The 72,089-nt window shown below is 45.8% G+C and overlaps 1 long non-coding RNA gene across 1 annotated transcript; it reads right to left on the bottom strand.

Moving 5' to 3' along the window:
• Positions 1 to 1,388: 1,388 nt before the first annotated feature.
• On the bottom strand, positions 1,389 to 28,990 carry LOC138472536 (uncharacterized). Its single transcript, XR_011268626.1, has 3 exons — positions 28,941 to 28,990; positions 9,358 to 9,477; positions 1,389 to 1,986 (listed from the first exon to the last, which is right to left on the bottom strand). It is a non-coding gene; the product is annotated as an uncharacterized lncRNA (long non-coding RNA).
• Between the last annotated feature and the right edge of the window lie 43,099 nt (positions 28,991 to 72,089).

Raw genomic sequence — 72,089 nt, forward strand, 5'->3', positions numbered from 1 at the left:
CGTGGATATGTAAAAGTATTATCAAATGAGGAAATGAACTGACTGTCCATCTCTTGTTTCTTTTTTTCTCTATGAAACATGTTCTTTCTCCATCCTCCATGTTTTCTCTGTATACCCAATGTTGATACATCTGACTTTATGTAATTTTGAAATCTGAATTGCTTTACCGAATAAACCACGGTCTATTGCATTACTTGCATGTTCACAATCTGGCCATTATCATGTCGTTGCTTGGATTCACTTTTTGGGTGATTCATTTATGATTATTCGCTTTTTGGTATTATTATTATTTTTTATGTAAGATAGTTGCAGCCTTGAAAAAGATCTGAAGCAAGGTCGAAACACGTGTAGGCTGACTGTTTAGGAGAAGGGGTTTTGATTTGTTTTTGGATCTTTTATTAAACACATTATTTAGTTACATCATATATCTTTTCCATGCGCATTGCTGTTCAGGGTTACCATTTTTTACAATATAATTAAGTGGATTAATTTAGCTGTTGCAGAAATCCCAGTAAGTTCCAAACCCTGAGTAACATATCCCAGGAGGTAGTCTACCTGCAGCAAAGAAGAACTGTATTCAGCCTGATGGCTAAGGTTTTAAAGCTAGTAAGATGGCTCAGTGGTAAGTGTGTCTGCAGCAGAGATGTTATTGTGATACTGAAACATAGGTTACAATTCCTGCCCTCCATCTCTCACATGTTGCCAAACTGAGTCCCTTTGAATTGAGTAAAAGTGACAGATGTTAATAAAGAGCATGGCTATATTTGTTTAACCAAAATGCCCCAGTCTGTGGCAGCAGAAATATTCCTCCCAACATTAGAGTTAAAAAGAGGGGGATTTGTGTAATAAAGACAAGGAAATAAAAGTTTAAGATTTCGAAAAATTGGACCACAACCAGCACTGTCCGGTGACTATAGATCAGCCAAGAACCATGGATGACTCTGATTCCCTGTATGTTTTTGTCTGATGTCTTTTACTATGCCCCAAACCACCACAAACACACCCACCCGAAAAAGAAAGAAAAATACTATTAAGGAAAAGACATTTGTCAAATGCCTCATCCCCACTCAATATCACCGGTAGAAACCTTGGCTTTAGTATCCCAAAGGTTTGGATCCAGTAGCACTTCACCAGTCAGCAGGGTGCTAAATGATGTAATCACTCCTTCTGTGTTTCAGTGCCTTGGTTGAGCAAGAATGCTACATATGGGCTGGCCCAAAGGGAACATTTGAAAGTCTCCCACCACAGTGATTGCATACATGCATGCTATACTTTTGGGTTAGTATTAGTTATTTGGGCCCTGCCCAACAGGCAACACCTATGAATTCACAAAAATACAAACAGTGCTGTTATTGAAGAGTTTATTTTCGAATAATGTATTCCTTTCATGGTTCACACAAACATTTTCCATAGACAACAAAGAAAACAAATGCAGAATAAAAAATGGATATACATATTTACAAAATGTTTTCTGTGTCTACATAACTTTATTTATTAAAAAGGCATTATTTGGCTCCATAGTCAGCTCCAGACAAATACTTGCCCAACTATTCGGTTTCCGGCTGAATACTTAAATCCACAATTCGGTACACCACTAATCCAAAACTAAACATTACAAAATGATCAATTTAAAGAATGCATTCTTTTCAATCCCCTTTCATGAAGAGATGAAATACTTGACTTCATTTTCATATAGAAATAAAAAGTGGAAAGAGGCAAGGTTATCCCACAGGTACTGTGAGTCCCCTTCAATATTTAACAGGGTCGTCCAAATGGATTTAGCAAATGTGCACCTTTATAGCACAGTAATTCAGTACATTCCATTGCAGTGTGACAGAAGAGCAATGAAGGAAAGACTCAATACAGCTGATGACAGTCTTGGCATACAAGGGAAACAAAGTAGACAAAGTAGAAAATTGCTGTGTTGCCAGGAGGAGGTTTTGTACACTGCACAGCTGATATCCCATGAGGGCAGGAAAGTGACTCCTGAAAGAGCAGAAGACAGTGAGAGAGATGCAACTATTTTTAGGCCTTTGAAACTACTGTAGGGTATGGGTATTTGATTACAGCACATATGTCAGTCCTCTCAAATGGACTTGAAGCTAGGAGAGATGACAGTAAAATAGCATGGACAGGTGAAATGATAGAAGCATACGATGAATTAAAGAGAGCAATATGCACAGCACCCGATTTAGGGATCCCTGATTATAGTGCCGAATTGTATCTGTTCTCAAACCTCGAATTGGGTGGTAATGACAGCAGTGCTCCCACAGAAGACAACTTTGGGACAGAAGCCATTAGCATATTACAGTGGGATCCTAGATCCAGTGATGTGAGAGGCCATTATCCCTGCAAACAATCATTGGCTGCAGCACCCTTTGCAATTCAGAAGGTAATATCACAATGGGCTCTGAAGTAACATTGTATGTGGATAATGCCCCGTTTGCCATTCTGAAGAAGTGCAAGAGCACATTAACCATGCAGAGAGGGTTTGAAGTAATAATTTCCATCAAAGCCATCAAAATAGTCAGATGCAGAGTAGTGAACCCAACAACATTCATAACAGAACCAGTGGAGGAAGGAGATTACGTGCAGGGCTGCACCAAATACACAATACAGAGCGTATCATGACAATATAGCCCATGTCAGAGAAAATGCCCTCAGGGGGAAGGACTCTTCTTTGACATCTTCAATTGATCAGAATTTGAAGGAAAGAAATAATGGGACAGCAGTGGTAAAATTGAAACTGAATGGCAACTTTGAAGTTGTGGAGAGTGCGAGATTACCTTAACATTTTTCAGCACAAGCAGTAGAATTAGAAGCACATATTGTAGCTCTAGAAATGCATGAGGATGAGGAAATCACAGTGTATTCTGACTCCACCTATGTGATGTCAACAGCACGTGCGGGACTGTTACTTTGGAAAAGGCAGGGCATTGTATGCATGGACGCACAACAGTGCAACATGCACCTTTATTGGGCAGGCTCATAGACACACTACAACTCCCATCTGCAATTGCTGTGGTGAAGTAGGTAGCTCACACTTGAGGGGGAGACTTAAATTCTCACTGCAACAAAACTGCCGACACAGAGGCCAAAAAAGCGGAATATTTTCCCAAAATCTCTGAATTCGATAACCACCTAATAGGTACACACGGGCGACAGGGTGGTAATATTAGAAGGCTTAAATTCCTTGCCCATCACACAAATAATTGAGCTACAGGGATGTACACCACCAGAAGAGCAGGAGTTGTGGAAAAGAAGGGGGTGCTCAGTATTACCCACAAATGTACTTTGGCCAGGGGACAGCACCAGCAAACTGGTTATGCCCCTCACATCACTCAAAGTAGCATTAGAACAGCTTCATTACCCTGCTCACACAACATTAGAGATTCTTGCAGCTCAGATTGCGGAAGATTGTTTTACCTCCAACCCTCCAGAACATGGTTCTGCCTTCATTCTTAATTGTGTTGTATGTCAAAGGTACACAGCAGGACACACGCTGCGAGTGGTGAGAGGAGCAATACCTCGTCCTACTGGACCCTTCCAACATTTGCATATCGATTATGTAGACATGCTCAAAAGTTGTAACGGCTACAGATACATGTTGGTAATCAGCTGCCCATTCTCTCGATGAATAAAAGCTGGTCTGTGCCCACACCTTGATACCACATGTGCTGCGAAATTCCTTGTACAAGAAGAATTCCCATGATGGGGTGTGTGCGAAGTCCTTCAGTCTGATAATGTACTGTATTTTGTGAATGAATTGTTTGAGCACATCACGATCCTTACGGGGATTAAGCATACATTCTCTTCCACTTATCACCCACAGGCAAATGGAATTTGTGAATGCCTCAGTGGCTTGCTCAAAGAGAGAATTGTCAAACGAAAAATGACCCTGAAGAAAGGATGGCTCTATTGCCTGCCGCTAGCCCTATTTGCATTACACAATCAGCCTGGCTCGGACCATCACTTGACTCCTCATGAGCTGGTGACGGGGCGCTGTATGCATACACTTCTTGCTTCTCCCACTAGAGTGCTAACTGATGCCCACAGTGCTGCTGCTATTCTCAGCCATGTGATACATGACTACTTGGTGGCAATGATGGCTAAGATCTCTTTTATATCTCAACAGCTTCGAGCCCAGCAGGGGAGGTCAAAGGAGTGTGATGAAGATGACCAACAGCGCAATGCACAAACTCTCCTTCAATCCCCTGCCCTCTACCCTGGGGACTCTGTTTTTGTAAAACTTTACACGGTCTGGCATAAACCCAGGTTCGAAGGGTCCTTTTGGTGGAAGACATTACTCCCACAGTTGTCAAAGTCCAAGGCAGGAGAGCAAAACTCCACCTCAGCTACAGAAAACCCTGCAAAGGTTAAAACCCCTTTCCACTAGCCCAGACGCAGAACCTGAAGAAACACAAAGTAAGAAGACCCAGCCATGGTCCGAAACAAGGAGCAGGCAACAAACAGCAGAACGTTAACTGAGAAGACATTGTCCTTTTTTTACACAAGAAAATAGTCTGCTCCAACGATCATTTGTATTGTATTTATTTGTATTTATTTTATTTATAAAGTGCACCTGGCCCAAGGGCATCAGGGCGCATAACTTGGTATACAGACAGAATAGGCATTTACAGATAATATACAGGGAGGCATTTACAAAAATATACAGAAGAGGGCGTCAATTGACAAGAAACAACAGTTACGAGTAAATAAACATCAAAAATGTACAAGTGTACAACAGGCAAAGGAAGGTTTGTCTAGGCATGTGGGTGGTGAGTGAGGAGTCTGACTCAAGGGTGGTTGTGGGCAGACAACCATGCTTTAGCTAGCCTTTTGAACACTGGGAAGGATGGTTCCACTCTGAGGGGGTGTGGAAGTGAGTTCCATAGTTTCGCTGCCAAGACAGGGAAGCTGATCCCCCTTGATCGCTGAAGGTTGAAATGGGGTATAGCTAGACAATAGGACTGGGCACTTCTGAGGGGTCTGTTAGAGGTATGGATAGTAAATCTGCTGGCGAGGTAGCAAGGTGCTTGGTTGGCAATGCATTTATGAGTAAGAGCAAGGGTTTTTAGGGATACTCTTTGTGTTACTGGTAACCAGCGAAGACTTTGGCTGGTGTCAGAGATGTGATGATTCCTAGGGATGTTTAATGCAGCTCTTAATAGCATTGTTCTGAATAATCTGTAACTTATTGAGGTACCCTTGGTTAGTGCCAAGAGAGAGGGTGTTGCAATAGTCGATTTTAGACATTACCAGGGTCCTGGCTAATGTGGTACAGTTGGCTGGAGATAAGAAGGGGTGGCAGGCTGTAATGAGCTTGCATGTGTAAACTGCTGTGGACAATACTGCATTAGTTTGCCTAGAGAGAGAGTGTGGAGTCAATGTAAATGCCTAGGGTTTTAGTGTCCTTTGTAACTTTAATGATGTTGCAATCAATGACAAAGGAGTTAAACGAAGGGTCAAGTTTGTTGAGTCTTTGATGGGTGCCTAGGATGAGAAGCTCTGTCTTTTCGTCATTCAGACAGAGTTTGTGTTGCACCATCCAGGCTGGATGACTTGATAAATGGAGTTGACGGCGAGTGTGTCAGCTGTATGCTCGCCGGTAATAGGTATGAGTATCTGTGTGTCATCCGCATAGTTGGTATAGATGACACCCAGATATTCCAAGATATCGAAAAGTGGCTTCTTAAACACATTGTAGAGTGTGGGTGAAACGCACGATCCTTGTGGTACTCCACATGTGACATGTGAAGGTTCAGCAGATGCGGACGGGGAGAAAACCTTCATAGACCCGTTATCCAGAAATGAACTAATCCAGGCCGTAGCTTTGTCCGAGAAATGGGCAGTTAGTTTGAGGTGTCAGTAGAGGATTTGGTGATTTACTAGGCCAAACGCCGTGGATAGGTCAAGAAGGAGTAAAAGGGGAGTTTACCTTTATCTTTCAGATCCTCAATCTGTGTTTTAAGATCAATCAGAGCGGTTTCAGTTCCATGACGCGGACGGAACCCCAATTGTCTAAGTGCCAAGAGTTTGTTGGTTTCCAAGTAGTCTTGGATCTGCAGATAGGCGGCTTGATTAAGAATTTTTAGCAAGAATGGCACTGTAGTGATGGGCCTGTGGTTGGTAAGTATGTTAGCATCCAATTAAGGTTTTTTAAGAAGTGGGATGACCCATGCGTCCTTAAGGTTGTCAGGGACAATCCCAGAGTTGAAAGAAGAGTTTATCCATGCAGTGATGAAGGGCGCTAGGTTATGAAAAGCCTCCTTGACAATAGTGGCAGGACATGAGTCGCCTTGGCAATTCGAAGGTTTAAGGTTGTTGATAATATTTTCAACTTCAGAGATAGTAAGGGGCGAGAAGTTAAATGGTTTCTGAGAGTGGAGGTTAATATTTGTTCTGATCTGGTGAGATTTATCTTGTGGGTCGATCTGCAGGCTGATTTTTTTGTTGTTAATTTTGGTTTGGAGAGTGGCTATTTTACCAAAGAGTGCCTTTTGTATATTGGTACACCAGGAACTGTCTTTAATACAGGTGTCAGGAGGAGAGACCAGAGATTCCAGTTCTTTTAGTATTATGAATAGCTCTTTGGTGTTAGATTTAGCTTGTTCAATGCACTAATTATAAGTATCTTTTTTTGCCTGAAGTATGGCCTCGTAGTTCAAGGTGGCTAAAGCTAAGCTCGCTTTGTTCATTTCAGTGGGGTTAGATTGCGTTTATCTTTGCGTTGGACTGTCAGCTGAGGTGTAAACCAGGAGTTGAGGTGGGCCCGTGGTTTAAGTTTTCTTAGTTTAATAGGTGCAATTTGGTCTAGCGCTTTTAGTAAAGTCTGGTGAAACATATCTACAATGACAGTTGGATCAGTGCAGATAGAGGCGTGTTCATTGAGGATAGGGAGGATAAGTGGGAGCAGTTTTTCGCACGTTATGTCTCTCTTCTTTCTAGTAGAGATAGCAGGTGCAATGTCAGGTTTGATGCGGGTAATTTTGGCAGAAATGCTAAATGTGATTAGATGGTGGTCTGTCCAGACACACGGTTGGTTAGAGTCAACATTTATTTTGCAGTTTAAGCCAGATATCCCATTGAGGATTCTGCCCTTAGAATGTGTTGGCTCATTAATATGTTGCGTAAAACCTATGCTGGTAAGCAAGTTGTTGATGTTGTGTGCTGCAGAATCATTAGGGTCTTGTAGACCCAGATTAAAATCTCCTAGTACGATGAATTGAGATTTAGTTTTCGTGTTAGAGGCAAGAATGTGAGATAGGTCTTCAGCAAATGTGGAGCTGCGGGGCCTGTAAATTAGATGGAGTTTGATAGTCTGATTAGGGGTAAGTGTTAATTTGACTGTGAGTATTTCCGCTGACGTGAATTGCTGCGCATTAGAGATGCAGAAATTAATAGAACCTTTATGAATTAATGCAATTCCACCTCGTTTGGTTTGATTGGTGTTGCAATCGTTTCTAATGATGGTATAGCCTGTAGGGATAGCTAACGATAGGAGTGGTCCTGAGGCCAGGTGGAGCCACGTTTCTGTGATGGCGATAAAGTTGAGATCATGTGTAAGGATAAGGTCAGCTATGTCAAGTGCAGTAAGTGACCAGGCATTAATCAAAGCCCCCTTGATCATGGTAATAGGGGCAAGTGGCGAGCTTGTGTCATGATAGGTGTTCGTAGTAGGTGAGGGAGGTGAGGTGGCGTGGGCTGTGTAAGAGGATGCCTGTTTGAGTGTCTAATGGTGGTGGAGAGTGGTAGGAGGCATGGGGGAGTCTAGAGCCAAGTCTGTAGTTCCTTAAAGGTGTAGCGCATGGTTGGTTAGGTGTAGGTTTCGTGGCAAAATGTTCAATCCAAAGGGTAGGCAAATTGAGGTAAGGATTAATGGCATGTCTAGAGGGACCCAGAGTTGAGAAGTGGTGTTGCTGTATGGTGTTGTGCAAAGTGGTCCTAGAGCTTTGTCCAGGTGGGCTAGGAGGCATATTGAACCTAGGTTGTGTGCAGAGTAACGAGGAATGTGTGCAAAGCCTAATATGTGGTGAAGCTGCTAGCGTGGCGTTTTTATAGTAAGAGAATGCCACTGACAGAACAGTTAATTCAAGGAGGAAGCATGGTGCACGGTGTTTAGCAACAACAAGTGTGTATAGACACTGCATAGTGCCTATAACCATAAGGTATGAACAGAGCTGAAGTAGGTCAAGGAGCAATGTGCAGGTTACAGAAACTAGTAGCTAGGCAAGGCACATAGGGTGATCAAGGAGTGCAGCATGTTGGAAGGAAGGACTATGGTTGTAAGGGGTATCAATCTCAATGGAGAGGGTGGGACAAAACAAGTAATCACTATAGCACTGAACTCTGAGTACGCTAGAGAACACATGGGGAATGCATAGTGGTAGATAAACGCGACACATCAAAACACTAGGTCGACAGGCATTGCAAATCGCCAGTAGCTGGGAATGACCAATGTACAAGTGCTGTCTAGTAATAGCAAGGCGTTAACACGGGAGTGCAAAAAAATGCAGAGCAGGGCGTAATGCAGAACAATGAAGTGGCAGTGTAATGCGAGCAACAGGCATAATACAAATGCGGTACAACGTAATGGACCAGAAGGAGCTTACTGCGTGTTATGGTAAGTGATACAGTAACGCAGATTAGGACCCAGCTGATTATTGGGCACTTCCTAGCAATGTGGATGAACACGCGAGCAGAGTGACTAATGCAGGCAATGGGAAAGTCAAACAGTTGCGTAGTAAATCATACACACATATGAGAAGGGGAGGACGGTGGTGGGGTAAAGTAGAAACTGCTGATAAAAATATGGGTAGAGAGAGAGTCTTACTCAGTGGCGGGCGGTGAATGGCGGCACTTAGGTGTGACGGCAACCAGGTGGAAAGTCTGATGAATTGAGTGCTGGGGTTCGCGAGGTGCACACTTCATGTGATCGGTGCAGGGTTTCTGGCAAATGGCAACGGAGGCTGCGGACAGGCTGAAGACAGGAGTCAGCCTTCGTATTCTGTGCCTTAGTGCTTCTGGGCCGGCTGATCGACTGCCGGCTGCAGATTGGCCCACAAGAGGAGGGCACCAGCCGATGGGAAACATGGCAGTGGAGTTAGACAGGACAAGCAGCAACAAAAACAAAGTCGGCCATCTTGAGATGTGCAAAGTGCCTCATTGCAGGCAATGGCGAAAACGCTGGCTAATATTAGCATACAGCCAAAGGTAGGTTGCAGGATCCGCAGTGAGGCTTCAGGGAGATATCAATATGTAGGCCAAGAATATTAGAGCAGTATGTCGCGTTGTAGGCGTTGAGGGGATAATGCAGCTAAATTTCTGCAACAGAATGCAATAAACCAACAGGCTTACCTCTTTATGCTGCCACTACTCCGGTCACACGGAGCAGATGGGTGCACTGCTCCTGCAGTGCTAAAGTGGAGCTCCAGCTCCTCTGAGACAGCTGCACAAGAACTGTCAAGAACATTTTACCTGCAGAGTAAGAAGGAAACACACTTTTGAAAAAGAGAAAACAACTACTAAATGTTACCTCAAGATAATGGTATATGCAATTTTTTCATTCGCAGTGGGTAGTTACCATGGTATAAAGACAAATAGAGTACAGGTTCTTGCTTTTTAGTCAACCCAAAGACTAGGTTTATATTCAAGAGGATTTGTATGGCAATAATCATACAATTTTTCTTACAGATATTCCATGTTTGGGCGTTGACATGAAAGCATAACAAAATAAAATGGATATTTTTAATTTTGCTAAATACAGGCTTCGGGCACTCAGACCATGTAATGTGTGTGCATATTTGCAGCATATGGACTCATCAGCAGTAATGATTGTATTAACATTGCACTCATGCTGTCTCTTCCTCTTTACCCTCCTGGTATTACAAAAGGTGATCCTCTATCATGTACCCGAACAAGCATATGCTAATGCGACCCCTATTCCCTTGTTGAGTGAAGCAATGACCCAGTCCTTCTCTATTGCTACGAAACACACAAAAAGACTCAAGAGAAATGCTGATAATAATGTTGACCATATAAATGCCTACATGGCTGATTCAGCCTACATGACCAATAATATGTGGTATCGGTACATGCCTGCAAAGTTGCGGTTTCTGGTGTGAGATCCTTCACTCCAGAACACCAGACACCGCAACTTCAGAGTCATCAGCCTTGGACCACGGCAGACCCGATCCAGAAGAGATACTGATAGATACAGACAGCACAAGGAAATCCTGGGGTAACATCCCCACACTCTACAACCCGCCCTTTTAGCCTTGAGAAAGACCCTTTAGGGGTCGTAACACTTTGTCAGCTGACCACCTTATACTATGTGTCTACAGTAATGGAAATAAATAATTCACACTTGGAATTACCACACCTAGCATGAGAGTCTTTTTTATACATAAGATTCACCAAGCAGCCAAAATTGCAAGGTAACCAGGACTGTCCACTATACTGAGGTATGGACATGTGTTTTCGTCCAAAAGATGGGTTGAAGGAGTGATGAGGTGCAAAGCACAGGCTCTCCTGACAGAACTAGTAGAGGTGGTACAGGCAGAGAATGATGGGTGTCTTAAAGAATGGGCAGACTACGCCACGTTGCTCACTTGGGTGGAAAATGAAGCAGTCCCTGTACCCTTAATACCCCTTAAGAATGCCTCACTGTGCTTTAAAAATGGTGGTCCTGTAAAGGTTGGAGTAAATGAAGAATGTAAATGCATATCGAAAGCACCTGGGATGAGAGTTGGTACAGCAGTGCTCATGGACCACTATTGGGCCTGTGGCTCAAATGCTTACATGCAATTGCCTCCACATTGGGGAGGGATATGTCCCTTGGTCCTATTGAACACATTAGCTCTGGTTGTACCCCAGAATGAGATACAGCTTGGTGAGTTTCCCAAAATGGAAGCACACCAAAGAAAGAAAAGAGCCCTGAAACTAGAAAGGGTAAAAAGAAGTGGTAACTAAATCTCAGAGAAGATGGAAAAAGCACTTCATAAAATACCAGACAGACATATACTGTTCAGCAGAACAGAACCTTTCTTTGCTTCTGTCATTCCTGTAATACAAGCATCCACAAATGCCAAGTGGCTGCAAATAACCCACTGGGAATCGCTCCAAACAATTAACACGACATGAAAGGCTTGAATGCCATAAAGACTCATGAGCAGTAAGACTCATGACTCTTCAAAATAGGTATGTCCTTGACCTCATCACAGCTATGGAGGGTGGTGTGTACACAAAAATTGGCACGTCCTGCTGTACTTACGAACTTGCCCACAATTAAAAAAATAGGGCCCTCAAAGAAGCTTAAATGCGGCTAACAGATCTCCACACGAAAATGGTTGATGAGGTAAAGGAGGTGGAGTATGATGATGATTGGCTGTCTTATCTATCCTCCTGGATCACCTCCTGGCTGGCTGGCAAATGGATTTAAAGTGATGATAGCTGCATTAGTGTTAGTATTATTGGGATTCTGCGTCCTGGGAATAGCCTTAGCTTAATGTAAGAAGACTGCCAAAACTACAATAAGGATGAAGATAGTGATAAATCCGGATGCCAAGATGGAAGAGCACACACAAACTGAGGATCCATCTCTGGTGAGCCTAAAACAAAGCCCTATTTTTCCTCCAGGCACAACATTCTGTTATCCCTGAGATGCCCATAATTACGTGGAACGTTGGGTGTTCTGCAAACCAGATGGGGAGTGCTGCTAAATGACCTGGAGTATCAATGAGCATATAAAGAATGCAGGTGACCTGAGGGGAGTGACAAAGATATGGATCCCTAAGGTACTCTACGGAAGGAGGGTCCTCTGAGGAATGTGGTTGAGGACGCGACCAGAGGGGCGGGGGATGTTCAAAGGTAAATTAATGTGTCATTCATTACGTCTGCATCTCCTGATTCTCAATAGTATGGAAATTAAAGGTGTGCATCGCTTCTGGTGCCCACCTCTTCTCTGCCGCCATATTGCAGATGCGAGAGGCGTTACTCACTATGGCACCCCTAATGACATTAGCATGGAGGGATCAAAGAGGAGCAGAACTTGCAAGCTATGGAAGATTTGAACATGTTGTAACCAAGATGCAAATGACATCACCACTGAAACTGACACACATAGACGCATTAGACACAAAGCAGGTTCGCATCCACCACAAAGCTGCAAGAACAATAGGTCAAATTGCACTTAGACATGAAGAATATGCTTGCATCCAATAAGCTAGAAAACACATACCCCACATATATGCTGAGACGCAAAATGCATAAGTATACAGGTCAAGCTTTCTTGGCGCAGAAGGTTGGCAAGAATGAGTGGCCATTTTAAACAAGATGGACGGTGCAGCCACGTTCGGGTGAATGGGAGACATTGAGAAACCTCAAAGCTGCAGGGGGACCCGATTCGCTGAGCCATCAGAAAAGCCAGACCTGAACAGCCCCGAAAATAATTGCACAGCCCCTATCAAGGTTATCGTGAACAGGGAAGGTTTAGACTAGCACCCAAGAGATCAGACAATAATAGTTCCCAGATGTGAGACACATCTCTCTTAGATTAAGCAATGAAACAAATAATGCTGGAAGGTCAGATTCCAATTAACTAAGGTTTGATATTGGGAAGAAAGTAGCTCGAACAAGTCTCTGGTGGTCAGGAACGATAAGCACATTTGTATTAAAAAGGGCTAAATTCTGAGTAAATGCTGAACAGAATAATCCAAAATGTGGTCTCCACGCATGCGATATACAGGTGGAGAATAATGGCTATTAATTTGATTCAGGGAGAGAGAGGCCTACACTCTCGGTGAGTTCCCAAGATAAAGATACAAAACTATGCCCAGTCCCGGCTCGTGGCCTAGCAAATCCGAGATGATGACGTATTTGGGAAATGTAGCACCATGGCACCATTCTCACCAGCCCCTATTGTTGCTCATGTGCTGATAACCTTCCAAATTACCAAGGCTGGGAAAGCTAAGGTTGACCACTCCCTAACCTCCTATAGCGTTACCCCATAAATGTTGCAGCAGCAATGAAATAGAAATTTGGTAGGTGGTGCCAGGTGGAGCCATCAAATAGACTGGAAACAATGAAAACACTAACCCTTATGTATCCTATGCATAGATGATTCCCCAAAACAATCCCCCCACACCTTAGGTGTTTGTCATCTTGAATACGCTGAAGCCTCCGTTCTTGTTATTTAGCTGGTCTCAAGTCTAAGAAGATTGAGAGCTCAGAGATTCGACTTGATGTCCATAGCTGTTCCCGTTTTATATGGATCGTGACTAAAACAGGTCTTTGCCAAATGCTTTGGAATCTTCCATTATAGGGTCTGGGATATCCCAGGCCTGTCCTTTCTTCTTTACCCGGGGGGGGGGGGGGGGGTTCCATCCCTTCTTAACAGGATTTATCTGTTCTCATTTTTACAGAACTGAAAACTGCACAGTCACAAAGTGCTGAAAACACCAAATACAGAAGCCTTGTGAATTAAAATAGCAATGTTTTCATTTTCAGTCTGAAAAACGCCTCTATTCCAGCAAGGTATCGATAGCTTAGATGCTTGGATCAGCAGGAGCTCTCCATGGCCCCAGAGCCTAGACTGTCTGCAGCTGAGAAGAGGCCAATGGCCCTCACTACCAGAGTCGCTCAATCATGAGGGAATGTGCCCGTCAAGCCTGTCCGTCAGGTATATTGTGGCTATGCCGTAAAGGACTATATGTATCAGTATACACTTCCTAAATCTAACTTCAATTTCGGGAGCCAATAAAATCTTTGGTGGAAATGCAAAAGGTGATCTCATCTAGGGGTGCCAGTATTAATCCTGGAGGATGTTACAGTAATACATCTTGGCACCCTGCGAGATTGTCACACAGAGAGAGGGAAGCTCTAAAATGACATGTATAGCACCTTTGCCACTATATAAGGACATGTCTTGCACCAATGGTTGGTGTAAAACTTGTTTTGAAGTAACAAAGCCTATCTGATTGTACGGATCTGCATCTCTCGCATTTTTTCTCTTCCTTAATGGCAAACATTTTCAATGATATGGTGAGTTTAAAAAAAGTACTCGTTGTCATTGTACAAATATCGATTTATGGGTGGGTAGCCCTTCATACAAGAAACAGGTCACAAGCAGAGAGGGCAGATGTTCAAGCTGGCTCCACATCTGAAAATGAGAACACAGCGGCGGAGGCAGGGAGTGCAACTAACCACCCTGAACACGCCACTCTATGTCCAGTTATCCCCCCTTCTCCTGCTGGGCTGGTGCCAGTGTGTTCAAGCACTTTTATTGATTTTTTGACATGCGATTTATTTTGAGAAGTGCAAAGACTCAGTGCTCTGAAATTTGACTTCCTTTTTCCTGGCAGTAGCATGTCTTACTGTGGTGGGATTCTTACTGGAAGTGGAGCAGCATAGGGGCTGGGCGGAATGTCAGGTACGTTAAACTGTGTATGTCTAAGCGTTAGCCTGAGTGTGGCTGGTGTTGGTGGCCGCGTACCTGTGTGTTAACCTGAGCGTAAGCATGCAGGTATCTGAGAGTATGTGTGTGTGTGTGTGGCCTATGGGTGTGTGTATGTGCACATGCGCATGTCTGTGTCTATTTATGCTGATGTGCATAGGAGGCAGGGGTGTGGAACTGGGACAATTACAATGTAATTGTTTATGGACATCAGCATCAGGAAACTAATGTAGAGCGGCAGTGATGACGTGTTGGAAGCACCAGCATCAAGAACGTGATTTAAAGTGCCAACGATGGTAAATAGTCATTGACTACGGCGGATTTACTAGCGCTTTGGGAGGTACACAAGATACATGTTTGGTTTCGAGACAGGAAAATATCAGCTCGACTCCACTACCCTGATAGACGGGAGTTGCCACAGCTCTATTGGGGCGTCCTCCTATTCCTGAATACTTTAATTTCAGTCAATTACCAGAAGAAATCTGACCGCACACATCTAGTGCGAGTCTCCAGCCCTGAAGAAAGTGGTTACACTACTGCTACACCACTGAAACCGGTCGGCTTTTCGTGTGATCTGAGTAGACCAATACGGATCAGGAAGATCCCTACATCAGATCCCCTCTTCTGATCCCGACATTAAGATGGGATCTCTGACTTTTTATTGATAGGGGAATGGAGCTCACAGATATATAATAACTAAAGCAGATCTCCAAAATTCTCCCCCTAAACAAATAGGAGTTTACCTCTGTCTACTAGCCATCTTTGACTCGCTCCAATCGAGGTCTAATACTCTAATTTTAATCAGTTGCAAAATCCAAAGAACGCGAATAAAAAAGTCATTGTTTATTTGGAAAACAACATTGAAAAGTAACCCCAAAAATTGTGTGGAACCCTGAAGGCAACACCCAGGAATCTGTAACAATGGAGTAAAAACCCTAAAGAGAAGCAATAACAGAATCAATTTAACTCGAATCCGAGTGTGCTATAACGTTAGGGAAGATTCGAGGTTTCGACTCCTAACACAGGTTCAAATTTTGTGGATATCCTTATTTCTATGAACATCACTATACGTTGTACCCCAGATCATACTCCAGAATGTTAATGCTGGGTCTGTCAAGCCTGGCCCAAGTGTGGCCTAGTCAAGAGTAGAGTGTGTGTGTAGAGGTGAATGTTCTTGGTAACAGAAGGTAAGGGAATGGAGTGGTCAAACTCAAATGGTAAAACTGAAAAGGCCTGGCACATTGATGTAAAAAGAAAGATATTATTAAGAATGTGTTCCTTGGCTTCTCATGTTAGACTTTATTTTATTTCACGATGAGACAGTATGGTGCCTTTCTGAGGAGTAGGCTATTAAATAATAGTAATATGTGCCCATCCAAAGGGAGCACATATATCCTAAGCTCCCTAAGCAGTCTGTGTTTCATTAGACTGTGTGAAAAGAAGATGTCTGACAAACAGGGTAGAAAGAAGATCACACTCATATTGCATACTTCTGATTTAGCACAACACTATGATATTCCATAATGCACACTAAGTACAGGATGACCCAGGTTATGTCATGAGAAGTGTAACCAGGTTTTATTATGTCCAGTCATCATAGGCAGTGTACATTGGGCTTGTTAGCAAAGGATGGACAGATGATGTAATGACCCTACAGCAAAGAATGCTCAGCGCAGGGATGGGCGGGCCCCTAGGGAACTCTGGAGATTTCCCGGTAGGCCTCTGCACGCTGGGCCTCTTTTTGTGTGATATTTCCAAATGTTCCTATAGAAAAAGGGTTGGGTTTGCTGAAAATGTGTGATATGAGTCTACTTTTAAAATGATTTCCAGGGCCTGTTTTAGTTCCCAGTCCACCCCTGGCTCAGCGTACCTTATACCCAGTGGGCAGAACAAGGCCTAATTACATTAGGCCCAGGGAGTACTATTATGTCAGTAAAGACTGCAAGGAATGATTCCATTACGACAGCTTTGCAAGGCCTGATTCCATTCTACATACTTTGCACTTAGCAACATTTACATTAGTTACAGATACCATAGAATGGTCCGATTTAATGATGCCTAGTTTTCACTGCAAGGCCCTATTTTACTGCACCCATTGGGCACACCAATGCCCAATTCCATTATTCTCAGTTAGCAGCCTACGGTCTGATTGCAATATTCCTAGTTATCACTGTGATGCCTACGTTCATTATGGCCATTTAGAACGCCAAAGTCTGATAACATTATGCCCGTTTACCACTGGAAGGTCAGATTTCATAATGCACACTTAGCATTGTGAGGTTTGATCCTATTATGCTCAGTTAGGGCAAGAAGATTTAATTACATTATTCTCAAGTAGCACCTAAATGCCTGGCTATACTATGACCAGTTAGCAGTGCAAGTTTATATTTCATTATCTCAGTTATCATTGAAAAATCTGTTTCCATTAACACAGTTGCCACTGATTCCTTTATAAAGAGTAAGCAATGAAAGTCCCAATCCCACTATGGCAAGGTTGCAGCTGAAGGCCAGGTACGGTTATGCTGAGTTAGCACTACAAAACCCAATTCCAACTTGGCACTGCAAGATTTAATCCCAAAATAGACAGTTAGCATTACAAGACGCCATTCCCTTATGCCCTGTTATCACTGGAAGACCTGATGCCATCTTGCCCAGTCAAAACTGCAAAGATCGATTCCAATTTTCACAACAGAGGCCGCTTCGCTTCCCCACCCACGCCAGAAAGGACTGGAATGTGGCATTTGGTGATGCTGCACTCCTCACCCCGGGCACTAGCCATATTTGACCATGCGTTAGGAGATGGGCACCCTGGTGCCTCCCGTCCCCACAGCTCTGAAGCCCTGCATTAACAAGACTTGGGAAGGCAGGAGGAGCAAGCAGGGATGCTGGCGAGTGCCTTCCCTGCACTCCCAGGGTCCTGCCCGCTTCCTATTGCCCAATGCTAACGACCACAGGGTTAGGAATGCAGTTAGGGTGAGGGAGCCCAGTGAAGCTGGAGCGCCGCGTCCTTTCATTCTCCAGCTATTGCCAACCCCCTGGCCTGAATGGTGCTAGGCGAAAACACTTCTTCACCTAATGCCATTTGGAAGGTGCACATCATTTATTTATTTATTTTTATTTATTGTATTTGTTAATTAGCGAAGTTAATCTCTTTAGCCCTTAGAGTAAGTAATGTTAACAGTTGACAACTGTTTTTTGAACCACCAATGAGCCCAAACTATAAATAAGCAAGAGAACAAAGTAGAACACAGAAACAACTCTTCCTAGTGAAGTGAAATAGCTTGTGTCCAGGTGTGAAAGGGTGGAATTTGAAGCACAAGGCCAGTCTCATCATATATTCCGGGAATTCCAACCCGACAAATGGTCCCCCATTTTCCACAGCAGGAGTGCAGTGTATTCAAATGGAGAGTGCGACCACTCCTCAGTAAAAAGCAGGTGCAAGGAAGATGTGCGGACTGGCACATCCTTCTTTCCATATGAAGCGCTGTCTGCTAGGAATGGAGCTTTTTCTCATATGACCCGCCCATCGTTCCTTATATATCGCAGCGTATTATCCCTCACATTGCAACGATTCTCCGATGCATGGCACTAATCAGGCAGGGATCGAAGTGAGCAGGAACTAATGGGAACTGAGTTTAACTACTTTTTATGTTTTACTCTTAAAGGTTCCACTACTATTTACAACCATTTTTACAGTTCTGGTCCTTTTTGATGTTAAAATACACCTCTTCATTTTACTTCCTGGGCTCTTCGATGTTAATCACTTCATTTTTAAGCACTGCGACAGTGTTAGTGCCCGACAAGTGCTCCTTTCTATATCCTGTATTGTCGTGGCAGAGGCTGAAATGTGAGCCTTCTCAGCTTAAAGAAGCCCATTTTGGGAATGATGGCGTATGACTGGAGATTTACTTATTGATTACATTATACCTATATTCTGTTTTACTTACACTCCCTGCTAGTGCCTTGATGGCCAAAATAAATTGTGGATTTATTGAACCTATGTAAGATTTTGGTATTCATTTGTGCTGCCTTTCCATTTTATGCTGACACATTCTTGTTCACATTACAAAAAAAAATAAAAAAAATAAACCCTCGACCACTTTGGGATTTTCATCAGCATCTCCGAGAGACTGTAGAGAGGGGTCAGGTTTGTCCAAATGACGGTGAAACATGAACGATTCTGGAGTCCCCCTCTTCTGCTTACATTTACTTTTTTAGGAAACAGAAGTCACTAAACTACTGCCTTGAACTATTATGAATCGGCAGAATGCGGAGCTGCTGTTCAACCATGTAACATAATATCATTTACAAAGAGAACACCTCTGAAAGACCGCAGTGAAGTTCCATCTAAACAGAACTCTGTATTTACAAAAGAGAACAAAATACAAAACAATCCAGGAGGATCACCTTATTTTACCAATACCGCCCCCTTTGCTATCTATCCACAGTCATGAACTCCTTAACACGTGTTTTGCTGCATGCTCTCACAATGCTGGGGTCACAGATCCACTACTTTTTTTTTGGTGACACTTGTGCCCCTGTAAATAGTAGAATCAAACTTTGAAGAATGCGCAAATACGTGCTTTTTGCAGAGGCAATTCCCAGTTGTCCCACTAGATGGAGACAGATGCAAGATTTCGCTTTAGATTTCATTTTAGTTCAGAATAGGTTGCTCCACGGCCATGAAGAATAATTCTACGAGGAACATTAATAAGACAGATTTAAACGGCACTGGTAGACTGCGCCGTTTTAAAAAAAAAAAACTGCCAAACCGGCTTTGGAAGGATGACAGCTGAACTTGCATTGGGGAATTATGCGTGCAGGTATTTTACATAATATATTTTCCAAAGGGCTGGGCAAAGAAAGTCACCATTTTGATTGAATGCTGAACTGAGGAAGTGAACCAACAATTGTTTACAACATTATACCGATTAAATGCCATTTTGTGTGTCACATATTTGCACCACATCTATACCTAGGGGTGGACTGGCCTTTTCGGGAACTCTGGACATTTCCCGGTAGGCCTCTGCACCCTGGACCTCTTTGGTGTGGCAATCTATTTTTTTTCTCCAAATTTTGTAGGAAAAGGTTTGGGCTTGCCGAAAATGTGTAATTATTTTTGAGTGTATATAGTTATAAAACTTTAACACGGATTCACACATGCATAAATTTCACATATATATTAAGGAAAGTACACATCAAATATTATCAAAAACACTCACAATTAATAAAAGTAAAAAAGAAAATTCATCGATATAAACATACAATATCATAGTAATTTACAATTAATAAAGCCAAATTCCTTATGTGGATGACAACTATGAATTAATAATAAGAAACAAAAGAAGAGCATAGAGCAATAGCATACAATTTTCCACTGCACCAGTCAGAATATTATAGATCTGTTGATCAATTTGACATCTTGCTCAAATTTCTGTGTTTGTTGACACTCTTCTGTACCTGCGTGATAGCAATGGTGAGGACTTTAATATGTCCCAACAAACATCTCAGCCAGAATCTTTCACTGGTAGCATATTCCGTATTAACCACTTACTTGCTAAGGTAACATTCATACACACATCTCATCTCTGGGCAGCTTGTCAGGACACGTCTGGCCGATTCAATAATATGGCTATCAAGACATAGGGGGTCATTACAAGGTGGGCGGTAAGGGTAACCGCGCACCGGTAAGGAGACCGGTGCTGGTAATCCCTTACCGCCCTATTCCAAGGTCCCTTGGCGGGGACCGTAAGGAACGTGTGGTCTGACCACACGTCCCTTACGTGTCCGGCTAAGGGACCAGCGCGCTAATAACGGGCTTGCAAGTCGCGAGTCCGTTATTAGCGTCCGGTCTCGTTCAATGGGGACTTCCCGGTCCCGCCAGGGTCGGACTACACTGGTAAGTCCCCATTGAACGAGACCGGACACGGGCACGGTATGGGAGGTAGCCATGGTGGCTACCACCCATTTCATAATGAGGCCCAAAATCTACATGTCCTCCTCTCAACCGGGATGACCATCTATGTGCCTTTAATTTCAAGAATGTCCAGGCAGTTGAGTATTCTGTTTAGGAATATTCTGCGTGTAGTAGGTTAAGGCGAAAGCTTTACGTCTGTTTGAGGCTGCTTATACTCAAAAGACATCTTAGAGAAGGAACACAGAGTTCTCCTGCTAGTCACCTTTTGGTGGCTCATTACCCAGTCCCATTCCTCCGAGCATTTCTTGAGAGACTTAAGCAATAGTCCTTCACCATACTCCCAAGAAGGTGTCCAACCTATTTTCATAAAGAATTGTAGATTTCTTTCCTGAAATGTGTTCAAAGTCACATCCATTGGTCAAGTCCTAGATGTTTAAGTGTGGGGACTCATCAACAAACATTGACTTTGCAAAACCATCCAAATTGCACAGGACTAAATGCATTTGCCTTTCATAAAATCAACATGCACACAAACCAAGAGAGGATATTTCTTCTAATGGTGTTTTTGAAAACATTAAAAGGTCCCCTTTTGTTGTTGGTTATTTTTGCATCAAGTTATGTAGTGCAGTGGTGAAGTGTCAGGCCTGCAAATCTGACGACTGTGGTTTGATGCCTAAGGTCGTCTTTAATCCATAAATTCAAAGAGGACATTCAATGTTTCTCATTGTAGCTGTGGTTGGGACTGAGTCCACCATATGAAAAAAGTGAGTGGACTCTGTGCCCTCGCGTGTACCCTCGACTTGAGCCCTGTTTTCCCCCTCTAAGGCAACTCTGAGGATGTACAGCAGAGACTATGGACTGGCAAATTTTATCTTAATATACAGTTTAGCTCTATTGAATTCAATAATTGCAGACAAGGAGATCAGTCCCATCTCCAAACGAACTGCCTGTATAGGTGTATAGTTTGTGAGCCCCAATATTTTTCTCCAAATAAGGCCCTCGATGATATCAGCCCAAGCAGACCAATCCGAGTAAGAAGTCTCAAGTGCATACAAAAAAAAAACGCAGAATGTTTCTGCTTATAAATGTCAAGAATACCCAACAAACTATAGCTCGCAGTTCGCTTAGAGAAAGACATCACTGCAGTCATAGTAGTCAGTATTCTTTACTCTCTTATTGTGCTGGAGAAGCTCATTCACTCTTGTTCGAGCTAAACAGACCACATGGCCCAAATACTTATACCTTGTAACCTTTTTAATGTCACCCAGATGGCACAGGAGTACAGATTTTTTACAGCACTTGCGATTTACAGCCATAAATTGGGGTTTACCCATGTTTATTTTCAGACCATTTACATTGGCAGACTCACAGACAGCCTTAGTGCTATGGCATATGCTGATGTAGGTGTTGTCAAATATAATAAGATCATCGGCATAGCCAATCCACCCAATTTTGAGACTGCCACATTTATGGGAAAGCACTACGTCTTTCCTTAAAGAAGTCCCCAAAGTCAGCCATAAACAGGTGAAGCAATATGGGTGCCAGGGCACACCCTTGCCTGACACCCTTTCTGATCAAAATATAGGCTTACATCAGACCTTAATTGGTTAGCCGGACATTTGCAGTGTTATCCTCATACATCATCTTGCATACATATAGGAGATGTTCTGGCATGCCCAGCAATTTTAGTTTAGCCCATAGTTTGTCAAACACTGATGAGAAATCCACGAATAGCATGTACAGGGGGAGGTTGCCCCGTCATTGACTTGCTCTATCAGAGTTTTAACTATAAAGATATTATTATTAGTGGAGCAACCTTTGCGAAACCCAGTTTGGGCCCTATCAAAGATATTTTCATTTGAAATCCAGGCATTTATCTCTTTTAATATCAAAGTACAAAATATGTTACTCAGTACATCCGTGAATTCCAAAAGACAGTAGTTCTCTGGAAGGTTACGCAAACCATTCTTGAACACCGGTATGATGTTAGACATCCTCCACGAATTAGGGATAGTACCGGTATCAATTATCTCGCCAAAGATTATTGCAAGAATATCAGCCCATAGTTCAGGGTTATTTTTGATGATAACATTACACAAGCCATCCTGGCCAGGTGCTCTGGAGGATTTCAGTTTCTTAATGATAGCAACAATGGCCCTCATTACAAGTCAGGCGTTAAGGGTTTAACCTTAACGCCTGATTCATACTTTAAACGCCTGCTTTTTGCAGGCGTTAAAGTCCAAGGCGCTAAGCGACCTTGGTGCTAATTACGGCACCGTAATTTACGGCACCGTAATTAGCGCCTTCCCCATCCCCACTATGCCCTATGGGGCAAAAATGGGAATGGGGAAGGGCAAATGGGGAATTACCGCCCCACTCACCTTGGAATGGGGCGGTAATTCCGCCATCCACCATGGCGGAATCCGGCATGGACCATGGTGCTAAGAGCACCATGGTCCACCGCCTGAGTTGTAATGAGGGCCAATGTCTTCCCTATTGGCAGTCAAAGTAGGTATTGGTTTTATTTCAAGGTAGGTAGGCTCACCTTTAAACCTATTTGAGAGAAACTTAACCCAAGTAGCACTATCAATGGTGCATGAAAGTTCATGCATACCACAATTTGTAACAGATTTCAAATTGGCCCAAATTTTTTTTGTGTCCCCGTTCAATAATATATGTACCATATGTTGCCAATTAGTGTTATTATCCGAGGCCCTGTATCGGCTAACCCAATTTCTAGTTATTTTTAATTTGCCGTTTCACTGTGATAAGAGACGTAGGGGTAAGGCCACTGCGCATACTTGCTCCTAGTTCTCTGCGCATTTGGTTCTTCATGCTACATATTACCTTATCAAATGGCCTCTGTTTATCCTGACCATGCTTGTGCGGCAATAGTTTCCCTCCGACAGGCATCATATCATGCATACAGTACGATATTAAACATGTGATCCCTTCAGCAGAAGTGCGACCACATGTTCTATACACAGTCCTTGTCTCCAGGCGCTAGCCTTTGCAAGATTTCGATCAGACTAGTTGATCCTGTTACCTTTACAAGAAACGTCAACCTCACCAATCCTGTCGTAGGACTGCAACTTCATTTTATCCCCTGCAATAGTACAAATCACCAAGGAGTGATCACTGAAATAATTTCTTAGTATTTGGAAGTTAGCCAGTAAATCAATGATCCTGTTGCTAAGGTATATATAATCTAAAGTAGAGGCGTATAAGCCATTAGACCAAGCAATATCAATTTGTGTCTTAGGCTTATCGCATTTATTGGCCACGTGTAGTTATATATCGTCAATAAAGGTTTTCCACCTTTTAGATTTCACCAGACCTCCCCCATTCCGAGAATTATGCTGGATATGTCCTATAGCATTGGTATTAAGGTCAACCCCCATGATAACATTAGCTTCACTGTCATCAGAGTATTTAGCAGAGAGACATTCAAAGATGTCCATTTGAATAGGTATAGTGCAATCATCTTCTGCGAGGTCATAAACGTTCATCAGCAAGATTTTGCTGTCTCCCTTCATCAGTAATTCAACTATAAGTACATTAGGGTTATTAGTCTCCAACACACATTCAGTACAACAGATGTCATTTGATAGCTTTATTAGTATGATTATAATAATTAGTACAACCATCAAAACCAACAGCTTGGAGGAGCCATGTATTTGTATTTGTTTTATTTGTAGAGCACGCCTGGCCCCAGGGCATCTGGGCGCATATCTTATGTTACAGTTACATATAGACAGTTACATGTATTTACAAACAGCATGAGCACAGATCTTATATTACAATTACAGAAGAAAAGCAAAGGTATGGTTACACAAATTTACAAGAACGTACCGTTGCACAATTTTACAAGAAGAAATCAATGTGCAGTATGACGGCTTAGACATCTTGGGACATCAGCCATGTCTTGGCTTTGTGCTTAAAACAAGGGAAAGAGGGCTCGATCCTGATGGAGTTAGGCAATTAATTCCATAGTTTGGAAGCGAGTACAGGGAAGCTCACCCTGCCTGCTTTTTGAAGTTTGTATCTTGGTACCTTGAGGCTTAGCATTTGGCCAGATCTCAGTGGACTTGTTGAGGAGTGTTGAACAAGACGGTTTGCCAAGTAGGTAGGGGCCTGATTGTACACACATTTATGTGTGAGGGCAAGTGTTTTAAGTGATATTCTTTGGGTGACTGATAACCAGAGAAGGCTTTGTCTAGTGTCTGAAATGTGTGAGGATCTAGGAAAATTGAGGGCAACCCTTATTTATTTATTCATTTATTTGCATTTTTAAAGCGCTCACACAGCCCGGGGGCATCGAGGCGCTGTTACAGGAATATCTCTTAGTTGCGTCTTTATAACGCGCTTAATACCCGGTGGTTTCTAAGCGCGGACCCGGGGGTTAAACCTGTGGTGCTTCGTGTCATCTTGTTTCCAAGACGAGCACGTTGCTGCGGAGCTATCCTCCCGGGACTAATGGCATTGTTTTGAGTAATCTGGAGTTTGTTTAAATTGCTTTGAGTAGTCCCTAGATATAGTGCATTGCAGTAATATAGTTTAGACATAATCAATGTCATAGCTAGAGTAATGCATTTGGGGGTGGTAAGGAAAGGGCGACAAGCTGAAATCAGTTTGCATGTGTATGCAGAGGCAGCAATGACATCATTAGTTTGCCTGTTAAGCGAAAGTGTGGCATCGAGGTAGATTCCGAGAGTTTTGGTATTATTAGAGACTTGGATAGTGTTGGCATCAATGATAAAGGCTTTGAAGGCCAGGCCCAATTTGTTGATTCGATTCTGTGAGCCGAGGATGAGGAGCTCTGTCTTGTCATCATTGAGACAGAGCTCATGTTCGCCCATCCAGGCGTGTATGACTTGATAGACCTCATTCAGTGCCTTGATGTCTGTAGTGTGGTCACCCATGATAGGAATGAATATCTGGGTGTCATCAGCATAGTCGGTGTATGCGACACCCAGATAGTCAAGTATGTCAAATAGAGGCTTGGTGAACACATTATAGAGTGTGGGAGAGACACAGGATCCTTGGGGGACCCCACAGAGGACTGGTGATGGTTCCGCCGTGGCAGAAGGGGAGAAGACCCTCATGGATCTGTTGTTCAGGAATGATCTGATCCAAGTGGTAGCTTTGTCAGAGAAGTGGGCAGCGGATACAAGGTGTTGACAAAGGATTTGGTGGTTGACAAGGTGAAATGCCCCTGATAAATCAAGGAGAAGCTAATTTGCCGTTATCTTTAAAGTCCTCAATTTGTGTCTTCAGGTCGATAAGCACAGTCTCAGTTCCATGCCTAGGGCGGAAACCAGATCGTCTTAGGCCAAGAAGATTGTTTGATTCCAGGTAGTCCTGTATCTGCAGATAAGTCGCACGATCTAGGATCTTGAGTATGAAAGGGACAGTGGAGATGGGCCTGTAGTTGGTTGGTATGTTTGTGTCCAGTGTCGGTTTTTTTAAGAGAGGAATGACCCAGGCATCCTTGAGGTTGTCAGGGACAGTGCCTGTAATGAAGGAGGCATGAATCAAGGCTTTGATGAAAGGGGCTCCTGTAGAAATGTCTCATGTCTCCTGTAGAAATATTATAACTGACTTAATAAAAAGGCTGAAAGAACCTGTGGGCCCAAAAAAATGGCAATGTCCACGTGTGTTCCACGACACAATGGTAGTGGGGGCTCATTTCACATTCATAGCTGGGGGTAGAAACGAACAGAGCCATTCCCAGTGGGATTTCACTGCATCCTCATTAGTTGTATTAGTCCGAAATGCCACCTACTGTCCAACCCTGTCATATTGTTTCTTTCCCCTCATTTTCACATCATCATTCATTTTCCAGCCACCATCAAGCACATATCCATTCCTTCTCTGCTCATCAGCACAGTCTGCAATAAGAGAGACCACTGCTTCGGAGAAACAGTGAACCTTAGTAATTAATCCTGCGCACTGTTCCACAAACTTAACTTAGTGACCCTCAGAGCATGTTGTGTTTTGGGGATCTCCTGAATCCTACCTATATTTAAGTTTTTTTCCCTTTAATTAGATATGGCAACAATAGTAAACTGTCTCTTAGGGTGGTTTCCCTTTTTGTTCGCCCCAATGTCCTTTATTTTTAGCTTACTTGAAGGAGCAATTGACAGCCCCAAAGCATGTTCTCTCACACCAGCTTTGTGAACAGGAGTTTCAATAGACACTATACTGCTGTCAAGAGCAGTAACAGTTTGATCAGAGGAGCTAGAAGTAGAGTCATCCTCAGTACATGTTAAAGCCAACAGTGTCGTAGTGGCCTTAGTCTTTTGTTTATTGGTTGATGACCCAATCATCCATGTGGTAATGTTGCCCGTTTATTGGGCTGGTCTTTTAGCTCTTTCAAGCAGCCCTCTTCCTTCCTCGTTTAGAGAGGGACTGTTTGTTTTTGTGAATCAGGTTTATCACCAACCTCCCCCTCAGAGGGTTTATGTGCCTTAGACTCAGCAGCTAGTTTTAGCTTTCCTCGCCACTCCCTTTTTGACATTTAGATCTCTCCAAACTCTCACAATCACTCGCTGCCATAATTCCAACCAATGTAGACTCTAAATTAATGGGGGCAAAGACGGCAGGGTTAGTTTGAGGTGGCACATAAGATACCAAGGGGGCCACAGATCCACCAACTGTATTTACTTTCACCATACCATTCAACATTTCAGCATTCTTTTCAACTAAACAGACAATATTGTGGCACAGCTTCATTGAAATTTTCAACCCAAAACTAGTGGCCATGTTATGTGCATCAAGTTCCTTGAATCAGTTATCCATAGTACAGTTCTCACAGTCATGATTATTACTAGACGTGGCATGATCTTGCGTTTCAGCCCTGTTATCTGTGGAGCCATCAACAAGACCAGTCAGACAAGGAGAGCAGGAGAGTCTGTAAGCTGCAGGCGAGTTAACATTTAAGCAAAAGAACCCGAGCGGCAGGGGCATTACCGACTCAGGTAGTGCCCCGGGGCATTACGTGAGTCGGTAATGCCCCCGCCACAAGGGTTCTATTGCTATTAGTACCCCGGCCCGCATTATTTGCGTGACCGGTGCACTAAAAGCATTTTTTTCTGTCCCGAAACGCTGCGGCGTTTCGGGACAGAAAAAAAAAGACCAAGAAAATGGCTGCCGCAATGGAAAGGGAAAACGGAGTCTGTTTTCCCTTTCCATGGCGGCCATCGGGAGCGGACGCGCTGGGAACACATCTGTTCCCAGCGCGTCCGCTCCCGAAAAAGGATCAAAAAGAAGGTAAGTGGGGTTGGGAGGGCGAGAGTAGGACGGGGGAAGAGGGGAAAAATAAAAAAAAACGTACCTGCATCTCCGGCGGGGGACAAGGGAAGCCCCCAGCCGTGTGGAGGCGCAGAGCGGGGATGGCCCTGCTCCGAGTCTCCACACGGCTGGAGGCTTCCCTCGTCCCCACACGGCTGGAGGCTTCCCTCGTCCCCCGCCGGGGACGCAGGATCAAGAAGGTAAATTGGGGGGCGGGTGGGAGGGAGGTAAGGGAATTAAAAAAAAAAAAAAAAAAAAAAAAATTTAAAAACTTACCCGAGTCCCCGGCGGGGAGCGAAGACAGCCTCTCAGCCGCGGGGAGGCTCGGAGCAGGGATGGCCCCGCTTCGAGCCTCCTCATTTCCTGAGGGGTTGCCACGCCCCCCGCCGGGGACAAAGGCCGTGGAATCCCGACGGAGGGATTCCCGGCCAGGAAGGGACCTGGCGAGAGCCAGTCAGAATGCTTGTTGCATTCAGATTGTCTCTCGCCGGGTACTAATTAAGGATAAATCCCTAGGCGCACAAGACTCCACAGCAAAAGCAGGATGGGACCACTGCAGGTCTTAGCTGCTCCATGTTAGAGATTTGCCCTTCAAAACTATAGCACAGCTTCAGAAGTGAGTTATTGTTATCAAACTCTGCTGAAGTATAAGCCACATCACTAAAAGGCACTCCATGATCCAGCGGCTCGTCACGTATTGCAGCCACAGCCGGTTGTTCACCAAAAAAGTCAGTAATCTTTTTATCCTTGGCTGCAATAGTCTGGGTACTTATCTCCTCAGTGGCAAGCTCGCCTTTACCAGATCCTTTCTTTTTATTACCCTTCAGTTTGCTTCTGAGTTTCATTGTGCGTAATCCTTTGAAGTATAGATTATAGTTCCTCTGATGCCCAAATACAGATTAGAGTTCCAGCACACAGTAAAGCACCTTGATGGCTCAAGTATAAAATCTGCAGTCACCAAACGGGGATACAAACAGAGGGGTTGCGGTCTGCAAGCAATCCCCAGTTGCCTCCAAGATATATAAATCAAAAGTCACCAACCGAGGAACAAATGACAAAGCGGTTATAGGTAGATCTATTGGTCCACAATGCACCGAATGGTTCCAAGATTAGAATCAGCAGTTGCCATACGGGCTCAAAGGCACTATAAAACAGATATGCGTGAAGTTTTAATACCAGGCAGACGCTACAAACAGCCAGAGTGCTCCCACCTCTTATCGCAGTTAGTCACCAGCTAGTAATATCCAAGTCAGTCCAAAGGTAAAGCAGGGGTCTTACCCGCCGGGTCTCCAGGCACCCTCAGCCGAAAAACCGAACAGCAAACTCAATGCGAGCGCTCTGCGCATGCGTGGTGTGTTTGTAGAAAGATTCCTCCGGCCGCAACAAAGAAAGAGGACTGTGTTGCTCCGTAGGTGAATAGAGGGTAGAGAATAGCAGGAGGATCCTGAGAAACACGCCTGCCTCAACTACCCGACCAAACACACTGAAAATGTGTAATGTGGGGCCACTTTGAACATTATTTCCAGGGCTTCTTTTGGCTCCCAGTCCATGACTTTGTGTTTTTGCGACTGAGGGCCCAATTCTGAGCACGTGTCAAAAGTAAAATGGAATGATGACAGCCACCCCTCCAGTTTCCAGCATCACAATTCTGACATAGGAGGAAGGTTTGGAGGGGCAGCTATCGTGTTTTCCAGCAGCAACATCTACTAAAATCTTTTGTTGTCGGGCCAGCGTGCGCACCAGTGTCACTGCGAGGATTTCTAAACAGTGAGACACTTTTCTGATTTATGAAGACTTATTGACATTTTATTAAATCAGATATGTGGTGCTGCCTACTGGGAAATACCTTTCTTATGAGGAACACGTGTATAGTAGATTTTAACCGCACCTTATAGGTGCCGTATTTTAATGCCTTATTTTTTACGTGCAAAACCAGGGCTTTGCAAGGAGAATCTTCTGGAAGTGCCTGCCCTGAATTACTGCTGATTGCCAGGGCTGTTGTCAGGCTGTAAATCAGGGGCATTCAAAAGTCGAGGCTCTGATGACAGGCTGCCACATTCTTTCTTTAACACAATGTGGAACTGCTAGGAAAAGTGCTGTTCCTCCATGGAACAAACCTTTTCTATTTTTGCACGCACCTCAGAATTAGGCCCTGAATAGGTGCGAATTGAGTGTGTTATCAGTTAGACATGTGCATTCTTGATATTTGCCTCCACTTAATCTTCCACTTAAGCCACAGTGGGTGCATGCCTGAATAGCTTCTTGGTCATATAGGTGCCACCGCTGCTCGTTTCATTGCGCATAACTCTAAACGAAAAAGCAACACGCTAGTTACATCGTTATGTTCCCGAGTCTCAGCCAGGGGCTCATGTGTATCCTAAATTATTTAAGATTAATTATTGTTTGCTGGAATTGTAAAGGTGCAATGATTTTGTTTAACACGTTTGCCATTAGTTTCCTCCTTATATGGGGCTAGAAACACTGATCTCCTATAGACGTAACATTGACGCCATTGTGCAGATAGGTCATGTGATGGAAATGTCCACTGGTTGATGCAATCTCCAGAAATCATTAGCAGGTATTGGAGGAATGATTCTAAGCAGCTGATAAAAGACTCATGTTCTTTAACCCATAGTCAAAAAGAGAGGCTCCTTATTAATTTTTGTGGAGAACAGAGGGGGAATAGAAGTAAGAGGAGACAGACACCACATGAGACTTCACCATGCAGGGGGACGGTGAAGGTGGAATACTTGATGGTGGTACGGTTAAAATGGCTGCACCAACAGAAGATCGAAAGATGAGTATACTAGGCTGGGGAGTGAGGTGCACGATTTTGAAAGCCAGTATGAAACAGGGTCTGGAGCAGAAAGTGCTTGCAAACAGGGACGGCGTCAGGCCCTTCCAACCTTTTCAGTCAAAATGGGCCTGAGCCTCAAGGGGGCACCCTAGGGAGCTGCCCCCTTGTTGGCAGCCCGCAGTCTTATGACATAGCAACATACTACGTTTGTCCGCGACATTAAATGTGGAAACGTCAGGCCGTAGCCTCCATAAAGCAGCATTCTTATCACTGCCTTGCTTTTTTATCCTGGTTTCATCTACTTCAGCACCTTGCTCTCTAAAAGCGATTAATAGCTTTTCAGTGGACATTTTGTGTTTCAGCTCCACGCTGGCTGCCCGTTTCATGGCAATCTGCATGTATTCACACCCTCCTTGTATTCCTTCATCGCTATTATAACTTAAACACTCCATGGTGTCTCAGAGTGTTCTTTCGAGCTCTAAGTAGAGTAACCTACAAGCATCATCCCTGACGTCACCACCATAAATACGTGAAAAGGTGGTGTTAGGATGTTCTCGTTCTTATGCTAAATATGAAGATACAGTCAGGTAATAGAGAGGGATATGAGTTAATATACAGAAGGTATTTGAAATATGTTGATGTATAAGTATAATTGAAGTATTTATTAAAAAAAATGTCTCAAATACACAGAGGCCCAAACACCTTTTAGGACTTTTCGGCCATTTGGCTTTTCCATTTTAAGACACTTAGGACTTTGTATTACCGGTGCTATCTGTGGCATATGCATCCATGCTTTATGTTGTATTGTGAATATTGCATAGGTGAGTAGCATTATTGATGTTTGCACATCAAATATGTTTTTTGATAATGTCTGTAACTTTTTACCAAAGAATAATGTACATGAAAAATGGTCTGATATCCTACACTTGCACTACAGAGGAGAAATGCAAAAGAGTTATAGGTGTGTACTCTGAACATAATGAAGGAGAATGTTTGTTGTTATTGTTAATAAGCCCTCAGCATTTCACCTTTGTTCATTTACTCCAAACTACTTAGAGGAATCTCAGGGTTGCCTTCCCCCACCCCCTCTCCCCCGCCCCGCACTTTTTGTTGATACTGCGGATACAGCAAGGGCAGAGCTGGGACCCCGGCGGGGCAGAGCTGGGACCCCGGCGGGCCAGGCGCTGCAGCATATCTTTGTGTTTCACGTGCAGTGCCGGATGAAACCCTGTGGAGGCCCCTAATCAGTCGAAATATTTCGGTGCCCCCCCCTCCCAAATTATCTCCTAATACGTTTTTAATTTTGCAAACCAACAATTTTAATAAACCAATTTTATTATAGTCTGTTCATTACACATACGTAGTCTGCAACCTATTTTTTACTAACCGACAGCTGCCAGAAGATGAGCTTTTAAGAGACAAACTAATATGTGCATCTGATGTCTCTGGTTTATGTACTTTACGTTGCTAATGGGCACATTACATTAATACAGTATTTGTGTCTATAGCATATTTAATGTAAAGTTTTTGTTTCTTTGAATTGGTTCATTGTTTTCTATCTTTTGGAAACAATTTAAGAAAGCCTGATTGTGATTTTCTTTTAAGATCAAATCAATATTATTTTGATCCGTTGTCCCGGGGCCCCTAAAACGAGTGGGCCCCATAGAACGGTGCCCACTTTGCCTATTTGGTAATCCGGGATTGTTCACGTGGACAGCCGCAAGTGCATATCTGTGAAAAGTGGGGGGGGGGTCCTCACAAAACCTCCTGCTCTCCAACTGCCGCAAGTGCACATTATGGAGCCGGAGGCCTCACTAAGCTTCTCACTCTCAAACAGTCCAAAAGCATCTAAGAATGCTTTACATTTCCACCTAACTATAGGCACGACTTGCACACAAAGTCAATGCAGCTGGGAGCCAAGGAGAATGAACCAGGAAAAAGCAGTGGAAAAGAACGGAACAGCAGGCAACCAAAGACTTCCACATGCATTGGAACGCGAATGGAAAACACAATCGGACTACCGAAAACATCCACCCTGTCCAAAACAAAGCAGACCAGTCCGCTCACCCCAATAATGACCCTTTACTGAGCTCATCCAGATGCCCAGTAGCTGAAGACACCCTACATCACAAAGGACTTGCGTGCCCATGCCTCAGCAACACATGTTTCTTCAGGAACTCTCATTGAAGAAGAACACAAAGATCCAAGCCATAACCTTCTAGAGAAGCTCAACGAGTAGCCCAACACACCATCCTGCACTCTGAAACCAGTCAAGGATGTCAACACAAGGGACACGACTTAGATGTATAGAAAGAGAAACACAGAATCGCAAGGCGTTACAAAGAGAGGCTGACATGCCCTGTATTCAGCGTTCTATTAGCAGTTTATGATGGAGTCTGCACCGCGCCACCATTACAGCACCAGCATTTGGGCCCTGCGGTCCCAGGATCCCCATTTGGATAACCCACCGGTGGTGAGCGATCACAGAATGCACCCTGGAGCCATCACAATTTAGGGTAATAGCTCTTGCACTCCTCACTGCCATATGGTTTTAATTAGAGCGGCTTGACCTGTAATATTACCATTTTAGCTGCACCTGTAGTGGTTTCACAATAGGGGTTTGGTGCCTTATTACGGATGCTAATTTCCTTACATTGAAGCAGTAATGAATATGATGTGGCAGGATAATTTAGGCCCCAAAGTGATGACTCAATAAGCATAGAAGATGTAAGTCTCTTTTCCTTAGATTGCACAATATAAGAAAAAGTGTCTTGGGCGACACATTGCACATTATATCGAAACCCACATTTTATTTTATATTGGCAGGTATTTGTTGAGAGCTTCCTATTCCTGGATGGGGACGAAGTCAACGCTAGGACCTTGTCCACATCTCCAATAACTGAAGGAACTTTTAGACTTTCGGGACAATCTGTATTGATTACAGCCACATCCATTTTGTTTGTTTGTTGTTAATCAGCACCACTTTTGGTTTGCTCACAATATTATACATTTGAATGAATTCTGGGTGTGCCACATTGTTCATGATTGATAACAGAAGAAGTTAGAAATTCCTTATTGATCTGTAACCAGTATTTTCGAATGCAGAAGACAAAATATTCATAATACAATCATTTTCCCTGATATTGTCAGAAAAGTAAATTTGTTGACAGAAACACGTTGGAAAGAATAGAGATATATGTGAACAATGGACAAGTATGAATTAGCTAGAATAGAGCAGTATTGAAATAATATATGTAATTCTTTTTAGTTTTGCACATGAAGTATGTATTAGGATACATTCATTCTTTTGTGTTTGTGTATGTCTGACCATGAAGATTAGAAAGCTTTGTGATGCGTTATTAATATATTTATTAGAGCTGGTCCTCCCCAGAGGGTCTTGGAGAGCCTTACATGGTTAAAATATTGAAAAGGTGGGAGTTGAAAAAAAGAAGTTGCCAAATGTTTTCAGGAAAGGATAGGAAGATTAGGATAGACACGTGCCAGCAGTGGAGGAGGGCAGGGTCATATGTGGGGAAACAGGTATGTTTTCAGGCTCTTGGGCAGGCAGAAAGCAGTGCATATGTGGGGAGGTAGAGGGTTCCATGCCATGGGTGCCCAGCGGGTAAATACTTGTTTTTGTGTGCTTGTGAGTTTGCAGAGTTGAATGTGTAGAAGGTGTTGGCTGGCTTGTGTAGGGGAGCAATGGCCACGAGGCCCTCCTCACCTACAGCTTCCTCCCCAGGTGAGGACCATGACTCGGTGGGCGCCCCCTCATGCCACCCGGGCCCAGGTGGAGGAGGATTCACCCGCCGACGACATTGCCCACACGTACCCTGTCCGTGCATTTACCAAAAATTAAGTTAGGCCTAGACGCCATCTTGCATAGCAAACATGGTGTGAGTTCAGCACACTGTAACGAGGCCCCCACCTTTGGAGGGCCTTTCATGCATCTCTGCCGCCTCAGCAGCCCTGGCAGATCCGCTGCAAGCGCGTTCCCATGAGAAAGTCGGAGATGAGCTAAACCCGAGATGCCAACACGGCAACATTATATTAGTAACAATGTGATATTGCACCCCGTATGACCCGGACCGCAAGGCCGGGGTAACGGGGAAAAAAGCTGAAGCATCACTATCTGAAGAAGGTAGAAAATAATTCAAGTATTGGTATTAATGAACTACCTCTGTTTAAAATGTGAATAAACCATAAAAATGTAACGTTATATGATATCCCTCCAGGTCTGGACTAATGCTGCTATAACCACGGAGAAAGATGTTGACTAAACGTGTAACCTCTATTTTGTAAAAGTGTTTTTCAATAGTATGTAGAAACTTGAACTCATATATGTTTTTGAATCACCCAAAGCGGCGAGCATCAATCTCTGTAGGCCATAACCTAGATATCCCTCGTATAACGTCTAATGTACATACAATAAGCACACAATGTAGTGAATATAATGTTAGGTAATGAAAAGGTACTGGAACCGACTGTATTAAAGAAATGTGTAACGAAATTGAAATATATATGTGTGTCTAAATAACGTCAAAATAAGGCAGAACAGTATAGAACTTCTGCATTCACTGATCAGCAACGCACGAGGAAAATACCTTTGTGGATATATGCAAGGCCATTCCCTCTCCCACCCCACCAAGCCTGCCAGATAAAAAAGCTAAGACTTGTGCCGCGCTCCCTCACCTCCCCCAACCAAGCTGGCGTTACTTCAGAGAGCCAGAGGCCCCGGCGCCGCAACCAAGGCCACAGCCCGCCACCTGTGTTATTTACAGCACGGTAATAAACCCACGGTTGAACCCACTGATCTACCAGCACCCTCTCATAAATCCCACGAACCCCCCAAGAATCCTGACCCCGCGCAAGGACGACCCCCATCATTGGGACAAGACACAGAGACCCATCTATATAATAACTTCTAACGCAGCCGACAGACATGTATCATTCGGCCCAGGCCCCAGAGCCCCGTCCCGCGACCTAAAATACCGGTCAGTAGGACACAGGTAAATCTCACCCCAACCGACAACCACCAGACCTCTCACGAGGTGCATTCCTCATGTGTTGTGTTTATTTTATAAGATAAGCTGTTGAAGCGATTTATTAATGAACTTAAATGTCGTTTTCTGAATAACTACAGTGTGCATGGCCTAGGGCAAATGAGACAGGAAAGGTATTCGTCATTGTCACAGGCTGCCCCAGCACATCAACACCGCGCAGATGACCTCAAGCCGGCCTGCCAGGCCCAACCCAACCCACGAGGCTGACCAGTGACGTCGTCACGCCAAGACCAACCCCGCTGCAGCAACACCTATAGTTAGTCGACGCCACCCAATCCCAATTAACTTGTGCCCCCTATAGTGTTTAGGTGTTGATGACGTTTTTTGTATTAGAAATACGCCTGTCTTTGCTATTGTCAGACAGAGCGCTCTCGTAGGTTGCAGAGTTCTTTGCATGCCTTATTTTTGGATAAACTCCCACTTACGCTCACCCGCACTCTGTCTTGGCCTTATTCCCACTACGGGAGAGTCCCTTATTGTCTCTCATTGCGGGGAGGATCGTGCTGAATTGGGGGCGCTTCCGTTCAGTGGTGACCCCGATAGCGTGATATCTCCAAACTATTTTTCCTAACTCCTTCTTAACGACCCCCTTGTGGCACGAGAATCTCCGGTCGAGAAGGGATACGCACGGTGAGCCGTCTCCGGGAGGCCGCCCGCCAACGGCGACCGGCACAATAAGAAGTGCGCACTCAATGAGAAAGGGTACGGGATCCCGATTGGAAAAAAATCCCCTTTGAGTGCCGCTCGCCGGAGCCAGGGGCTGACCGTTGAGTTACCGGTGACGCCGCCTGGACGGACCCAGTTTCGGAGAGTATCGGTTCAAGACGGGCACGTGAGTACCGAGTGCGAGTGATCGTCAAGGGGAGAAGAAGGGGAATTGGGAATAAAAGAACGGGGACAGGTAGAGGAGAAGAATATCGGGGGTCTACTAAAGACGGGTCTTGAAACTTTCTTTATTCTTTCTTTGCATATGGCCATTAGGAGTAAGAAATAAGTGACGTGGTAGAAGTGACGGAAACCTAGCTCCGAAAGGGGGTGGAAGGCGGCGCTGCATAGTGCTATCTAGACTAGTACTGGGAATATATGAAGAAGTGAGAAATAAGTTATTGGTGTCTAGCAAAAGGAGACACCGGGAATATTTTTAGTGATTGTGCTCTCTCTCTCTATTTCTTTTTTTTTCCATTTCCGCGGGGTAGGGGGTGAAAATGAGAAGGGTATAAAGTAGTTAGAACATCTTAAAAAGTGGGGACTCAGTAGTGGCACGTACAGACGTGAACACAGTAACCTTAGCAGGGAAACAGGGACAGCTGGCCAGGGAGGAAAGGGAGGAAAAAGACAAAAGTGTGAGTAGAAAGTATTGTGAAGGGTGCGCGCACCGTACGAGTGTTGGAGACGAACGGGTGGCCGCGAGGTGGTGCCAGAGAGTGTGGCCATAACCATTACTTGATCAATTGCAAGTGAGATTACATAAGAGTGCCTGGGAATGGGAAGGAGATGAGATATGGTGAGTGAGAAGAGATTTGCACAGTGAATAACAGCGGGTGATAATTTTGAGAGGTCCGCTCTTGTCTGTGCCATAAAGGTATACATACGCATATCTACACCTAATCAAAAGTAACGAAGGCGAACGCGGTAGCGCTAGCGATTTAGAGGATGGGGGCTGAAACTCCCTTGTCACACATTTGTAAGAGCTTGCCGGGATATGCTGAACGCATAAATAAATATCATGATCAATGGTTAACAGAATTGAAAGGGGAGGGGTTGCCCCAGATTTGGCCAGAAGGAGGGTCTTTTGAGAAAAGCGTTCTTGATATGGTATGTACATGTATTCGCCTCAAGTATAAGGGGAAACAATGGCAGAATAGGAAGGAGATATTAGATCTCTGGAGATTGTTTGAGGAAGTACCCCCACCCAAAGCTCCAACACCAAATATTGATTTACCTTCCACCACAGATAATCCACTAATGATCCCGCGAGAGGAAAAGGAACAGCTAAGTACAGAACAACCGGCGGAGGTGATTAAGTTGTACCCAATATTACCTAAACCAGCCCCTGCAGCAGGATATAGCGACCCGATTTATGTGCCTCCCCCTTCGACCAGCACACCACAAAGACCAACTGCACCCCCACCATACGAAAACACCAGAGAGCGCGCCCAGGGAGGCACACAGAGGGTGGATATAGAGAAGTTAACGAGTGACTTAGAGTCGAGGCTTACAGTGGCAAGAGATGAACTCTCAAGAATAAAAGACATATGTGAACGCACAGCATGCGCCCCCACACAATCTGGACGCACGTCTAGAGCGTCGAGCGAAAATAGACAAATTGAGGAGGGATGGAAAAAGGGGGAAATACTGTTCAGGATTGAGGAAGAACCAACAAGAATAATAGAAGTGGGGACAGCAGAAGGGAGCATTGGTGATGTCTCACGAGAGAGAGGGATCAGAGAGGATTTGTTATGTGATGTCAGAGGAGGGGTGGATGAGAGTGATAGATTGAGCATGGCAGTAGGAGGAGAAGGCGAGGAGCTAGATGGTGCATGTTCACTGGGAACTATAGAAGACGAATGGATGGGACGACTACGAAATAGGGTGGGGAAGATGGCGTCATTGGAGTCAGCAGTGACTAAGGAAAAGGAAGCTGCAACGGCAAAAGGGAAATTACAACTCCCGTTACTTCACAGGGGGGGCGGGAGGCCAAACTATATACCGTGGGCTCAGATGGACAAGGCTAATTTAATGAAATTACTACCACAGCTGTCAGGAGGGGCAAGCAAGTGGATATATGCATTTGAGAAACATACCGCTGGTATACCACTGGCAGTAGGCGATGTGAAGAGCCTACTAGTGTCCGCAGTAGGGGATCAGGCAGACAGAGTATGGGCTAAAGCGGGTTTTCCAGCTGTAACTTTAGAGTGTGATCGCCATGATGGGGCGTCTTTTAACACCGTGCGAGCAAGGGTGTGGGACGCACTGCGGGAAACCTTCCCAGATACCCCTGATTTGCAGTCAGTAATGCAATGTACCATGAATGACGGGGAGGACGCTATGGATTACATTCTCCGGGTGCAGGAGATGTGGAGAGCGGAAACGGGTACGCCCTGGCACCAATCCACATCTCTATTTTATTTCATCATTAAGAGAGGGCTCCCAAAGGAAGTGCAAAAGGCACTAGATAAAATAGCAGGCGTTGAGGCAAAAGGCTGGCCGGAGATCCAAAGCATAATAGTACACCATTGTAAACGGATCAAAGAAAGAGAGAGGGAAGTAGCACAGAAAAGGTTGGCGGACGAGGCGAAGTTGGTGCAATCAAAATTGGTGAAGGTCGCAGCCGCGGTAGCGGGACTCCCACTCATACGGGAGGGAGAGGAAGGAGAGGAGGGGCAAATAGCAATACAAGGAAGAATAGCAGCGAATTGGGCAGGACAAGGGCAACGACAGTGGACAGAGCAGGAGCAGAACGGAGGTCCAACGTGGCAAGAGTGGGCCCCAAGAGGAGGAAGAGGTGGGTACAGGGGTCGAAGAGGAGGACAAGGGTATGGAGGAATGGGAGGAAATGGGTGGCAGGGTCCCAGAGGTCCACAGGGGAGCTGTTGGAATTGTGGGAGATGGGGGCATTACTCAAGAGAATGCAGGAGCAGACAAAACAACGGTTTCCAAGAGATAGAACAGTATGGACACCCCCATCCAGGAAGCCCCTACGGCCTCCCCATGGGACAATACCAGCAACCAGACAATGTAGTACAAAGGAGTAACGCACAACTACACGGACATCAGTACCGAACACAAACCAACCCACAGAATAATGACAATGTGCACTACACGCCTGGTAACACTTTCGCCACAGTAGCTAATGGGGCACCCGCCCCCGCACCTTACAGTGGAGTGTCAGTAGTTTCGGGGAACATTTTCGATCAAGGGGGGGCAATGAGACACCCCGCATAGGACAGCCCACAGAGAGCACTTGCGTGTCCAGTACTGTCTACGACCCACAATGCATCAGAGGAACCATTGATAGGAGCGCAGATAGGAGACAAGCAATTCATATTCATGGTGGATTCGGGAGCGGAGAAATCATGCATTAGAGAGGGCCGGTTCCCGTTATCTAATAGAACGTTAGAGACGCAGGGGTTCTCTGGGGCTGTAATTGAAGTTCCTTACACAGAGGTATTGGATGTGACAGTAGGGGGTAAAACAGTAAAAGCACCCTTACTATACTATGAAAACTCTCCCATCAACTTACTGGGGAGAGATCTCTTGAGCAAACTAAATATGACAATATCATTCACAGGGAGCGGCATCGTATGTTCAACGCCAGGCATATGCCCCCTCCGTATATTAGCAGTAATACACGGCCACACAATCATGAAAGAGATCAGAGGGGTACCAAGAAATGAGGAGATGTTTGTTGAAGGTATGAGAACATTGGCTCTCATAGTACCAGAACTAAAAAGGGTGGAGTGGAGGATCCCAGCAGAATTCCTTTTTCGTCCCATAGCAAGCCCTGACACTGCTCTTGGGGCAGTACTATCGTTGGATTTGCATGCAATACATGTATCAACAAACAGAATATGCGTGATTGGTATTGACATGGAAGGATGCGAGTGGCGGACAGTATTGTGTACAAATGCAAATATCCCGCTGAGAGAGCTCTCGGACGAGGAGCTATTTTCTGACACTGAGGGAGATGGTGAAATAGTGATGGAACTGGCAATGCCCTGCGACATTGTAGTTACAGCCAGACAAACTAAGGTTGAACTAATGGCGGTAGTAGGAGCACCGCACACATTTTTTGATGAAGACATGAGTTCAGTACCCACTAACTTATGGACTAATGGCCCCCACGATGTAGGGTTGCTGCATGAAGTTCAGCCTGTGGTGATAAAATTAAAACAGGGAGCAATACTACCCCGGGTGAAACAATATCCACTGTCGCGAGAAGCAGAAGAAGGGATCAGAGAGACAATCGATGCACTGCTAGCACAGGGTATAATAGTGCCCTCAAACTCCCCATGCAACACATGCATTTACCCAATCAAAAAGGCGAAGGGGGGTTCATGGAGGATGATACAAGATTTACGCCCACTGAACGATGTGGTAATGAAGGAGTTCCCTTTAGTCCCGAACCCGGCGACAATACTGTGCAACATTCCAAAAGTAGCATCACACTTCACAGTAATTGACTTAAAAAATGCATTTTTCTCGATTCCCTTAGCGGAAGAGAGCAGGTACTTGACAGCATTTACATTGGGAGGAAGGAGGTTCGAACACTGCAGACTACCACAAGGATATTGCGAGAGCCCAAGCATATTTAACAGGGTACTACATGAAGATCTGGGGAATTTGTCTGTAGAAAGCACAGTGATTCAGTATGTTGATGATTTATTGGTTTGTGCACAGGCTGAGGAAGAGTGCCGACAGGACTCGATAACACTTTTGACTTTATTGGCCAATAAAGGATACAAGGTGGACAAGGGGAAGTTACAGTACTGTCTGACAGAGGTCCTATACTTGGGTCAGCTGATATCAAAGGATGGCAAGCGAATTATACCAGACAGGGCACAGGCGATTAGAACAATTGGAGAGCCCAAAACAGTAAAAGAGATGCAGAAATTTCTGGGTATGTGTAACTATTGCCGAGCATGGATATTGGACTATGCGGCGTACACAAGGCCCTTGTTACAGGCACTGAAAGAAGCACAACAAGAACACAAACACATAGCATGGACAGAGGAGATGAACACAGCATTTAACTCACTAAAAGAGCTGATATCAAGCGCTCCAGCACTAGCAAATCCAGATTATGGGCGCGAATTCTTCTTATTTTCACACTGCAAAGGAACACTGATGACAGCAGTATTGACACAGAAAACATCTTTAGGGCACAAACCACTTGCTTACTATAGCGGCACCCTAGACGCAGTAATGCAAGGTCATTTCGCGTGCGAGCAATCCCTAGCTGCAGCCGCGTTCGCAATTGAAAAAAGTGCCACGATAGTGATGGGCTGCCCGGTGACACTGTTTGTGGAACACTCACTTTTTGCAATATTAGAGCGAACAAAGAGCACATTGACAACACAACGCGCCACAGCATATGAGATAATACTGTCCAGCGCTAACATCCATATAGTAAGATGTAAAATAGTGAACCCAGCCACATTCATCACAGAGGCATGCACCGTAGAGGACATGCAAAACCACAACTGCGCCACGTACACAGGTGACGAAAGTAAGGATCCAGTGATTTTTGAAAATGCCCTGACCGAGGGTGAGGTGTATTTTGTGGACGGGTCAGCATCAATAGACATGGAGACAGGAGAAAAGCATGTGGGTATGGCAGTGGTACGATTGGAGGAAGATGAATATGAGATACTAGTACAACACCGCCTCCCATCACACTATTCAGCGCAAGCAGCAGAACTAATAGCGCTAATAGAAGCATTGCATGCCGCCAAGGGGTGCGCAGTGACCATATATACAGACTCAGCATTCATGACAACAACAGTTCACGGCGGGTTGGCCCGGTGGGGGCGGAGAGGGTTTCGGCGAGCAGACGGAACGCCAGTCCAGCATGCAGAATTATTGAAAGAACTGATTGAGGCCCTGCAAGACCCCACGGCAGTGGCCATCGTAAAATGTCAAGCTCATACCACAAATACAGATTTTATATCTTTGGGGAACGCGGCAGCAGACGCCGCTGCCAAAGCAGCTTCATATTTACAAAAAGGTGAAATAGGGGAGTACATGTTGCACCACACAGCAAGCCAAGAGGTCCCCACAGGATATAACATGATGTCCACACAGGAGATAATAGAGCTGCAAGAGGGAGCTAGTGCAGAGGAAAAATTGCTGTGGACTAAGAGAGGATGCAGCAAATCACCAACTGATTTATTGTGGCGACAAGAGAGTTCAGGAAAAGTGGTAATGCCAATTACGCTGCTAGAAATAGCATTTCAACAACTACACTTTCCCGCACACAACACAAAGAAACACATAATGGCAGAGATACAAGAAGATTGGTTTGCACCTTGCCTCCAGGAACACATCACAAGGTTAGCTCTAGAATGCACGACATGTCAAATTTACAACTCAGGTATGACATTGCGTACACTAAGGGGTACGATACCAAAACCAAGTGGCCCGTTCAGAGAGCTCCACATTGATTATGTAGACATGGGAGAAAGGTGTAACGGGGCTCGATACATGATTGTGGTTGTATGTCCATTTTCGAGGTGGGTGGAGGCAGGCCCATGTGCCCGCCCTGACGCGAAGGGCGCCGCGAAGTTCCTAGTGCGAGAAGTGTTTCCGCGCTGGGGAATTTGCGACGTTATTCGCTCAGATAACGGGACGCATTTTGTTAATGAATTATTTAAAGAAGTGACTACATTATTGGGAATAAAGCACAAATTATGTTCGATTTATCATCCTCAAAGTAATGGCGTCGTGGAAAAGATAAATGGCCTGTTAAAAAGCAGATTATCAAAACTTTGTTTTTCCCTTAAAAAGACTTGGATGTACTGCCTGCCTTTGGCCTTGTTTGAACTACGAAACCAGCCAAGTAAGGACCACCATTTGTCCCCGCACGAGATCGTCACGGGAAGAAGAATGCACACAGCGCATTCGCCTCTCCGTGAGCGTTCTGATGCACACAGAAGCGCAGCTATATTGGGGGAGGAGTTCACAGAATACCTGCGAAAACTGACACGGGCAGCGCGCGTAATTGCAAAGCAACTAGCCCCCCCCTCGACAAGAGAGGAGGGGAACGCGACTGAACCAAACAGGCTGCCTGAAAAACCACTACAGCTAATGCCTGGTGACCTTATATATGTCAGAAGTTTTGTGCGGAGGTGGAATGCACCACGTTTCCATGGCCCCTATGAGGTAGTGTTTTGTACGCCCACAGCAGTAAAGGTGAAGGGCCTGCGATATTGGGTGCATTTGACAGACGTACGTAAAGCTTACAGCGCTGCGGAGAGTGAGGTACAGGACGAGGCACAGGCAACAGCGGACGATGAAGTTGTGCGGAATGAATGATTGGAATTTTGTGTGCATTATGAGATGAACAGTGAACACAATTAGCGCACAACAAATGTCCTGGACTAAAAGATGTACATATGTATATGCAAATTTTCTATTTATTACAATTTTTGAAAGTTTTGCGTGGGGTTCTTTTTTCCTCTCCTGTGCTCTTTAAGATGTTTTTTTTTATTATTGTTGTTTTTAAACTGTCATGTTTTTTATTATTTATATATATATATATAAAGTAAGGAACAAATAATGATAATTGAAAGGCTACCTTGTCTGTCAACACACCCCCTCCCTCACCTAACCCTATATGTTATCACCGAAACGTTACAACGTGGAAATGTTTACATGTTTGTATTTAATAAACTCTTGTGTCTCAAACAGGATTTATCATGGCATCGAATGGGCAGCCTGCAACTAATAGATATGTTAGATTTAGAGAAATGTTAGTGGCTAGGTTAACATATTCATTTGAATGTGGTTTATCAATGTGTGCTATCGTGTTCTTCATCTCGATGTTTTGTCTAGTATTACACTGGGTTATAGCGTTCATCTCTACCGAGATGAACGAGGGGGGAGGGGGGAACAACACCACCCTTGCCCCTGGAACGAAAACAATTCCGACTGTAGGTATCAAAGAAGGTGATTTTTTGATCTGGGATGGATCACACTTTGTGTGGGGATACTATACTACACCACCCACTGCTGTCCTGTCACAATCAAGAACCAAAAATGTAAATAATGACACAATGTCCCAACCTGGAACATTCAACAACCGCACGATCCCTCCCGCCCCAACTTCAAACAACGATCTCTTGTTTATTAAGGAGGATGGAAAAGTGATTATGATGACAGAACACAAGTCCCTATATGAAGAATTAGAAAAGGGGGGTGGGAAGGAGGAAGGGGGGCCTGGTTCTTCACCTACTATAACGAAAAGGTACAGAAGAAGGGAGAAAAGTAGACGGAGAAGAGAGACTGGTGGACAGGGGTATGATGAGTATTATGGGCTAGGGTTAGACAAAATGGAAGACCCACGACACCCTCACCAAGCAAATAAATGGTATGCAGATATGAGCACAACAGCCAAACAGACAACCAATGAGAGCTGCTATGTCTGCTCGCTTATCCCCCATGCATCAGGCACACCTAAAGTATTGTTGCCACGAGAATTGCCCATTGTGGATGCCCAATGTCTCCTTCATCTCACGCTGTGTAGAATAAAGAACACTTTTCAAGCACACGATGTCTCTTTCAGAATGCTACAGAACAACAAAACGTGCTATTCGCAAGCGTCTGGAGTGATCTGTCTTAAAGAACCTTTCTTTGCAATACAAGGGACACTGTTTTCCGAAAACAAATGGAAAGACGAAGAAGTGCTGTGCAAGGCAGAAGCACTGAAAGGTGTCCAACCGGACAAGTTGCGGTGGATGGAAAGAACGTGCTTGCCAATATGGAAAGAACACATCCCTAAACTAACATGGGTAACAGCGATGGAGAAACCCTTCAAGCTACAAAGTGAAATACAAAACGAACTATGTTTCAAGGGAGAAGGAAAAATGGCAATGGGAACGAACAAGAATTGTAACAAAACTCTCACCATCCCAGATATGAAAAAAGGAACAGCAGCACTAATGGACACATACTGGGTATGCGGAAACAAGGCGTACCTGCACCTTCCCCAATCATGGAGTGGTAGCTGTTCAATGGCCACCTTGCATTCAACACTAATGGTGATTCCAGAAAGCCACATTGACAGAAGTAACATGATGAAAGGAGGCTTGAACCAGGATGTAGCTTCTCCAACTACACAAGCGCACCTTTATGTCCTGTCCTCCGGAGGGAAAGGAGAAGAGCTCTCAAGGAACAAGCGAGCCTCAAACTACATATCGCAAGCATCATCTGATTTATTGGCACAGATCCCAGACAGGTATCGCCTGTTCAGCTCCGTGGAAACATTCTTTGCCTCTCTGGTATCAAGTGTCCAAGCACGAGCAAATGCAAAATGGCTCCAGATCACACGGTGGGAACTGATCCAGTTGGCCAATGACACTGAAGAAGGGTTCAACATAATAAAGGTGGAACTACGAGCTCTGCGACTAATGACCATGCAGAACAGGTATGTTCTAGACCTGTTAACAGCAATCGATGGAGGTGTTTGCCGAAAAATAGGAAGTGCGTGCTGCACGTTCGTACCTTCTGAAGACGCAGAAAATGGGTCCCTGTCCCACGTTATTGAAGCAGTACATAACCTGGGCGAGAAGATGAAAATGGAAGGTGGAGCTGAGGATAGCTCGTGGTTCGACAATATCTTCTCTTGGGTTCCCTCATGGCTTGGAGTGACAATGAAGTTCCTGATACCAATAGTGGTGATCATCCTTGTGATGTTCTGCCTGTGCCAGGTGGGCCTCCGATGTTGTGCTAACGCAGTTCCTAACGGTGCAATGATGATGGTGACAATGGGCAACTCCGGTGGTACAATTAAAGCAACACAAGAAGTACATGTGCAGACAGGAGCAGATAACACCCCCAGGTACCAGTTAGTGCCTATGTGCCGTGATAAGTACATAGTAGATAAACTATGGCACACCACTATCAAAGAACCACGAGACGTAGAACTGGAATGGTATGAGGAGGTCTGGGTAGATCTGGAAGAAACTGGCGACTGTATATATTTAACATGTACACCAGACGAGTATGCTAGGAGAGGTGAGAGTTTAAGGGGGGTGTGCAGAGCATGGATGCCTATAAAAGGAACCCCTGCATGGGATGACGCAGTGATAGAGGAACAAGAATGTAGAAGATTGGAAGAGCTAAAGAATTCGTTACTTTAAGTAACGAAAGGGGGGAAATGTAGGGGAGCAATGGCCACGAGGCCCTCCTCACCTACAGCTTCCTCCCCAGGTGAGGACCATGACTCGGTGGGCGCCCCCTCATGCCACCCGGGCCCAGGTGGAGGAGGATTCACCCGCCGACGACATTGCCCACACGTACCCTGTCCGTGCATTTACCAAAAATTAAGTCAGGCCTAGACGCCATCTTGCATAGCAAACATGGTGTGAGTTCAGCACACTGTAACGAGGCCCCCACCTTTGGAGGGCCTTTCATGCATCTCTGCCGCCTCAGCAGCCCTGGCAGATCCGCTGCAAGCGCGTTCCCATGAGAAAGTCGGAGATGAGCTAAACCCGAGATGCCAACACGGCAACATTATATTAGTAACAATGTGATATTGCACCCCGTATGACCCGGACCGCAAGGCCGGGGTAACGGGGAAAAAAGCTGAAGCATCACTATCTGAAGAAGGTAGAAAATAATTCAAGTATTGGTATTAATGAACTACCTCTGTTTAAAATGTGAATAAACCATAAAAATGTAACGTTATATGATATCCCTCCAGGTCTGGACTAATGCTGCTATAACCACGGAGAAAGATGTTGACTAAACGTGTAACCTCTATTTTGTAAAAGTGTTTTTCAATAGTATGTAGAAACTTGAACTCATATATGTTTTTGAATCACCCAAAGCGGCGAGCATCAATCTCTGTAGGCCATAACCTAGATATCCCTCGTATAACGTCTAATGTACATACAATAAGCACACAATGTAGTGAATATAATGTTAGGTAATGAAAAGGTACTGGAACCGACTGTATTAAAGAAATGTGTAACGAAATTGAAATATATATGTGTGTCTAAATAACGTCAAAATAAGGCAGAACAGTATAGAACTTCTGCATTCACTGATCAGCAACGCACGAGGAAAATACCTTTGTGGATATATGCAAGGCCATTCCCTCTCCCACCCCACCAAGCCTGCCAGATAAAAAAGCTAAGACTTGTGCCGCGCTCCCTCACCTCCCCCAACCAAGCTGGCGTTACTTCAGAGAGCCAGAGGCCCCGGCGCCGCAACCAAGGCCACAGCCCGCCACCTGTGTTATTTACAGCACGGTAATAAACCCACGGTTGAACCCACTGATCTACCAGCACCCTCTCATAAATCCCACGAACCCCCCAAGAATCCTGACCCCGCGCAAGGACGACCCCCATCATTGGGACAAGACACAGAGACCCATCTATATAATAACTTCTAACGCAGCCGACAGACATGTATCATTCGGCCCAGGCCCCAGAGCCCCGTCCCGCGACCTAAAATACCGGTCAGTAGGACACAGGTAAATCTCACCCCAACCGACAACCACCAGACCTCTCACGAGGTGCATTCCTCATGTGTTGTGTTTATTTTATAAGATAAGCTGTTGAAGCGATTTATTAATGAACTTAAATGTCGTTTTCTGAATAACTACAGTGTGCATGGCCTAGGGCAAATGAGACAGGAAAGGTATTCGTCATTGTCACAGGCTGCCCCAGCACATCAACACCGCGCAGATGACCTCAAGCCGGCCTGCCAGGCCCAACCCAACCCACGAGGCTGACCAGTGACGTCGTCACGCCAAGACCAACCCCGCTGCAGCAACACCTATAGTTAGTCGACGCCACCCAATCCCAATTAACTTGTGCCCCCTATAGTGTTTAGGTGTTGATGACGTTTTTTGTATTAGAAATACGCCTGTCTTTGCTATTGTCAGACAGAGCGCTCTCGTAGGTTGCAGAGTTCTTTGCATGCCTTATTTTTGGATAAACTCCCACTTACGCTCACCCGCACTCTGTCTTGGCCTTATTCCCACTACGGGAGAGTCCCTTATTGTCTCTCATTGCGGGGAGGATCGTGCTGAATTGGGGGCGCTTCCGTTCACTTGTCTGGTGTTTGTGAGGGTGATGGATTTGGGTTTGCGAAGCTCGCGGAGGAGGCATAGCCCTTATTGTCAAATCCAATTTGTCAATTAGACTAGCTCCATCGAATGACATTAAATCTTGCGAAAGTCTCACAGCCAAGTTATTGATTAACAATTATCAGACTCTGACTATTCACCTGATATACAGACCTCCAGGCCCTATTGGAACCTTTGAGGAGGATATCTCTACTATCCTGTCCAACAATTGAAACAATTCTTCACAAGTTATTCTCCTAGGGGACTTCAACCTGGGCTTCAATGACCCTCATACAACCAGTGTGGCCAATATTCGAACAGAACTAGGCCTATCCCAAAGAGTGCTCCACCCCACCCACAACAAAGGGAGAATACTTCACTGGGTGGCGGATTACAACTGTAACGCCTCAATCTCATCAATCTACCCCTGATCTGGACAGACCATCACCTCATAACATTTGCGCTAGCAACTAATAGACCTACCTCCACTCCCATCCAGCTGGCTCTGCCCATTCCAAAAAGGAATAAAAAAACATCACCCCGGACAATCTACTCCCCCTGATTCTCCCTAAACTTAACTCTCTGCCAGAAAACCTGGGCCTTGAAGCTCTGGTGAATGAGTACAATAAAATGATATCCACTGCACTCGACTCAATTGCACCGCTTAAAATGAGACAAAGCAAACCTAAAGCCCATCTTAACTCCTGGTACACACCTCACCTGAAAATACTACGTACTAAAAAAAGACGATGGCCCTCATTACGACCCTGGCGGAAAGTAACTGACCTGACCGCCATAGCGTAAATAGCGTTTCCGCCATTGCACGGCGGAGTAAAGTGCGGCTAATTCCGACCCATCGGGCACGAGCACTAGGCCATGGCGGAAGTGCAAAGTCCGCGATGGCGGAAATGTCCCCAAAACGCCCCTCACCGCCGTCGTACGGCGCCCTAGGTGCAATTCCGCCACCCATCATAGCGGTCACCGTAATGAGCGGCAATCGGAAAATACGGTGACTGTAAATATACGGAAACGGAAGTGAAAACATGGTCCCGGAACGGGAAACAGCACGCCGTACACCTATAAAATCAGAATTCCCACACAGCCATTAAAAATACTACCCTGAGACACATCCCAACCCGTCATCCACCCTAGTGAAAACAAATAAAAATGGGAAAAGTAGCGAAAAAAGCGTGCGACCGCAAGCGGCAGGTCCACTTCTCCCGTGAGGAACTCACCGTGCTCACAGAGACCCTCCAGGAGAATGCTGCCGTCGTCTTCTCGACGCAAATGACCAGGACGGCACTTGCGAACAAGAAGGCCATATGGGCCCTGGTGGCACAGCGGGTAAGTGCGGTGGGGACCGCACCCCGCAACCCACAGCAATGCAGAAAGCGATGGGACGACTTGCGGATACGCGTACAGAGCATACTATCCGCCAACCGTAACATTGCCACAGCTACCGGGGGAGGATCGGAATCACCCATCAAGTTGACCCCCTGGGAAGAAATCTGTGCCTCCACCATTGGAATGGAGAGTATAGAGGGAGTCGGAGGGATGGAGAAAGGAGTGCAGACATCCGAAGAATCAGGTAGGTGGCCCAAATAAAACAATGCTAAATCCACAATGTCCAATCATGTGAAGTACCATGTGTCCACATAGTGCAACAGAAACACATGTCCAGGAGAACGTCCACATACATTGGCCTGATAGCGCACTTTAAAAGTCACATTAAATACATAAATAATTAAAAATCCTAAAAACACCCTCTACACGTGCAGCAGGCACACCCTAACTGCAGGCTGCAAAACAACTGCATCCTCAATCCACACAAAAATGAAACCACCTCCAAGGCCCTGACCCAAATCACCCTCAGGTACCACCCCAATGCATGTGATACATTGCCATTCCAATTTCCACAGACCCATTAATAACGCTCGCCCTCCTTTACTCCACCACAGGGTCCGATTCAAACGACAAGCTCCAGGACACACCTACCAGCACACCTGCAAAGAGGGCCAAGACCAACGGCCAAAGACCTTCCACCTCAGCTGCACGGATCAAGACACGGCAGCAGCACAAATCAAGTGGCAGCACACAGGAGGGGACTCCAACAGGCACCCCAGCAGCCAGCATGCCCACAACAGCACCACCACAGGTCCCCCCAATGGATGCCACAGAAGGCACTGCTTCTGGTGGCAGCAGCACCATAGGTGACACTGCATTAATGGCAGCATGCTCCGACACAGAAAACGGTGATGTCGATGTAGGATCCATCCATGACCTGTCTCAATCCCCCTGTTTGTTTCATCCCGTACACCATGAGGATACCACGCAGGGGCACCCACAAGACGACGACTGGCCATCCCCCACAAGCCCTCTGGCAAGGCAACATGAGGTGATCAGCCCCTCTGTGACACCACCGCAAATGGCCATGGCACAGCAGAGGCAACAGTCCCTCGACCAGGTGATCGTGCAACAGCAGCAACTGGCCACGCTCCTCAAGGACCATGCTGATGAATGTGGGGGTACTAAGGCAGCCATAGAAACATCTACTGAGACACTTAGGGCAGAAATGGAGAGAAGTACAGAGACACTAAGGGCACAAATGGAGGGAAGCACCGAGAGCCTGAGGGTACAAATGGAGAGAAGCACCGAGAGCCTGAGAGTACAAATGGAGAGAAGCACCGAGAGCCTGAGGGGGGAACTGCATGCGACGTCCAAAGACGTATGTGCTGAACTTGCCGCTGTGCGCCGTGTGCTCACTGAGCTCTCACAAACCCTTAGGGACATGCATGGACGTGAGCAGGCAGAGACATCATCCGTTGCAAGTTCCGTCCAGGGCAGCCCCCAACGTAGATCTGGGAGGAACCTGCGCTCCACAGGCAGGGGTGCCCCTGATACCCGGAGAGGGGGCTTGCAATAGCGTCTGCCCACTGACAATGAGCATCTTTGGACACTGGTGTTCGGGGGGGAGGTAGGAGGGTGGAGGGGGTGTGTTGGGCTTACTTGGGTGGCGGGTCGATGGGGTGTGTAACATAATTTCACATATGCTATAAACATTGCACAATCATCCAATGAGATGTGTGGACATTGATCTTTGTGTACGAGGCCTTTATAGGCGTACAGTCCATATTGTGCATGTTCCAGACACACACAGTGCCACAAGTCCCGTGTCCATGTATCAGCCACCAGGCATGAGTGCTAGTAGCATGAATCTATGAGAATCTGATGAATTTCACGGGCCTCCTGTGCCTCGCGGACTCCTTGAGGTGCTGCCACATCCCCACCCTCATCATGACCATCTTCAGGTGCTTGCAGTTCTGCGTCAGGGGGCATGGGCACATTTCTACATACGCACATGTTGTGTAGCATGACACATGCCATGACCATCTTTGCAACCTTCTCATGGCGGTACAGGAGTGCCCCGCCAGACCTGCTGAGGCAGCGGAAACGAGTCTTCAGTAGGCCGAATGCCTGTTCTATGACTACACGGGTACGTGAGTGGGCATGGTTGTAGTCCTCCTCATGCTGGTTCTGTGGGTTCCGGAGTGGTGTAAGGAGCCATCTCTTGAGTGGATACCCGGCATCACCTGTATGTGGACAATAAAGGATGTTTGTGGAATGACATAGCTACGTACGCATCCCCCCCCCCTTCCTGCCAGGTCATTGCCGCATCACATACCCCACATTATCATGCATGAAATGAGACTCACCGAGTAGCCAGGATCTGTTCCCTGCGTGTCGCTCCATGTAGCGTGGTATTGTAGAGTTCCTCAAGACCATAGAATCATGGGTTGATCCAGGAAATCGGGCACAACAATGTGTAATGATCCTGTTGGAGTCACACACCATTTGTACATTAAGAGAATGATATTGTTTTCGGTTGCGGTACTGGGCCTCCATGGCATGTGGGACGACCAATTCCACATGGGTGCAGTCGATGGCACCAATGCAACCTGGTATGCCGGCAAGTGCATGGAATCCCACTTTTGTGTTCGTAATTTCCTGCTCCGAGCGTGGTAGAGAGATGTAGTCGTCTGCGTGCTTCAGGAGGGCATCGAGCACTTGCAATAGTGTCCGTGACAACAGTGGCTGTGAAATGCCATGCAACTGTCCGACTGTGTGCTGGTAGGTGCCTGTGGCCAGGAAGTGGAGTACAGACACCACCTTCAGTAGGGGTGGGATGGCGGTTGGGCTATCTATCATGCTGAAAAGGTCAGCGTGTGTCATGTCCACAATGGCGGTTATGGTGTCCCGGTCCAAACGGTAGAGGGTGTGGATCTGCTCATCAGTGAGGTTGAACGGATGTGCTCGGAGGCGTGGGATTGCGGGCTGCCTGCGTGGTGGTAGTGGCTGTGCTGGTGGGCCTAGCTGGCCCTGCCTTGCCCTCCTCCTCCTCCTGCGTCTCCTCTGTGCGGCCGGTTGTTGTAGTAGTTGTTGTTCGTCTTCTTCTTGAAGTTGGAGTACTTGCAGTGCTATCAGGTCCCCCAGGGCCAACATCGCTAGTCCTGCCGGTAGCATTTTGGAGTGGGTGTGGTTGTGGGAGGGGGTTGGGTGTGCAATTTATGTGTTTTCAGGCTGTATAGCCTCCACCTGTGGTGATTCATTCCACCTGTGCAAGCTGCATTCCCCTTTGGGCGTGCACGTCCCGCACACAACGCTGCAATTCGACGCATGGCATCTTGCTATTACAATCATGTATTTAATCCCGATGGCAGTGAAATATTGGTTCATATGTTCATTCTGCTATGGTCCCATTGTTTCACATACTATCTTTGCAGTCGCGAACAAACTTGTGAAGGGTCAGTGGAATGTAGTACTCGATTGACGGTGGACCCTCATGCAGCACTGTACCGAGGTTCACCGACGGGCGGGGCGTCCCATTTGTGAGTGAAGCCAGTTGCCATTTTCACACACTGCTGCACTACATGGATGGATTTGTGATTTCAAGCGGTCACAGATGCCTTTTCGACGTGATGTTGCAAATGAGGAATTCGAAGGACAGCGCTTTCGGTTTTCAGCTAGCGGCGAGGAGACGCCCACAGGTCTGACTGCAGATATAAAGTTCTATTGTTTAATGTCCTTCGGACAGGGGCCATGGCGAGAATGCAATGATTGATATGAATAGTATGGGATGCGCAATAGCGTAGTGGACGATAAGGCAGGACGTTCCCAAATACATGTTACTTCACAACACTGGAATTCCGGGCTGGGGCACAGTGGATTTTGCAGACTGCATTACGCACAGACTCAATGGAAATTTCACATGTTATGTGAGTAAATAATCAGGCGTTTTCATACCGGGATGAGGGAATGATGTATGGATGCATGGACAGATGATTTAATAGAGAGTTTGCCATGTACAGGGCTTTTTGGAATCTATCCACTTCCCCTGAGCTATGTGATGCAGGGCTGCCATAGTGGGACCATCGTCTATCTGCCCTTGTTGAACCCTCCCTGTCTCGACGCGCCTTCAAACACTTGTGTCTATGCACGTTACTAATCCCATCTAATGGATTCTGTTTTAACAGACGCATGCACACAAACACTCGTTTGTAATAGTGTTTCCACCTCGATATATATAGTTATGATTCACAAGTGATTTTTGGGTGGGAATAATCCTTTTGAGTGGGCTAGCATGCATATGGCTGTGGATTTAGTGTGATCATTGAAGTGAGTAATTCAAATGAAGTTCTGATGCCCATACTATTCTTTTTCATTTCATTTGGGTGACAGGTATCTCCTCCCCTTTTGCCGCTGCCATCTGTATGCCACTCCTGCAGATGGGTTTTACTCCCGACACCTGCTGCTTCGTGTTAATCAGTGGAGCACCATTACGATCTTATGGGACGATCGCCAATGGGCCACATGCCCTTACGCAGTACTAGTGGCTAGGAGCAACATATCGACCTTTCAGCTGGACTAGTGCCTACCTAATGGGACGGCCCTGCGGTTCTAGGCGCTTCCATGTTGCCTTTTTGAACGTGAAGGTAGCCCCTGTGTACCATGAAGGAACAGGGCGTCACACAAGAAGAAGCTGGTCATTTATTGCGGATGCAGCCCACAATAATGAAATATATTTTGGAGTACATGACCTAATAGCTGTATGGGCTTGGTGATTTTGTTGTGCATTAAATTTTGATTATGATATTGACCGTGTAGCGTTATTCTTTGCAAGTAATGTAGCATATTCCTATTTGTGGAGCGATGTATCGTGAGGAGATCTGCATTGGGTTCCGGCTTCTGAGTATAGTTGCGTGGTACTGTACTGGGCGCGTTTGCCTACGAAGCCCAGTGAGGTCAGGGATAGGGGCTGCCATTATGACTGTTTTAATGATGTCATGCTCAGGGGCGGGGGATTAGCTTTTGTGTGACAGATGCCGGTCAGACAGGTGGATTGGTGGAATGATGTGATTATCAGAATATGGCTGGTCACAGGTGCCTGTGTTTGCGTGCGTTTCTTGGAGGGAGACTGAGGTCATGTCCATTGGAATAGCTTCTGTATTCGTGCCATATGTGCCCTGCAGCTCCCATTGGCCCCTCTTGAGATGAGCCTGGCTGCTCAGTCACTCTGCCAACTTGTGTGGTACATGCTTATGCTGATGGTTGGTTTGTTTACTGGCAGGAGTACAGGGCTGGTGCAGTCTCACTCAGGATACTGCTTTGAATGTTGCCTTACACTGGTGTCAAGCGATGGGGGGCCTGTTTTTGTTTGTCTCATATTTCAGTTCATGTTGCTGGACTTGAACCTTCACATGCCTGTGCTGCATCAGTACGGCAATGGTGCCATGGCAAATATGGATGGCCACTCACAAGGCACTTGGAGCCCCTAGATTCATTTGTTCGTTGGCATGCATGGGTGACTTGTACATTTCACTGGTTGCATTGTGTGACTTCATTGCACCTACGAGGAGTTGTGCAATGTGGCCACGGAGTGGTGTACAGGCACTCAGTAGGGCCTTTTACGGTTGGTTCGCGATGCCGTACTTCTCACCATGGCGGAATGGTACTTTCCGCCATGCTTGATGGCGTTAGGTAAATGTCCGCTAGGGTCAGAATTCGCGTACCGTTGCGCCATGGTGGTAATTACGGTTTCGCATGGCGCGCGTGCGCGTACTTGGTGCAGTTAGCGTTGGCGTTCACTACGGTGTCGCTAATGGCATCGTACTTTACGGTGACGGGTCATAATCGCACCGAGCGCTATTCGATGGCGGTATTGCATTTCCGCCATCGTTTTTCGATTTCCGCCAGGGTCGTAATGAGGGCCAATGTGAGGTCGCATGGCGAATACGACCTTCTGAAGAAAACAAAATCAACTTCAGGGATATAACTACCCTCTATAAAAAGGAAATACTGTTGATGAAACGGGAAACTTATAACACCAGAATATCCCAAGCCACCTCAAGCATGAAGGAACTTTTTGTCATCCTGAAAGAAATAGAATCTCCAATCCCAGTGCTAGATAACTGTGTAAAATATAAATCCTGGTGCTCCAACATACAGCAAGCACTTGCCAACAAAGTCACAACTCTTCAGGCTAAAATTGCCAAGAAAAAAGCGTCACTTATCCCAACTACCTCGCCCAAAATTCTCACCACACCTCCTAAAATCACTACATGCCCCCGCTTCAAGTTTTCCCAAGTGGCTATTATCGAGACAGAAAAAATTATACTATCGCTCAAACCCTCCAACTGTCAGGGAGACCAATGCCCAGCCCAACTGATAAAGGATGCAGCCAGAGACCTGGCTCCCTTCATCTCGGTTCATTTGCTACGGGATCCATACCAAGTAACCTAAAAGAATCTTGAGTGCTCCCCTTACTTAAAAAACAGACACCAGACCCTGCCATACCTACAAACTACCGCCCAATTACAACAGTTCCCTTTCTTCTAAAAATCATAGATACAATGGCGTATTTACAAATACAGAAACACCTAGAAGCCAACCACCTGTTAGGAGCACGCAAGTCTGGTTTCCGACACCAGCACGGGACTGAAACAGCCTTAATATACCTAAAGGCCCTGATCGACAAGCTCAGGGATAAAGGGAAACCATGTCAGGGGTTTTGACCCGTGTTCGAGTTATTATGCTGCAACATTTGGGGCTGTGGGCTCAGAAAATCCAAGATGGCCGAAAAAGCCCACATTGCGCCAGAATCCAGGAAACCGTGCAGTTTTTGCGCACACCACAATGGTTGCCCACCAGTGCGAGCGTGGTGGGCCAGAAGCGCCATGAGTGAAACGTGGTGCCAAAGGAAAAACAGCAGTGCCTGTTAGCTCAAAAAGCGCTTTGAAATCACCTTTGTTTTCTGAAATGCAAGCTAAAAATGCCTATTTTAAACATTGCAAGATATTAAAAAATCTCACTGAACACCAGCAGACATTTGGCAGAATGAAGTCTTGTGTGCATACAAAATCTGGGAAAAGAAAGAGCCTAAAATAATGTTCATAACAAAACTGGCTGAGCTGTGGATGTCAGCAGCTTAACTGAAATTGGCTTTAAAACCACTAAAATCGAAATGTTCAAAATAAATGAGTGACCTACTTTTGAGTGTCACATAGGTTGCAACTGTTTAAAGGTCATAGTCTTGAACTTAGAATCAGCGTTCTAGCTGCATGTGTAAAAATTGTAAGTTTGATTTGAATGAAGAAAAACTGGGGAAAAAAGTGACATTTGGGTGAAGCCTGGCTTGAAGAGATTGAATTCTGCCTGGCAACTACCCCCGACAGGAGTGGAAACTTGCTCAGCCACAACATTCCCAGGCCTGGCTGCCTTCTGCTGTTCCCACCAAAAGGAGATGACACCTCCCTGATTGAATCAGGGGAGGAGCACCTGGGAGCAGGGAAACAGAACAATGAGCCTTCCTTGGCTCAGGCAAATGTTAAATTAGGGGGGGTCGTAAATGGCTTCCTCTTGAGAGAAACTGGGAGGGGCAGTGCCTCTGTGAGCAACTTGAGTTGGAGGAAGTGGACAAACCAGAAATTCCACCATGTGCTTTGGGAAACCACACCCCTCTGGGCCAGAGCATAATTTTTAAAAGATGGATAATTCATGGTACGGACTTGTCAAAATTATATAATTAATATCATTATTCTTGTGATTTTTCTGTGCACATTTTAAGAGGTGTTAGGACTCTGTGGTATGTTCTTGGGGGTAGTAGTGGAAAATAAGGTATTACTCCGAATGTCTGTATGTTAAAAATCTGACACTTTATCATCTGATGCCCATATTCCTTGTGCATGTTTGTGTAAATTCTGGAAAAGTTTAGAGGTTGTGTTCTTGATGAAAAGGGCAGAATTCTGTCATAAGTGGACACGGCATCTTACAAAGACAGGGATCGGATGGTTTGGTGCTACAGACAATATGTTAACTGGACATATAATATTAGAAAAATGGTACATAGATAAATGTGTATTTGGATCAAGAATAGATTTGTGTGCAAATTGACCAGGGGTGGATCCTCTGACCCATAAACTACCTCATCACGATGATACTCCATTTCCTTCCCCCAATCAAGGGAGAGAGGAGAGCTTGGCCAATGATAAGTTGTGAGAGGCAGGCTTAGTTATGCCCACGCACACACCCACTTTCAAAACACATAAAAAGAGACTGCTTGGACAGGCAAGACATTCACTTTCCACTTTCGTGCGACGCATTTTGCCGGACCAGACAATATCCAGAAGGACCATCTCCAGAACCAGAGACCAGACCACTCTGCAGTGCCAAGAACTTTTGCCAGAACCAGAGACCAGACCGCTGAGAAGTGCAGAGCAGAGCTGACCCAGAGAGCTGTGACTTCAGAACCAACCGCCCAGAGTCCAGTCCCAACCTGACCAGACCCTGACGGCCTATTTCAAATTCATAGTGTGAGTACTCAGCCAGAACTGTGCAAAACCAATCTCTTAGCTTAAAATAATCTAGTTCAAACCATTTCCACCTATCTAGAACTGCATCATAGAATTGAGTGTCTGTCCTGTTGATCCAAAACCTTCCACAGCGCATCTGTCATTCTGAAACTTTAATTTAATTTCTGAAAATCTATCTCCACAAAATCGTCCGTATCTTTGGAACCGTGTGGGCTAGGGACGCGATTTAACTTTCTACTCCTTATAGTTTTTCCGTAATCGCGCTTGACGCATTCGGAAAAATTGCCGCAAATTGAAAAATTTGCTCCTGTCAAAATAGCTGCTTTTGCTTGAACTGCTAAAAATCGTTTTCAACCTACTAATCCCTCGTTGAGTATTGCCAGTGTGACTTGAACTAACCTTAAGTAGCTATAACCTACCCTGAATCTCCTTTACGGAATTAAAATAATTTTTAGCATATTTTCACTTCTTTGCAAACCAAATTTAAAGTATTTTGCCTGTGTTTTAAAATCATCCCTGTGATCTAAGCTTGCTAGGGGGGAACTGAACTACATTTGATTGTATTCCTGAGAACTGTGTGCTCTCCTTTCCATCTTTTTTATATTGCATAAGTGGGGGAGGGAGTGAATTGCCAAAAGGGGAAAAGTGATTACATTGTCTTTTTTTAAAATCAAATCAAGGTTATTCCTGTGTTGCATTCTTTTCCATCATTGTTTTTCCTTGAAACCATAAAAGCATTCTCAGTTACCTTATCCTTCCTATACTAACTCAGATTTTCTATTGTTGATCAACATATTCATAAGGTGCTATCAAATATTAATTTATTTATAAAAGTGTAATATATATATATTGTTTAATTTTTACAATAAATCTTTAAAATTGCAAAACAAACCTACTTCTTGGCTCAGTGAGATCAGGGGGGTTCATAGAGAGGGGCGTTATCTAAGGGTTTATCATCCAGAGTATAACTTGTCATAAAAATATATAAATAAGGGCTTCCCTTGGGCGTCCCAGACGAGGCACTGACTTAGTGGGATTGCTTGATTGGAGTCACTTGACAGATTTGGGGGCTCGAGCCGGGGATTCTGGATTAGATCTATCACTTGTGCAGATTAATACGGTGTGCTAACTGACAGGATATATAAATTCTGTTGGATCACCAGGCCGTGTTACGCTGTAAAAACACCCCTCAGAGGAACGCTCTAAGGAAACGGTCTGTTTTGCAAAATAAAATACAAACTTCTGTAAGTCAGGAAAGAAATCAAATTCCAGAATGACGACCTTGGTAGATATCAAAATAGCCAGAGAACACCTCTTACATAAGCTATTTGTGAGAGGTGAGTGGGCTCATCAGGACCAGGCGGTCTGGTTGCAGGCAATCGCACCCCAGATCACTGAAACAGGGTCCAACATATGGAGAGATCAGGGTCCATTACATGTGGTCCTAAGTGAACTATATATGGCCCCTAAGGCCAAGGATGAGCACAACAAGATTGCCAGGGTAGCAGCATATTTATATTTATGTATGGGAGCCATACAGGACAAATGTGCTGAAGGCCAAAATCTGGCAAATAGGCAACTGATGGTATTAGAGAAGGCCCAATCTGACCTGGTCTCTTCTGAGCAGAGGCTGCAGAGGAGCCAGGAGTCAGAAAATGATAGTAGGCAGTATATTATTAAAATAAAGGAGGATATGGATATCCTGCAACAGGAAAAGGCTGACCAGGATACCAGATTTCTGACCTTGCAGAAGGAGTACCAAGAAGGTTTGGACTCCCTACTGCAGAGCCAGAAAAAGCTGGGGCAACAACTAGACTTTAACAGGGCATGCACAGAGCAGGTAGCCAACCTGCAAATCCGACTAGACAGAGAGAAAGAGGAAAGCAATAAATTGATTTTGAAAGACCTGGATACCCAGGCAGAGTTTGATCAAGAACGCCAGAAAGCTGATGCCTTTCAAAGGCAGAGGGACGACCTGGCGGCACAGATGCAGGCTCTTAGTCAGGAAAGGGACACCTTAGGCCAGGAAGTCTGCCAATTAAAAGAAAAAATTTAAGAAAATCACTTGGCCCTCCAGGGACTGGGTGACCTCCAAAAAGAGCATCAGAACTTGTTAAAGCACACCAGGAGGGTAGAAGATGCTCTGGCAAGAAAGGAACAGGCCAGTAGGGATGGGACTCAGGAGGTAACCCTCCTGCAGCAAAGACTGGCCCAGTATTCCAGGACCAACCAGGAAGCGCAGAGAGAAAATGAGGCTCTCTGTCAGCACAATGATAGGCTCCAGAAACAGGTAGCCATGCAGGAGAGACTGCTAGAGTCTAGTAAGGCCTTAACTGAGGAACTGAAAGTGCAGGCTCTTGCATTGCAACAGGGAGCAGGGGCTGACAGAGATGAAGTTTGCTGGGAAAGGGAAATACCTGAGCATAACCTCAGGAGCTCTAGTACCAGATGCCTTCATCTCTCCCAGTCCTTGGACTCTGCCACCCCCATGTCCCCTGGCGCACATGAGCACAGGGCCACAGGGAGGGCAGATTACTATCCAGCCAAAAGTATGGGGTTCATAGGCCAGTACCTCCCAGGAATGGATGGGCGGCCATCCGGGTATGGGCACCTAAGCACAGTGCAATTTAGTGGGGAACCCCAGGAGAATAGGCCCACTAAGGGCATCCTGAAAACCTCTGCCCAGTTAGGTCAGTGTGGGGGGCACCCATCAAATCCTGGCAGCAAGGAGGGATCTGAAGACTCCTCTGAGCGGCCCAGGACACAGGAGACTAGGTCCCCACTTTCTGCCAGCCATTCCCAGGCTCGCAGTATCCGGGAAAACCTGGAAGATCAGACGGGCATCTCTGGGAGCAGTGCCTCTGAGTCAGAGGATGAATGGACCAGGGTTACTTGAACCAAAAAGGCCAATAAGGCAAAAAGGGCCTTGCTTAAAGACCCCTTAAAACAGATTAAGGCAATAAGGAGTGTGATCACGCCCTATCACAAGAACGCCAAGTATTCTGTTTGGGAACACTTGGAGCTTTATGAGCAAATGATGCAGACTTTCCATTTGAAGGACAGCAGTAGCTGCATTCAGTATGTGAAATGGACATTCTCCCCAGAATACTCCAGTTTCTTTGCAGGGCTGGAGGACCAAAATCATTTAAGATGGTCCACCTACAGGGCGGCCATCTTGAAACATTTTTCTGTTCACAGAAATCCCCAAGAGGCTCGCAAGGCAGCCTACAATTTGCAATGTGGGGAGGATCAGGCCCCACAAGAATTTGTGCAGGAGTTAAAGCGTGCTTTTGCGCAGACTACAAAAAGGGTACGCACGGACAGTAAAGAATTTGTTAATACGTTTTTCCATGCCTTACCCAAATACATAATGACCCAGCTTGTGAGAGACTTTCACAAGAAAAGATCTTTAGACTGGGTCATTGAGCAAGCCACCCGCATCTATGAGGTGCAGAAACCAGTGGAAAATAAGAATCAGCCCAAAAACCCCAAAACCAACAGCAACCCTGCTGCCGCCAAGGTGGCAGAGGTAAAGGTTGCCCCCGTTTTAGATTTGGAGATGGGGGGGGCCTAAAAACCTGCCTGCACCGAATAATTCTAAGCCCAGAAGGCCCTTGGGCCAGTCACAGACAGGGAGTCAAGGAGGTAATCCCACAAATGGGGTCCCTTGCTCCCCTGACTATGTAAGTCCCCGCTATAAGGGAAACAGTCTAATCCTGGGTTATGTGTGGACTCCTCCGGCCCAAGGGGGGGATCCAACCAAGTGCCCAACCAAGGGAACTTCCCTCCACACTTCCCCCAGGAGGGCAGAAATTCACCAAATCCTGGGCAGAACTTGTTCCCCAGGTATCCACCCAACTTCCAGCCCCAAAATCATCCATCCTTCTTTCCCCAATTCCCTGAGCCCAGACAACCGAATCCGGGAGAGGGGAGGCCAAGGGTGGAGGGGTACCCAAATCTTCCCAACCCGGGGTACTACCAGAGAAGGGGTAGCTACCCTTCCCAGGATCAGCCCAGGGGAGAAAATAGAACCCAGTATCAGCCTGAGCGGGTTTCACAGTTAGAGCGCCAGGTCCAAAATATGGCAAGGGATCTGGGTCACATACTGAGGGCTTAACAGAACCCTCAGATGAGCATGCCACCGCAGAATGCCCCAAACTCTGGGCCTGGTGCTCCAGAACAATGACGGGGGCAGCACCCCGATAACCCACCACTTCCCAGGGAGGAGGCACAAGGGGAAGGGGGGTGTAAAGCCTTGGAGGAAGCTCCCTTCCCAACTTGTAAACAGCCCCTGGAAAACAAGGAACCGGAAACAAAATCTCCTACCCCTGAAAGTCTGCCACCCAAGGAGCAGAGAGGAGGTAGGAGAAAGAAAGGACCCAAACAGACCCATTTTGTGGAGGAGGTACAGGTTTTCCAATTTGAGGGAGAGGGATCCTCAGAGGATCCTGGGAAAAGGATCTTCTCCTTCAGAGATGGGGGAACTCCTCCCAAGGAAAAATGGGTCCCAAGGGATTCCAACCCAGACTGGGTAGATGTGGGGATTGAGCTGTCGCCGCCCATCATCCTATCCCAGAACCAACAATACCAAAAACCCCTGGTCCAAACCCATCCTGGTGACTGCCTCAAAAAAGGGGGGGCGGCCCAGAACCGGAACCAGGGGAACCTAAAACCGAATCAATAGACTGGGTAGATGTGGGGATCGAGCTGTCGCCGCCCATCATCCTACCCCAGAACCAACCATACCAAAAACCCCTGGTCCAAACCCATCCTGGTGACTGCCTCCAAAAAAGGGGGAGGCGGCCCAGAACCGGAACCAGGGGAACCCAGAACCGCATCCTTATCCGATTGCCAACTTTTTCTTTCAGATTCCCAAGACTCTCCACCAAATTTTGCCCAAATCTCTTCTCTCTCAATGTCCAAAACCAGAAAATTAGCCCCCCAGTTGTCCAAAAATGTGCATTATCTGTGCCCCCTTACAGAGAAGGAGGGAAGATACTATGCCCCAGTACAAGTACAGGGGCAGGGTACAATTTTGGTACTGGTGGACACTGGATCCCAAGCTACCCTTCTGTCCAAAAGGGCCTTTAATGAACTAAATGCAGGAAGGGGGGAGAATTACCGAATTCCTCTCACCTCTCTTCCTGGACAACTTCAGCACTTTGACGGGAAGGAAATTCCCGTCGAGGGGACTGCAGATTTGGACATCAAAATTGGGCGACACAAGGTGAAGCACCCGGTCATAGTAGTGACTCCAGAGGGCACCCCTTGTTTACTAGGGAATGACCTCCTGAGAAGGTTGTCACCCCTAATAGATTGCTTAAACAAGGTCCTCTGGACCCAGACTAGCCGACCAATAAGATTAAAACAGAGTGTCAACCATGTTAGTTTAAACGTCACCTGCCACATGGTTGAACAAAAATCTGACCAAGTAGAATTTCACTTCCAGAACAACCAAATTCCTGACGTGACAGTAATAGCAGTAGGACAACAGACTGGTGATGGGGGGGTCCTCTCTATTTCTGAAAATCAACCTTCCCTCCAGTTTAAGGTGGTATTCCACACTGGAAGGAAACACTCTGAAATTCTTTACTAATCCACAATCAGACATTCCCACTCCGATAGTCCAGAAAGATGTGAAATCAGCTCAGAGCCTGGCTGATATTCAGCAAATTAGAGAGCAGTTGTTCATCCCTGTTCAGTTAAATGATGGGAAGGACTCCCACATTCAAACTGATAGACAAATGGGAAATGGACCTGGAAGCACCCAATTCCAAACATCTCCTGCCAAGCAGGTGTATGCTCAAAATCTCCATTGGCAACAAGAGCATAGTCCATAATTGTTGGGTCGTGTGAGACGTCACCACCGCCTTTTACTTAGGCAGTGATATTCTCAATCGCTTTGCCATTAGTTTGGACCTAATAAACTTCAAAGCTTGGTCCCGATTAGCGGATAATCCCATGGGCTTTGATGATCCTGAAAAAGCATTTAGGTCAGCTCAATTGCTATCTTATGCAGTTGAAATTCAAGTTAAAGAGGAAGTCACCATCCCAGAAAGGACCCGACAATTCTCCCTGGAAGTGAAAGTTAAAAGAGGACAAAAATTGAAAAACCCTGATGCTTATATTCATCTAAATGCTTCTCTCCAACAGCAAGGGTTGGGGGTAAACCCAACACCATTAGTCAACATAGAACATGGCACCATTCCAATAGAGGTGGATAACAGCGACTTAAAGAGTATTACTCTAGCCACAGGCACCATTATTGGAATGGCGGTTGATGACCGACATTTTTCCATTGATCTAGGAAATGAACTGTTAGGACCAATCCCCAAGGACTGTTTTGACAGTGACAGTGAGGACAATACAACACCGGACAGGATCGTTACCCGGCATGGGGGGAACTTCCTGGTGTACACTTCCTGCCCTTATGGTAAGGAAGATGTGACTTGTGACTTCAGGAGGGATGAGGTGATTTTCCAGGTCCATGAGGGCTGCCTTTCCCACCTGAAGCCTCCAGTCCAAATCAGCACTCTGACCAGGGACTTGTCCACCCAGCTGGAGGAGGCCACTGAGATAGCAAAACCAGAAGTCTTTCCAGGCTTTAGGCAGATGGTGGAAGAGAGAGTCAACCTAGCTGATGCCTGGGTGACTCTGGAACAGAAACAAAAGTTGAAACAAGTTTTCTTGGATTTCCAAGATCTCTTTGCAGTAGACTCATATGACTGTGGTCGCACCGACATCCACACAACAACAATTCCCACGGACCCTGGCATGACTCCAGTGTTTGTGAAGCAATATCGCTTGCCTCTCGCATCCATGGAGTCCCTTACTGAAATAATTAAGAACCTTGAGTCCCGGGGAATAATCCAACCAGTCCACAGCACCTTTAATAATCCGGTGCTGGGAATATTGAAGCCAAACGGCCAGTGGAGACTCTGCGCCAACCATAGGGAGCTCAACAAACGGGTCCATACTTCCCGATGGCCTCTGCCCTACATTGACCAAGGGCTGGCCCAGATTCAGGGGTCACAGGTATTCACTGCAATAGACCTGACCAATGGATACTGGACCGTGCCTGTCAGTAGGGAGGACCAATACAAACTGGCTTTTACCTTTGGGGGCCAGCAGTACACATGAACCCGGACTCCCCTCGGATACCTCAACTCCGGCAATTAATTCAACATTTTCCTACATAAGGCAATGCCCGACCTGGGTGCCAGGGGTAACCTGGCTTATGTAGATGATGTCCTCATAAAAAGTTCATCTGTGGAGGAACATATAGCGGAGATACGTTATGTTCTGACACAGTTGAGGGCCGCCGGAGCAAAACTTTCCTTTCAGAAAGCACAGTGGTGTAGAACCCGTGTTAATTTCTTGGGGCATGAGATTACTCCTCAGGGTCTCTGTCCCCAGGAAAAGAAAGTGGAAGCACTTCAGAAACTGAAAGACCCCACAACTCTGCGGGAACTAAGGAGCCTCCTTGGACTGACTAATTACAGCAGAAAGTTCATTGAGGGCTACGCAGAGATCACTAGACCCCTGATTCATCTCTTGAAGGGGGGGTCAAGTGGGAATGGGGTCCAGAACAAGCCGAGGCAGTAAGACAGCTCAAAAGAAGCCTCTCACAAGCACCCTGCCTAGCTTACCCTGTCAGAAACAAGGAGTTTTTCCTGGAGACAGGGTTCTCTAATACATGCTTGACGGCAGTATTATACCAAAAGCATGACAAGGTCTATAAAGTAATCTCTTATGCGAGCAAAACTTTATCCTCTGTGGAGGAAAAATTCAACGATTGTGAGAAGGCACTCCTGGCAACGGTCTGGGCATTGAAGAATTACCGCCCGTTCATCCAGGGGGAACACATCATAGTGGAGACTCCACACCAGCCTCTGCAATATCTCCAAAGTGTCACAGCTGCGGCTTCCAGGCCCAGGAGTGGCGCGAACCAACCACCCCCTCCAAGGTCTCAGCGCCTGCAAGGCAAAGCTTACACAAGCCTCTGAGACCCTAGCGGGGAAAGAGGGTTAGGATCTCGTCGGTTGGATAGGTAGAATCATGCAGGATCACCGGAAAGAGGGTTGGGAAAAGGGGGAGTGGTTAGGGAAGGGAAAACACAGGGAAACACAATGCAGTACAATTATACTACGTTTTCATTCACAACTTTAGGCAACCAGAAGAGACTTATCTCTGGGGTGAGTGCTGGCCTGCCTGCGCACTCTCAGGTCCGGAATCCGGAGCAGAATCAGTGCTGCAAAAAGAGTGACAGTTACTGACTAGTGTGTCACCTCACATACCACACACACATTATTAGTTGGCACAGAGTACAAGGTTATGCTCTTGCTTTGGCTGCTGCTGCGGCCCACTACAGGGTTAAATATCTGGGCTACAGCCCGTTCAATGCGGATCTACGCCACGTGTGGCTCCGCGGTGAAATGTGTGCGTCTGCCCACTACGGGGTTAATAAGTTGTCTGATATGGGCTACTGCCCATTCCATGCGGATTTAAGCACGCGTGGCTCCGCGATGAAATGCGTGCGGTTCCTGGCCAGTGCAGCCCCCAACTCGATCCGTTAGTTGAGGCGAGTGTTTTTAGTGTGCCGGGAGCAAGCTGCGATATGGTCAAGAACCGCAGGCGTCTCAAACGCGTCTGCGCTGGTAGCCGCTGCACATGGCTAATTTAACATGCAAATCGTATGCTCTGCTCGCGTTATGGATGCGGGCTGAAATTGGGTAGCAACCCGAAGCGCTATAGCCTATGGAGCCTAGGACTTAGCTTGCTGGAGCAGGGGGAGCGGGAACCCTGGGAGATGCCCCCCTGTGCGTGCCCCTCACTGCCAACTCAGCTCTCCCTCTCTCTCTACGGTGCGGCACATGGCTGGCTTCCCCCGTGTGACCTTGACTCCCCGAGCCCACGGTACTTAGCTTTTGCAGTCGAGGGGCCTGGAGTGAAGTCAGGTGGGGCGTGGCCCCTCGTGTTGATCCCCGTGCTCGGGGCTCCCAGGAACACGTCTTCCTCGGTGAGACTTCGTAGCACAAGCCCCGTGCCTTTTGCTGCGTTCGCATGCGTGCGAGTGTCACGCCCAACGTGGACCTTGGAAAGTAGTTCCTGGCCCAGGGCTTCCTGGGTAACGTAGTCTGTAGGCGATTTTGCCTGAAATAGGGACAGAAAAGCCCTTTATACGGCTGGATTCTTTTGCCTTTGACTTGATTTTGCACACAGTGTTCAAACAGAAGTCTGTGGGCCCTGATAGGGTCCTGCACACAGAGTCCTAGACTCTGTTTCATGACACAAAGTGACCGAATCCGGCCCGGAAATGTGAATAATTCCCGAATCCCTTCCTGGATCCTGTCAATGCAAGGCCTTCCTGTGGAGGTCAGATATGGCCAAAACAAGAAGAGTCCCCTCGCGCAAGGTCTGCATGATTGCATGATTGTGCCAGAGAAAACTGTCTCAAGGACGAAAGTCTGAAAATCAAGGACAACATGGAGGCATACCTTAATTCCCCACACAAAGTCTTTGAAGAGGACAAGTGTGAGGGAATACCCACTGTCTATGTGGATGGATGCTCTTACCATGTTGACAACAACGGGGAAAAAGAACTGGTGGCCGGCGTAGGGAATGCATGGGTGAAGGAGTCCCCAGAACCCTCCGCTGGGTACGAAATTGGTCCCCGAAGTAGTCAGGTGGCAGAATTGATGGCTGTGCATCAAGCCATCCTCACTGCTGTCCAACATCAACTCCACGAACTGGTCATAATCACAGATTCAGATTATGTACGGAACGGGTTCGTGGAGCACCTGGTTAATTGGAAAACCAGAGGCATGTTATGTGCTAATAACAAACCCTTGAAACATGGGAAGTTAATCCAAAACATTGATGATCTGGTCACCTCGAATGGGATGACCATCTACTGGAAAAAGATCAAGGGTCATTCCAAAGTAGAGGGACCAGACAAAACTGGAAATGACTTAGCTGATCAGCTGGCCAAAACCGCGGCCATCCAAGGGAATCTAATAGAGATTGAGTCCCTGTTGGGGGAAATCCCAGTCACTGCTATCACTAGGTCCCAGACAAATGCTCACAATGATCTTTCAACAGCACAATGGAGTAAGGAGACCCCAGATGGTGATTTGATTACGGCTCAAAAGGGGGATCGAATAATTGGTAAGTTTTACCAACACATTGAGGACCCTGAGAACTTTCCCCTGACAGATACCGATTACATTGGGAAAGAGGACCTTAGAGTGATGAAATGTCCAAAGATGTTCCGAATCCAAGACGGTTTGTTGGTAAGGAAATCCCAAGCAGGCCATGATCAGTGGGTGGTTCCTACCTCATTCCGAAGCCTGATGTTAAGTCACGGCCATGATGCGGCCACCGCCGGTCATAGGGGGTTTCATACAACACTTGAAATCTTAAGAGAGGTTGCATACTGGCCACACATGGGGCAGGACCTCAACCAATACTTGAAGGGGTGTCTTGTGTGTGCACAATTTCAGCCAGCATACCTCACATCCCGTGCGCCTCTACAAAAGAGGGGGATGACACTGCCATGGTCAGATTTGCAAATCGACTTCATAGGCCTCGTGATTCGCTCCGCTAGGGGAAACAAGTATATGTTGACGGTCACATTTTTGTTACCCAAGTGGGTGGAATGTCTCCCGGCCCCAAACTGCAAGGCAGAAACAGCAGCTGCCCTGATGATTAACCACATCTTTTCCCGTTTTGGTCTACCTCAAAGGATTGAGTCAGACAGAGGTAGCCATTTCACCATCGAGGTAATGACAAAGATGTGGGAGATACTGGGGGTCAAAAGGAAGCTACATATTGCTTACCGGCCAGCTTCTTCTGTGGCAGTAGAACGCTACAACCGGACCATTGTGAGCATATTAAAAAAGTTTGTGGCAGATTCTGGGCGAAGTTGGGATAACCAATTACCTCTGGTCCTAATAGCCATCAGATCTACCCCTTCATCTGCAACTAAAATGTCACCATTTGAGCTGATGACTGGACGCAAGATGGTGCTTCCCGAGCATTTGCTCTACAGGACCCAAGAGCAGACATTGATAAATGCCTCCACAACTCATGAGTATGTGGAGAATTCAAGGAAACACCTCCAACATGCTTTTGCCTATGCTCAGCGAAATCTAGAAATATCAGCTGATAGCATGAAGACCCATTACGATTTAAAAACTTCCAGGAAAGTATATAATGTGGGAGACCGGGTCTATCTATACAATTTCCAAAGAAACCAGGCCAAACAGCGGACATTTTTGCCTACATGGAAGGGACCTTTTGAAATTATAGACAAGATCTCCCCAGTCGCTTACAAGATCTGCATCCCCAAAGGTAGTTTGGCAGAAGAGGAAGACAAGTGGGTCCATATGAATCAGTTAAAGTGTTGCCATCCCAGGCACACTCTGCAGCAACTGGAGGAGTCCTCTGCAATACCAGAGGGGGCCGCTCCAGAGTAATTCAGTTCCAACCCTAAAATATCCCACATATAGTCTCTAAAATATTATGATTCCTGAATGAAAATGTCTTCTGATTATATCTTGTTTTTTTTAAATAAGAATGTAAATGTCTATTGATTTATAAAATGTATATGCCGCCCCACTATATCAATAGTGGGGGAGAAATGTCTACGAATAGGTATTGCCGCTTTGCTTTGTCATCCTAGGAGAAAGAAAACCTGGAGACTGACCACGGAAGACGACCTGGGGACCGGGAGCAAAGATCCGAGGGGCCCGGGGACCGCCCAATACTCCCATCAGGACCGGCGAGGAGAACCGATCGATCCACCCTGATAGAGGAAAAGATGCTGAACTTTGTCTTCTGCGGAATCGGAAGAAGATGATGCGGACATCCCAGCTCGTGGATCAAAACATCCTTTGCACCCGACTCCCCCTCGACTCGAAATCAAAGCGCAGTCGGGTGGGGGGGCTTGTCAGGGGTTTTGACCCGTGTTCGAGTTATTATGCTCCAACATTTGGGGTTGTGGGCTCAGAAAATCGAAGATGGCCAAAAAAGCCCACATTGCGCCAGAATCCAGGAAACCGTGCAGTTTTTGCGCACACCAAAATGGTCGCCTAACCTGCCACCCACCAGTGCGAGTGTGGTGGGCCAGAAGCGCCATGAGTGAAACGTGGTGCCAAAGGAAAAACAGCAGTGCCTGTTAGCTCAAAAAAGCGCTTTGAAATCACCTTTGTTTCTCTGAAATTCAAGCTAAAAATGCCTATTTTAAACATTGAAAGATATTCAAAAATCTCACTGAACACCAGCAGACATTTGACAGAATGAAGTCTTGTGTGCATACAAAATCTGGGAAAAGAAAGAGCCTAAAATAATGTTCAAAACAAAACTGGCTGAGCTGTGGATGTCAGCAGCTTAACTGAAATTGGATTTAAAACCACTAAAATCGAAATGTTTAAAATAAATGAGTGACCTACTTTTGAGTGTCACATAAGTTGCAACTGTTTAAAGGTCATAGTTTTGAACTTAGAATCAGCGTTCTAGCTGCATGTGTAAAAATTGTAAGTTTGATTTGAATGAAGAAAAACTGGGAACAAAAGTTACATTTGTCTGAAGCCTGGCTTGAAGAGATTGAATTCTGCTCGGCAACTACCCCCGACAGGAGTGGAAACTTGCTCAGCCACTGCATTCCCAGAACTGGCTGCCTTCTGCTGTTCCCACCAAAAGGAGATGACACCTCCCTGATTGAATCAGGGGAGGAGCACCTGGGAGCAGGGAAACAGAACAATGAGCCTTCCTTGGCTCAGGCAAATGTTAAATTAGGGGGGGTCGTAAATGGCTTCCTCTTGAGAGAAACTGGGAGGGGCAGTGCCTCTGTGAGCAACTTGAGTTGGAGGAAGTGGACAAACCAGAAATTCCACCATGTGCTTTGGGAAACCACACCCCTATGGGCTAGAGCATAATTTTAAAAAGATGGATAATTCATAGTACGGACGTGTCAAAATTATATAATTAATATCATTATTCTTGTGATTTTTCTGTGCACATTTTAAGAGGTGTTAGGACTCTGTGGTATGTTCTTGGGGGTAGTAGTGGAAAATAAGGTATTACTCCGAATGTCTGTATGTTAAAAAGTTGACACTTTATCATCTGATGCCCATATTCCTTGTGCATGTTTGTGTAAATTCTGGAGAAGTTTAGAGGTTGTGTTCTTGATGAAAAGGGCAGAATTCTGTCATAAGTGGACATGACATCTTACAAAGACAAGGATCAGATGGTTTGGTGCTACAGAAAATATGTTAACTGGACATATAATATTAGAAAAATGGTACATAGATAAATGTGTATTTGGATCAAGAATAGATTTGTGTGCAAATTGACCAGGGGTGGATCCTCTGACCCATAAACTGCCTCATCACGATGACACTCCATTTCCTTCCCCCAATCAAGGGAGAGAGGAGAGCTTGGCCAATGATAAGTTGTGAGGGGCAGGCTTAGTTATGCCCACGCACACACCCACTTTCAAAACACATAAAAAGAGACTGCTTGGACAGACAAGACATTCACTTTCCACTTTCTTGCGACGCAATTTGCCGGACCAGACAATATCCAGAAGGACCATCTCCAGAACCAGAGACCAGACCACTCTGCAGTGCCAAGAACATTTGCCAGAACCAGAGACCAGACTGCTGTGAAGTGCAGAGCAGAGCTGACCCAGAGAGCTGTGACTTCAGAACCAACCGCCCGGAGTCCAGTCCCAACCTGACCAGACCCTGACGGCCTATTTCAAATTCAAAGTGTGAGTACTGAGCCAGAACTGTGCAAAACCAATCTCTTAGCTTAAAATAATCTAATTCAAACCATTTCCACCTATCTAGAACTGCATCATCGAATTGTGTGTCCGTCCTGTTGATCCAAAACCTTCCACAGCGC

This window comes from Ambystoma mexicanum, chromosome 8 (assembly GCF_040938575.1).
Source record: "Ambystoma mexicanum isolate Mex_15411 chromosome 8, UKY_AmexF1_1, whole genome shotgun sequence".
Taxonomy (NCBI): domain Eukaryota; kingdom Metazoa; phylum Chordata; class Amphibia; order Caudata; family Ambystomatidae; genus Ambystoma; species Ambystoma mexicanum.